The sequence below is a fragment of the Oryctolagus cuniculus genome, chromosome 7 (genome assembly GCF_964237555.1).
Source record: "Oryctolagus cuniculus chromosome 7, mOryCun1.1, whole genome shotgun sequence".
NCBI lineage: Eukaryota > Metazoa > Chordata > Mammalia > Lagomorpha > Leporidae > Oryctolagus > Oryctolagus cuniculus.
In genome coordinates, this window is record NC_091438.1 from 60,773,273 (window position 1) to 60,837,480 (window position 64,208).

The 64,208-nt window shown below is 49.1% G+C and overlaps 3 protein-coding genes and 1 non-coding gene across 10 annotated transcripts in view; 1 reads left to right on the forward strand and 3 right to left on the reverse strand.

Annotated features, from left to right (window-relative positions):
* Positions 1-10,044: 10,044 nt before the first annotated feature.
* On the reverse strand, positions 10,045-21,123 carry AMPD2 (adenosine monophosphate deaminase 2). 5 transcript variants are annotated; one of them, XM_008264730.4, is made up of 19 exons: positions 20,936-21,123; positions 20,665-20,811; positions 15,984-16,114; positions 15,691-15,821; positions 15,422-15,490; positions 15,207-15,318; positions 14,801-14,987; positions 14,400-14,541; positions 14,195-14,284; positions 13,859-13,988; positions 13,501-13,695; positions 13,258-13,389; positions 12,987-13,150; positions 12,565-12,691; positions 12,321-12,484; positions 11,961-12,081; positions 11,499-11,672; positions 11,254-11,364; positions 10,045-11,107 (listed from the first exon to the last, which is right to left on the reverse strand). In XM_008264730.4, coding segments are annotated over exons 1-19 (2,538 nt in total). In that variant the 5' UTR covers positions 20,937-21,123; the 3' UTR covers positions 10,045-10,897. The 5 variants fall into 5 exon arrangements, with proteins under 5 accessions (XP_008262952.1, XP_008262953.1, XP_051713363.1 ...); XM_008264731.4 differs by lacking the exon at positions 20,936-21,123 and having other exon boundaries at positions 20,665-20,919; XM_051857403.2 differs by lacking the exons at positions 20,665-20,811; positions 20,936-21,123 and adding an exon at positions 19,702-19,913.
* A 3,679-nt stretch (positions 21,124-24,802) lies between these two features.
* Positions 24,803-36,292, forward strand: GNAT2 (G protein subunit alpha transducin 2). Of its 2 annotated transcripts, none has more exons than XM_008264735.4 (9): positions 24,803-24,941; positions 26,600-26,761; positions 28,213-28,255; positions 28,489-28,630; positions 29,176-29,333; positions 30,725-30,853; positions 31,094-31,223; positions 33,020-33,173; positions 33,616-36,292. In XM_008264735.4, exons 2-9 carry the CDS (start codon positions 26,644-26,646, stop codon positions 33,804-33,806), a joined length of 1,065 nt encoding a protein of 354 aa, XP_008262957.1. In that variant the 5' UTR covers positions 24,803-24,941; positions 26,600-26,643; the 3' UTR covers positions 33,807-36,292. The 2 variants fall into 2 exon arrangements, with proteins under 2 accessions (XP_008262957.1, XP_069934027.1); XM_070077926.1 differs by lacking the exon at positions 24,803-24,941 and adding an exon at positions 26,409-26,493 and having other exon boundaries at positions 33,616-34,315.
* Positions 36,293-37,543: 1,251 nt separating this feature from the next.
* MIR197 (microRNA mir-197) lies at positions 37,544-37,604 on the reverse strand. The gene has a single exon (NR_162573.1). It is a non-coding gene; the product is annotated as a microRNA mir-197 (primary transcript).
* A 4,132-nt stretch (positions 37,605-41,736) lies between these two features.
* GNAI3 (G protein subunit alpha i3) overlaps positions 41,737-64,208 on the reverse strand; it is a 52,157-nt gene continuing 29,685 nt past the window's right edge. The window contains exons 2-9 of one of the 2 annotated variants that reach the window (XM_008264734.4): positions 62,460-62,502; positions 62,202-62,343; positions 56,138-56,295; positions 52,974-53,102; positions 49,375-49,504; positions 48,694-48,847; positions 42,987-43,199; positions 41,737-42,898 (exon numbers count right to left, since the gene is read on the reverse strand). In XM_008264734.4, coding sequence (XP_008262956.1) covers positions 43,009-43,199; positions 48,694-48,847; positions 49,375-49,504; positions 52,974-53,102; positions 56,138-56,295; positions 62,202-62,343; positions 62,460-62,502 — 947 coding nt within the window. In that variant the 3' untranslated portion in view covers positions 41,737-42,898; positions 42,987-43,008. The remainder of the gene's footprint in view (positions 42,899-42,986; positions 43,200-48,693; positions 48,848-49,374; positions 49,505-52,973; positions 53,103-56,137; positions 56,296-62,201; positions 62,344-62,459; positions 62,503-64,208) is intronic. The other variant, XM_002715803.5, reaches the window with a different exon arrangement.

Genomic DNA, 64,208 nt, shown 5'->3' on the forward strand with positions numbered 1-64,208 from the left:
AAGGTGTGTTTCGTCTCACCAAATCCATGGCAGGAGTCACCCCAAAAGCCAAGGCAGGCGAGCTCCCATGAGGCATTGGCCCAGGCCAGATGTGGGGCTGGTTGGGATTTAAAAGAAAGAAGCACTGGCGCCGGTGCTATGGCGTAGTGGGTAAAGCCGCTGCCTGCAGCGCCGGCATCCCATATGGGAGCCAGTTCGTGTCCTGGCTGCTCCACTACCGATCCAGCTCTCTGCTCTGGCCTGGGAAATAGTAGAAGATGGCCCAAGTCCCTGGGCCCCTGTACCCACAGGGGAGACCCGGAAGAAGCTGCTGGCTCCTGGCTTCATATCTGCTCAGCTCCTGCCAATGCAGCCATCTGGGGAGTGAACCAGTGGATGGAAGATTTCTCTCTCTGCCTCTGCCTCTGCCTCTCTGTAACTCGAACTTTCAGATAATTAAATAAATCTTTTAAATAGTCATTCAGGAATTGTCTGCATATTTTTAAAAATTTATTTATTTATTTATTTGAAAAAGTTACAGGGAGAAAGGAAGAGAAAGAGAGAGTCTTCCATTCATCTGCTGGTTCACTCCCCAAATGGCCGCAGTGGCCAGGGCTGAGCCAGGCCGAACTCAGGAGCCAAGAGCTCCACGTGGGTCTCCCACATGGGTGCAGGGGCCCAAAGACTCGGGCCATCCTCTGTTGCTTTCCCAGGTACATTAGCAAGGGGCTGGATCAGAAGTGGAGCAGCCGGGACTCGGCGCCTTTACCGGCTGTGCCACAGCAACGGCCTCGGTGCCTAAAGCTCATCACGAGGACACAGCCTGCAGCCGTGTGTGTACTTTAGCCGGCACCAGATCTAGGAGGAAAGGGGGAGAGGTTGTCAGTGCACAGCGGGGGAGGGAGCCGAGTGGTGCATGGAAGGTGGGGTTGCGCAGCTCAGACAGAGTGGCGGGCGGTGCTGGCGAACCTCTAAGTCCTCTCTGGGGTCCTGGTTCTGACTCAGAATCACTACACAGTAGCAAATAGTCCCTAGGGGAAAACAGAGCTGCCCAGGGCGCAGTAAGGGAGTAAAGGAAGGCTCCAGAAGCTTCGGAGGATAGGTCGGGGAGGCGGTCACGGGAGTCCGGGGGCTGGGGGCTGGCTTGGCAGGTGGCAGGTGGAAAAGACTTGACTCGGGCTTCACCTGGTTCACAGAGTGGGGGCAGCCGCAGGGGAGGGGCTGCCGGCCCAGGGAGGAGGCGAGTTGGCTGCAGCCATGGTCAAGGATGTCCTTCAGGCAGGAATCCACTAGGTGGCGCTGCAGAGAGCAGGCGCCGGCCAGCCTCCCGGTTCAGTCCAGGGGACCAGCTCCCACCCTGCCCAGCCATGCAGGGTCCCTTGGCCACCTCATCCACAGAACCTAAATGAAGGAGGCAGTGGGAGACAACAGGTAGGGGCACCGCCTCCAGCCAGACCTCCTGGGTTGGCATCCTGCCTCCCCCCACTGACTACTGTGTGACCTCGGGAAGGTTACTTAGCTCCCTGTGCCCTGTTCCCCTCTGGGTAAACCACAGTACGGGGGTCTTCTTCAACGGGCTCACGCATGTGAAGTCCCTGCCACAGCGCCTCACACATGAGGAACTCCCAGGGGTACCAGCCGCTCTCATCCCTCCCCTCGGGTCTAAATTCAGAGCCCCAAGCTCCTTGCCCCGTGCCATTTGCTGAGCACTCCCGAGGAGCAAAATCCTGGACTAAATGTCATGAACCAAGCCTCCGGCCCCAACACACTCAGTTCCTGTCCGGAGAGGCTCTCAGCTGAGCACCAGGGACAGGGCTGTCTCCTTCCACTGTGGCCTGCACAGAGGCCGAGAGGGAGACCCCGCCCCCAGGACCGTCCCAGAACGCCTCCCTCCTCCCCCTGTCCTGGACGGAGCAAGGCGCCATATCTCCCCGGCTGCGACCAGCACGTGGGGGTGACAGGTGGGCCTTCCTCCCAGCTCTGAGCCTTCCAGGAAAATCCTCTCAGAGATGAAATGATCATGGAACGTGCAGAGTCACTGCAGATGAAGAACAGGGTGGGAGGGGAGCGGGCTTGGAAGCCCAGGTAGGATCTGCCGATAGAGAAAACATGGCCTCACCCCATGGGGCCCACAAAGCTGGAGAATGTGGTTGTCAGATAATGGGGCAGAGCAGGGGTAGTCAAAGAGCCTTTCCAACCAGGCCAGGGCAGTGGGGCCCCACGGATGCCCAATGCGTCTAAGTTGGTGGGCGTGGGTATCTGTAGAGGGCACCCGGGCGGGGGCCCCAGGACAGGGAGTTGCAGGCAAAAGCTGCTGCTCTGACAAGAGTCTCACTACCACCACCCTGTGGACAAATTGGGAACTGCACAAAAAGCTCCCTGTCCTTGGGTGCTTGTGGCCGCTGAAGTCCAGCCTGCAGGCGGCTCACCCAGGAGCTGGCGGCAAACCCCAGACCCAAGATGCCGTCAGTTCAGGCCCTGTCGGCGCCATGTCTTCCCAGCGCACTCACCTTTTCCTAACCTGCACAGAAGTGCTCCAGCAGCCCAGCACTGGCGGGAGAAAGCCACACACCTGGATTCTTCACAGATACCTTGGCCTGAATACGCACACTCCCACAGCCCCAGGGAACTCTGTGGGCACTGAGCCTTGCTCAGCCACAGGATGGGATTGGGGGGGCAGGCAGAACTTTCGTGGATTCACAAGCTCAGGGAAGACGCTCCCTGGAACTCCCCGCCCCAGCTGGGTGACAGCAGAGCCGGTGGCATTGGTAATAGTGGAGCGGTGCCTGCACCTGTGGGCCTTGCAGATTGAGCAGGTTGTGCACTGCCCCAGGACCCCCGGGTGGCCAGGCCTGACTGCCAGCCTGCGCCCAGCATGCAGTGGGGCCCACCCAAGGAAGTGGCATCATTTCCTACATGTACAAAGACACTCAATGGACTGCCATGGCCTTGCCCATGAACTCCTGGGGACAGAGGTGAAGGAGACCCAGGCTCATCCAGGCTGTTCAAAACCGCAGTTCCTGGCCGGCGCCGCGGCTCACTAGGCTAATCCTCAGCCTAGCGGCGCCGGCACACCGGGTTCTAGTCCCGGTCGGGGCGCCGGATTCTGTCCCGGTTGCCCCTCTTCCAGGCCAGCTCTCTGCTGTGGCCAGGGAGTGCAGTGGAGGATGGCCCAGGTGCTTGGGCCCTGCACCCCATGGGAGACCAGGAAAAGCACCTGGCTCCTGGCTCCTGCCATCGGATCAGCGCGGTGCGCCGGCCGCAGCGCGCTGGCCGCGGCGGCCATTGGAGGGTGAACCAACGGCAAAGGAAGACCTTTCTCTCTGTCTCTGTCTCTCACTGTCCACTCTGCCTGTCAAAAAAAAAAAAAAAAAAAAAAACGCAGTTCCTGCTCACTACCCACCAAGCCACTTCTGGTCGACTTTTTTTTAAAAAAAAAAAAAAGATTTATTTGAAAGTCAGAGTTACAAAGAGAGAAGAGAGGCAGAGAGAGAGAGAGGTCTTCCATCTGATGGTTCACTCCCCAATTGGCTGCAACAGCCAGAGCTGCGCCGATCCAAAGCCAGGAGCCAGGAGCTTCTTCCGGGTCTCCCACGGGGGTGCAAGGGCCCAAGCACTTGGGCCATCTTCTACTGCTTTCCCAGGCCATAGCAGAGAGCTGGATCGGAAGTGGAGCAGCCAGGTCTTGAACTGGCGCCCATATGGGATGCTGGCACTTCAGGCCAGGGCATTAACCTGCTGCACCACAGTGCCGGCCCCAACTTTTTTTTTTTTTTTTTTTTTAAGATTTACTTATTTATTTAAAAGTCGGAATTACCGAGATAGAGAAACAGAGAGAGGTCTTCCATCCTCTGGTTCTCTCCCCAAATGGTGGCATCAGCTGGGGCTGGGCCAGGACAAAGCCAGGAGCTTCTTCTGAGTCTCCCACGTGGGTGCAGAGGACCAAACACTTGGGCCGTCCTCCACTGCCTTCCCAGGAGCGTTAGCAAGGAGCTGGATCGGAAGTGGAGAAGCCGGGACTCAAACCAGTGCCCACATGGGATGCCAGCATCGCAGGCAGCAACTTACCCTGCTGTGCCAGAGTGCCAGTATCTCACAAAAGAACTCACTGCCACATGCTTCTCCCCCCCCAAGCCCCTTTCCTGATGCCAGGAGCTGAGCCAAGAGCAGCGGTGGGCCAGGCATGTGCAGCAGGAGGCGGCCTCCTGGGCCGCTGGGGAGCAGGGAGGCGACAGTGCCAAGGGGGGCACTGCAGGGAAGCAAGCAGCTGGGGACGCACGGTTGGCCAGGCCAGCAGCTACAGATGTTCCCCAAAGGGACAGCCGGCGGGCCGCTGGGTCTCAGAGAGGTCAGGGACCGGCATGGTGGCGCCAGGGGCACAGCCGGTGAAGAGGAGTAGGATCTGGAGACGCAAACCGGTTTATTGAATCCCGACTCAGGTATGCACGTTAAGGGGGGGAGGGGGTAACGCGATGTGCGGGCAGAAGGAAATGCGACCTGCCAGTGGACAAGGCTGTGCAAACAAGTGCCGTGGACCTTGTCCCTGGCTTTCTGGCCACTACCTGACGAAACCCGAAGGCCCAGCAGGTGTTGTGGCTCAGCGGGTTAATCCCCCACCTGCAGCACCAGCATCCCATGTGGGCACTGGGTCCCGTCCCAGCTGCTCGGCTTCCCAACCAACTTCCTGCTGACGCGCCTGGAAAAGCAGCGGAGGATAGCCCAAGTGCTTGGGCCTCTGTTCCCACATGGGAGACCCGGATGGAGTTCCAGGCTCCTGGTTTCAGCCTGGCCCAACCCTGGTCATCTGGGGAATGAACCAGTGGAAGGAAGTTTTGATTCTCTCTCTCTCTCTCTCTCTCCATTGCTCCCTCTGTGTAACTCTGCCTTTCAAATAAATAAATAAATCCTTAAAAAACAAACCCGAAGGCCTATCGCCTCGACAGCATCTTGGCTGGCACTACCGGCATCAGATGAGGTGGGATGCAGGCGCTCTGCAGGGTGTGGCCTTGCACAAGTCTGAGCACGCCGCCTGGCTAAGCAGAGGGTGTGCTGTGCCAGTGCCGCGGGCACCTGCAGTCAGAGGACTTGGCCTGGACATGCGAGACTCGGAAGGAGCTCCTGGCTCCCGGCTTCGGATCGGCCCAGCCCCGGCTGTTGCAGCCATATGGGGAGTGAACCAGCTGATGGAAGACTTCTCTCTCTCTCTGTAACTCTGACTTTCAAATAAATAAATCTTTAAAAAGAGAGAAAGAGAGAGAGGGAGGGAGGGAGAACTCAAGCTTCAGAGCACGGATGATTTGCCCAGGAGCTCGCCATGAATGCGCGACAGCTGTACCCCGAAATGGCACTTTGAACCCAGAGGTCCCAAACCAGACATGGGCGTGGCAGGCACCCCCGGAGGGCTGCCCCCGCCCACCCCGGCACACACATGAAAACGCACCCACATCACCCGTCACACAGAACTTCTCTGCTTTCCGCACAAAAGCGGCTTTGCAAAGGTTTCCTATGAGTTACTCACTTAATTCGCCACGGCCAGGATTTCTCTTCCAGCACCCTGCGTATTCTGGAACTCTTGCCAAAAACCCAACTTGCAAAGTGTTGTCAAATATAAAGACATTTGTGTGGGCACCCCGCGTAACACACGCGAACCTGGACACGCGGCCTGCGGAGGCATTCTGTCAGCTGTTTCTCGCGTCCACTTTGGTGTTTTCCTACTTCGCTGCCCCACCCCCTTTTCCCCTCAGCTCTCCACCGTCCCCCGCCCCTCATGAGAGGACAGCAGGGCCCACAAGGCCAAGGGCCTTGGCTCCTCCCCCTCTGCAGACACCCTGAGAGTCCAGGACGCCCAGGGCTTTCTAAGTCCAGCGGAATTGCTCTCACGTTGCCTTCCATGTGATTTGTGCTTAAACCTGTTTTGGAATTTCACAGGAAGCCGTTCACAAACGAGGCAGTACTTTGAGAGAAATCAGCAAATCTGCCACTTCCTCAAGTGTCTCTCAGGACCCCCTGCACTCCTCGATTCCCCCACGAGGGGGCGCCAGAGAGGCGAGCCTGTGCAGGGCTGGGTGGGAGGTGGCCCGGCACAGGGCCCCCAACCACCACCACCGTTCTGCCCGTTCCATACGGTTTTGTAACCCAAGGGACAGTGCCCCTGCGCAGATTTCATTCAGGGTGCATCTCACTTCTGGAACAAAGCAGGTCTATTTCCTTATTTTAATGCTGAGACCTTTTACAATACTGTTGGCCCCTGTTTGAAACCTTTCAAAGGATGATCTGTCATCTATTTATCTATCTATAGAGTTACAGATAGAAATCTTCCATCTGCTGGTTCACTCCCCAAATTGGCCTCAATGGGTGGGGCTGGGCCAGGAGGAAGCCAGGAGCTTCCTCTGGGTCTCCCATGTGGGTGCAGGGGCCTTCTTCTGCTGCCTTCCCAGACCATTGAGAGGCAGCTGGATCAGAAGTGGAGCAGCCAGGACATGACTGGCGCCCACAGGGAATGCCAGTGTCGCAGGCAGCACTTAACCTGCCACACCACATCACCAACCCCCTGCTTGAGACTTTTTAATTTCCTTTGCTGTGGTCCCCTGCACTGTCCGTGTGGGAGGCAGAGGCCCTGGTTCCTGCCTGCAGAGCTGAGGGAAGATGGTGCCTGCTTCAGAGGCATCCACACCTGGGCAGGCACCAGGAGCATGATGGGATCACCAGAGACGGAGGGAGGCAGGAGGTGTGGCAAGGCAGACAGCCAGCAAAAGCACTCCGGCTCATTGCTATCAAGAGCAGAAAGGAAACTGTATCTTAGTCCCGGTGACTACACTCGTGGGCATCTAGGGACTAACCTGCAGGACCTCAATGCAAGGTGACAGCAGCAGGTGTCCGGGGCAGTGCTGAAGGCACTGCCTGGGACGGCCATGTCTGCTCTCAGGGTGCCTGCATGTGAGTCCTGGGTCTCTTTATTTATTTATTTTTTCCTGGATCCGCTTCTGATTCCAGCTTCCTGCTACTGTGCACCCTGGGAGGCAGCAGGTGACGGCTCTGATACTTGGCTCCTGCCACGCACGTGAGAGACCTGGATTGAGTTCCAGCCTCCTCAGTTCGGCCTCACCCAGCCCTGGCTGTTGTGGACATTGGGGAATGAACCAGCAGATGGAAGATATCTCTCTCTCTCTCTCAAATCAGTAAAAATTAAGATGTAAATATAGTAGCAAGTATTTATTGAGTGTCTATGTTGTGCTTTCTATCCAGGGACTCAACCCCTGAGTAGCGTGCAATTATCCTCATGAACCATGTGACATATATGGAGGCACAGAGAGGGGAAGTCACGTGCCCAGGGTCACAGGCAAGAAAGGGGCGGCCTGGCTCCAGAGGGCACACTGTTAGCCATGACATTCGGCCCCGGTTACTAAGAGGACAGCTGTGACACAGAATCAGGGTCAAGCTCACCATGGGGCATAGCAATTGAAGTTTACATGTATTGGGTATTTTAAATAAATGTAGAAACACATGCTAAAATAACCTTAAAACGAAAGAGAGAGAGAGAGAGAGGTAAAATAATTAAGGAGCCAGCACTGTGGCATAGAAGGTTAAACTGCCGCCTGCAGAGCCGGCATCCCATATGGTGTAGGTTCTAGTCCCAGCTGCTCCGCTTCTGACCCAGCTCGCTGCTGATGCACCTGGGAAAGCAGTGGAAGATGGCCCAAGTACTTGGGCCCCTGAACACACTTGGGAGACCTAGAAGAAACTCCTGGCTCCTGGCTTCAGCCTGGCCCAGCCCTGGCCATTTCGGTCATTTGGGGAATGAACCAGTGGATGGCAGATTCTCTCTTTCTCTCCCCTTCTCTGTTTCTGATGTTAAAATAAATATATAAAGTCTTTTTTAAAAGATAACCTGAAACACCAAAAGTATACCAATTAAGATTTCAACAATTGGGCCGGCACTGTGGTACAGCAGATTAAAGCCCTGGACTACGGTGCTGGCAATCCACAGGAGTGCTGGTTCGAGCCCTGGCTGCTCCACTTCCAATTCAGTTCACTGCTAACAAGCTCTGGGAAAGCAGTGGAAGATGGCCCAAGTGCTTAGGCCTCTGCACCCACTTGGGAGACTAGATACAGCTCCTGGCTCCTGGCTGAAGCCTGGCCCAGCCCCAGGTGCTGTGGCCATCTGGGGAGTGAACAAGCAGATGGAAGATCTTTCCCTCTCTGCTCTGTAACTCTGCCTTTCAAATAAATAAATAAATGTATATATATAAATCCTCACAAATATTTCAGGCATGCAGCTGAGCAAATACTGGTTCAAATCAGCAGGAGTGATTTTTCTTCTTATCATTTCTGTCTACTTTCCAAATTTTTTGAGCAAAAATGTTTTTCTTTTCAGGTAGGAAAAGGTATTACAGCCTTTCTATTTTAAGACTGTTTGTGGTAAGTGTTTCAAGAAGTTTCTGAGAAACTGAAATTGTGGAGAGGCTGCTGACACAACTTTGAGCAATGCTTGGGGCCGGGCCCCAAGACAAGCAAGTGGGACGCAGCATCTGTTAAATGACACATTCTACGAGCAAATAAAGGAACCTGAGTGCCGGCAAGCGGTCAGGCAGTTGTTGCCTTCAAGGAACCTTCTAGAAAGATCTCCTAACTCCGCCTCATTTCACAAAGCTCATGAGCATTATGAAATACCCCGGCCTCCTTGGAAAGCCGGTTCCGGGGCCAGCGCTGTGGCACAGTGGGTTAATGCCCTGGCCTGAAGCGCCGGCATCCCACATGGACACCAGTTCAAGTCCTGGCTGCTCCAGTTACAATCCAGCTCTCTGCTATGGCCTGGGAAAGCAGTAGAGGATGGCCCAAGTCCTTGGGCCCCTGCACCTGTGTGGGAGACCTGGAGGAAGCTCCTGGCTCCTGGCTTCGGACAGCACAGCTCCGGCTGTTGCGGCCAATTGGGGAGTGAACCAGCGGATGGAAGACCTCTCCCTCCCTCTCTCTCTGCCTCTCCTCTCTCTGTAACCCTTTTAAATAAAATAAACAAATATTTAAAAAGAAAAGAAAGTCGCTTCCCATCACCATGAGATCAGCGTTCCTCGGGCATACAAGGCCCAGTATTGGGGCAGCCCTGGACGCTGGGCCCCAGTTCAGGCCCTGCCTCTGGCCATTTTCACCTCCGAAGGCTATGGCCCCAACCAGCATCAGCCAGAGCTGCCCAGCCTCTCGCTCACTGTGCAGTTCCACAGTGAGCCCTGACGCATGAATGGCGAGGCAGATCCGGGGACCAAAGGGCCTGGGGCTGAAGCCAGGAGGCCTAGCTAGTGGCCCTCAGCAGGCAGGGGGCTGGGAGCTCCTCGCAGGCTCCTGAGCAGCCCCTGGGCCAGGGGCAGACGTGTCCTCCTGCCAACCCAGAGGGCTTTGCCAGGGCAGCCGACAGTCGGCAAGCCCCTCAGCCTCCGCTGCTCCCCAGCCAGTCCCTCCGTCACCGGGGCTCCGGCAGCCTCAGGCTGACTGTCCTGAAGGCAGCTGCCCCTTCCCTCAGTGGTAGCAGCCAGCCGTCAGCTCCCCTGGGGCCTGGCTCGTGACACGGGCAGCAGCCTCCAGCCTCCTCTGGGCCTTGGAGGTGCTGGGAAATCCCATGCCTACCACAAGACAGAAGCCCAGCAGGTGCAGGCTGCAATCAGCACGCACAGACTTGCTCAGGGCTCCCGCAACAAAACGTGCGCGGGAGCTGGCAGCCATCTGGCCACACTGCCCACCGCCCACGGGGGAGTGCAGGGGCAGGCCGGGAGAGGGCGTTCCTCACAAGCGCCCTGCGGGAGCCCCACACCCACACTTGCCGGGACTGCTTTTAGACCAGGCTGTCCGTTGAGGCTGGGACTGAGAGGGTAGAGGGTGGCAAGGGGACACTCGCCCCAGCCGGCGTGATAGGGATGTGCTGCTGCACACCTAGGGCCAGGTGTGCTCCCCCACAGGGCAGGCATGATAAGGGCTCAGAAGGCCTCTCCCGCAGCCCTCCCCCGTCGGGGTCCACCCGCCACACACACACATCCCCAGCCCCCCACCCCTTCCCTACAGACTTCACCTGCCCACTACCTTAAATACTCTTTATTTCTCATGCACTAGGAAAGGTGGCTCGTACGAAACACTGTGTTTCACAGAGGACCTCGGGACACAGTATGGGGGGCTGGCAGGGGTCCAGGTCCGGTGGAAGCTCTGGGGGCCACCGTGGGGAGCAGATCCAGCACCCTCCAGCTGCAGGGGCCCCTGACACAGCACAGGGCGGCTGCCCCCTCCCACAGAGGCATGAGAAGCTGACACCAGAAGAGAGCAGGCAGGCCAGGGAAGGGACGGAGAAGGCGGCTTGCTGGGCAGTGCCCGGGTAGTGACTCGGTGGAGGCGGTGGTCCTGCAGCTCCGGGCCAAATGCATCCCCTCAGACCAGGCGGCCCAGAGCTGGGACCAGGCCCTTAGCCTGACTCTACCCAGCACAGAGCACAGACCCTCGGCCGCACCGTGCCCAAGGCAGAGGTACAGCCCACCTGACTGCCCCTCTGCCACATAAACAGGACAGGGGCCAGCACTTCGGCCTGGCCGAGGCTCAGATTTGCCCAGGCTAGACCCTAAAAGCTAAAGGAACAAGCCCCACGACCACCACAAGTCTCTGAGGACACTGAGGACACCCACAGGACAGCCAGGCCTCCAAGGACCCCAGGACAGGACCACCAGCAGGGCCCGCCCTCCAGTCTCGGCCATCAGCAGCCACCTGGGCCAACACGATGGCGAAGCGCAGGTGCCCGGGCCCAGCTTTCAGTGGGGTGGCCCAGGGACAGCACGCGGTCAGAGACATGCGGGACAGAAACAAAGGACAGAGACATGCAGTGACCAGAACAGGATGGGAGGGGGCCAAGCACAAAACGCGGTGACGGTGCCGAGGCGGAGCGGGCTCACTGGGGCCCCGGGCTCGTGGCGACGCCCGCCTCCTCCGGGATGGTCTCCAGCATCTCACTCTGGACGGCCTGTGTGATAAGCGCCAGCTCCTGGCACAGGGTCTCGTGGCGGTAGCCCACACGGATGTCCGGCACGTTGGTGCGACGGATGTCATTGCCCTCAGGGCCCTCCTTGGTGTAGTTGGGTCCCAGCCAGTGGCTCTTCACCTGCCGGGGCCAGGTGGGGCAGGGTGGGCAACAGGCATGGCTGCAGCCAGCCCCGTGGGCCCATGCACCACACCAAACCACCCCAGGGCCAAGGTCAGGACCCAGTGCAGAGGAGCGGAGGGGCAGTCCAGGCGGGCAGTGCGTACCTTGTGGGAGAAGCCACTCATGAGCACGCTGTTGCGGGCCAGCTCACACATGTCGCAGGAGCTCAGCTTCCACACCTGGGTGGCGATGCTGTACTCTTCCATCAAGGGCTCCTGCACAGGCCAGGCTCCCTGAGACGGGCAGGCCCCCGCCGCGCCATCTCCCTCCCACCTCCAGCCACACCCCACCTGCAGCGGGCAGCACCAACCCAGAGCGTAGCGGGGGAGGCCTGCCTGCCGGCTCTGACCTTGGTGAAGTGGAACTGCAGGGGGTCATCAGTGGACAGCGAGACCATGAGGCCCCGAGACAGGTACTCGGGCAGCGGGTTCCGGTGGTAGCTGAGAAAGAGGCTGTTGTTGCTGAGCGGGGACATGGCGATGCCGATCTGCGCCAGGTAATACAGGTACTGCAGGACGGGGGCCTGCGTGTGCAAGATGGAGGACGGCCTGTCAGGTGGCCGCGGGGGCTGTGGGTCAGGCTGGAGGGAAGGAGGACGGGGGCCCAGGCCAGCCCTGACATGCACATGGAGAGTGACGGCCAGAATCGAAGTGGGGGCCCCCGGCCTGGAGGCCGGGGTGGGGGGGCACACTGGTGCTCCAGGGAAGGAGGAGTGCCACTTCAGGGCCGGGAGGGGAGGACCCGCTGCCGAGGGGCCCGGGTGACGCCCCGGAGGAAGGCGACCGGCCGGGAGGGCGGCGCAGAGCCTGACCTTGCGCAGGAGCAGCCCGTGGGAAATGTTCTCGGCCAGCATGAAGGCTGACACCAGGTGGTGGATGGGCCCGGCCTCCCCGCAGTGCGGCCTCAGCACAAACGTGTGGAAGCCCCTCTGCCTGGGGAGCACGAAGACAGGGTCAGCCGCGGGCTCCCCTGAGCTCCCGGGCCCCCGCCCCAGCACACGCGTGCTCTCCCACCAGTGCCTGCGGGCCTGGGGTAACCGGGGAGGAATGGAGCCCCGAGGACACAGAAGGAGCCCATGTGGTCCGGGCACAGAAGCCGTATGTGGGTCAGGAGTCCAGAGAGCCCAGAGCGAGGCCTGCTGGGTGGGAGGCCATGCGGCAAACAGAGGCACCTGCGCAGGTGGTTCAACGTGGCCATGTTGGCAAAAGTGTAGTACAGGTAGTAGGCGTACGGCGGGTTGTCCTCCTCCATCCAAGCCTCGGGCAGGGGGCTCTCTAGGTTAAAGATGTGGTTCTCGGGCTTGGACTCATCATCCACGCTGTCAAAACCATCCACCTGGCACAGGACCCCCCCGGTCAGGCCTGGCACCGAGGTGGGCGGTCGGCCCTGCACCCAGCCCTGGGCTGCCTGCTCACGTGCTCCAGGAAGAGGTGCAGCTCCGGGTGGCTGGCCGGGTGTATCGTGGCCTCGAACAGAGGCAGGAAGATGTTCTCCAGCATCTCCTGGAAACTGGCTAGCTGGCCCTTGGTCCGGTATACGTCACTGCAGCGAGACACAGCACACGGGCGTATACAGGTCAGGGCCCGCACCCCCGGCAGGCCAGTATGGGGCAGAGCCCAGCTGGAGGGCACAGCGGCACACCTGAACCACACTAGGAAGGCGAGGACACCCCGGGGGGCTGCTGGACAGACCACAGGTGGGGCCGTGAGGCCCCCTTCCTCACATTCCAGAGAGCTCGGCCGGGACAGGGAGGCTCAGCCACGCCAGGATGGCGGGAGGCAGGTCCTGGGCCTTGAATGTGGTCCCCACGATCCCTCCCACGGCCAGGGACACTCACAAGAGGCGGGGCACCTGCACGAGCCAGCGCACGTTGGGGGAGTGCACGCGGTGTGTCACGGCCCACCGCGCCAGCTTGTCCCACTCGTCCCGCGAGCGCCCGTAGATGGAGAGCCGCAGCTCCGCATTCTGGTATTTGCTCTCCTCCAGGTCCGACATCACCTCCTACAGGCGCGTGTGGAGCAGCAGTCACGCCCAGGCTTCCCGCCCAGCCCCCGTCACAGCACCCTGATACCCAGGCTCGCTGCTCAGCACCGGGGATGCCTCCTCACCTTGATGATGTGAGCAAAATACTTCCCAGACACCCTGTTGTCAGTCTTGATGAAGATCTCTCGGAGGACAGACTCCCCGATAGGGTTGTACTTGGCATTGAACTTGTCGAAGCGATGGAAGGTGTTCCTGTCCTAGGGGAGAGGGGCAGGCCGGGTCACCCTTGACCTCCGCCCCGCCCCACCCCACCCCTCCCCACCCCATGGTGCGAAGCCAGCCCCTCAGCCCCTGCCGCTGGGACAGACCGCGTGCACGTCGAGCGTATCCACGCTCAGGTCGTAGGCCGTGAGATTCATGCTCTCGAAGACCTCCCGCAGCGTCTGCTCGCGGCCCTGCTCCACGTGCACAATCTCCTCCAGGTGCCGCTTCATCGCCCGCTTGATGAAGCGCAGCAGGTGCTTCTGGTTCATGCAGGACGAGGCGTGGATGTGCGTGTCCACCTGGCGGGGCGGGGAGCCACTGGGTCCAGCAGAGACCAGGAAGGCGGGCAGCGCGGCAGGAGGAAGGAAGAGGACCGTCCCCACTGGGCACCGGGTGGGCTCCCCGGCCCTGGAGAGGGAGGTGTGCAGAGGGGCGGGGCGGGGTGGGACGCAGAGAGCCCACCTTGCGGATGTTGTAGAAGTCTCGATGCGGCACTTTCTTCTGGGCGGCCAGCTCCTTCATCTCGTTGAGCAGCACGTGCATCTGGAACTTGGAGCTCAGGTACTGCAGCCGGCGGTAGCAGAATGACTTTCTGGGCAAGAGGACAACGAGGCAAGGGCTCAGGCCCTGAAGGGAGGCCCAGGCAGCAGAGCCAAGGGAGGAGGCAGCCCAGAGGGCTGCAGACGGAGGGGGCTTGGGCTCGGGGGCTAGGGAGAGGCATGAGACTAGGTGGCAGAGGCCCGGGGCAGGGCTGCGGCTAGAGAGCAAGCCAAGTGTCTGGGAAGGGCAGGGACTCACATGGGGCCATTGATGATCAGGGCCATCAAGACGTTGACGTCAGCCACAAATTCCTGCAGGTCAGGGTAGGGCAGCTCCACCTCGGAGCAACTGGCGTGTAGGGGAACGCGGGTAAGGAGAGCGAGCCAGGTCCTGCAGCCCCTCCCTAGGCAGCACAGCCTCCCACATCTGGGTACCCCCCTTCCATACACCACACCCTTCTTACTTCTCGTCTGGATCCCTGCGGGTGTAGACGTGCACCACACCACGCACCATGCGCAGGCCCAAGCCCAGGTCACCAGGCATGGTGCTTGGCTCACAGTGCTCATACGGGTGCTGCTCCAGTGCGGGGGGGTGTACCGGGGCATCTGTGGGGGTGGGAAGGCAGCGTCAGAGCCAGGCTCTCCCAGGCCACCCTCTGCCCAGCTCAGAGGCCCTGCAGATAGCGACAGACATCAAAGGCCACACTGCGACGGTTCCCCACCACCACCACCACCTCCCCTCCAGGCTGCCAAGAAGCTGGCCTGAGCGTGGCCCGAGTGGGAGAAGTAGACAGGGCTGGGACCCACAGCTCCAGGAGCCCTGAAGAGCAGGGCACTTGGGGTGGGGCAGGGACGGGGGTCCCACCAGCAGACACGGGGGTGTCAGGGCCTTGCTCGTAGGTCCGAGTCTCCAGGGGCTTCTCGGCCAGCTGCTGCAGGTAGCGGCGGGTAGTGGGGCAGAAGCTCTGCAGGGACAGAGCCATGTACTTCTCTCGGATGAAGAGCGCCCGCACCACACTCTTGGCGGCGTCCAGCAGGTCTGTGAATGGCACCTGCAACCGAGGACATGGGCTCACTCTCAGCTCCACCTCCACCCCCCAGGCCTTTCTCTGCCTGACCCCAGGGGATACTCCCACCATTCCCAGGGGCTCCCAGTCGCTCTCTTTGTCCCCCCAACCTCCAGGGTTGTGGGAAGAAAACTACCCTCTCTAGCCTCCATCCTCCACCCCCGCCCCCCGCCCGGGCTCCCAGGGACCCCGACCCCTGCTCACTCCGCACTTCTCCTCCCCGGAGATGGTCACACGCTGAAATTCCCGCTCCAACATCACATCCCGCTCCCGCAGGCCCCGGTCGCCCTGCCCCTCGCCCTGCTCCTTGTACAGCCTAGGGCAGAAGGGAGAGGAGGCATGTGAGGGAGGGCCTGGAGCCAGCAGCTGAGGGGCGCCCGCTCAGTCCCCCACTCCCCGCGCCCTGCCGCCCTCCTCACTGTAGGTCCGAGTCACTGTCTGTCTTCAGGAAATCTTGCTTGGCCCGCAGCAGGATGTCAGGCTCCAGCCTAGAGGCACGGAGGGGAGAGTCAGAGAGAACGCCAGGGCTGGCCCCTGCTCCCGGTCCCACACACACACAGAGCAGACCTGAGCTCAAGCCGCAGGGCTCCTCAACCTCCCCTTGGGCCCCCAAGGGAGGATGGGCTCTGAGAGGGGTGGAGAGGGGCGGAGGTAGCCCGAGGGCACGGGCACTGGCACTGCGGCTCACTTGACATCCTGGCTGATCTGGCGCTCCAGCCGCTGCCGCCGCTCCTCCAGCTGCTCGATGGGGCTCTCCTCCGGGAACTCATAGGGGGCACTACGGAGCTCACTCTCAGCCAGCGAGCGGGTGAACAGCTCCTGGGGGAGTCATGCAAGTCAGCCCGGGCCTCCCCTGCAGGGTCTGGGGAAGAGGTGAGGGCAGCAGGGGCATGGGGCACTTGGGAGCGGCCAAGCACGGGGTGAGGGCCAACCGAGCATGGGGGCGCAGGGCGCAGAGGTGCAGGTGGCTCCTGGCCATACCTCGGCAATCTCCTTGCATTTGCCATCCATGGACGTGCGCAGGTCAAGCGGGAAGTGCTTGAGGCAGGGGGCAGGGCCCGGCAGGGATCGGGCGGACTGCAGCGGCGGGGCCCCCAGGCCACCCCGAGCCTCTGCAGAGACAGCGATGCCAGGGTCACCGGGTGGAGGGGCAGGGCCTGCGCACTCCTGGAAGCCCTGGACTCCTGCCCACCCCGGAGCCAGTCCCCGAGAAAGGTCAGGGCCTGGCAAGTGGGCGGTCCCTCCAGAGAGGCTCCCAAAGGACCTCTCCCTCAGTTAGCACAGGGACCCCTCACCCACTCCAGAGCCATAGGTAGAGGGCCTGCGCATGCTCCCAGAACAAGCAGATTCACTACCCAAATAAGAACCTGAATCCTGGACTAGGGTCCACTCCCTTGGGCCATGAGAACGTCCCCCACGTGACTGCCTCCCAGAAGCAGGCACATTCCTGTATGCGTGCACATACATGTGCATGAGCACACAGAGATGTGCACGGACACACACCAGGCACTAAGGGCCAGAAGAGCCAGGTGGCTGCATCAGGGTCCCCCCGCCTGTGGCTTGCGGGGCAGGCAACCCAGGATCAGCTGCCCTGGATTAGCAGCTCCTCTACCCAGAGGGCAGGGCACTGCCATTCAGACCTAGGGAGCAGCCCCCGAGGGAAGAGGGGGAGGAGAGGAGAGGACTTGCGGTGGGGGGAGTCCTGCCTCCTCCCCAGGCCCCCAGGGCTGCCAAGATGTGGCCGGCCCAGCCTGTCCCTCCCACTGCTGGCTGCCCCTCCAAAGAGAGCTGCCACAAACAAGTCTGTGGCACTCAGAGGCCCCAGGATCTGGGCCAGAGGCCCCATGGAGGTCCCTGGGGGAGGCAGCATCAGAAGCCAAGGGTCCTTCTCCATCAAGGGCAAAACTTCTCGTCTCACCACCAGGAGGCTAACACAAAAGGCCTTGAACCTGCTTGTCTTTAAGGGCTGCTCAAGCCCCCAGTTCACCCCAAAAGCCCTCCCTGGGCTCAGCAGCCCCAGCGTCCCCAGCAGGGAGCTCTCCGTACCCAGCCAGCCTGGGGGTGGGAGGGGAGAGCTCCCTCCAGCCTGGCTCAGGAGAGCACTGGAGGTAACCAGCTTTAAAGTCTGTGCCCACTGCCCGATACTCCAGGTCTGGTCCTAAGACTGGACAAAGGGAAGAGGGAGGTGCCTGTCCCAGATGCGGGAGCCAGCCCCCTGCTCACTCTGCTCCCTGCCTGGACCCTACCTGCAGAGTTCAGGCAGCTCCGGCCAGCAGCCCTGTGCCCCTGGCCTGCCTGTTTGTCGAATGAAGCTTCAGCCAGTCCCCCAGGACGGCTCAGGGGCCGGCACGGGCTGTACCAAGTGCAGCTGCAGGCAGGGGAGAGCCTGGGATGGCTGTGAGCAGAGGGCTGGGGGGACTTCAGGGAAGTCTGGAAATCAAGGGAAGCAGCCTGTGGGCTGGGAGGTAGAGGAACTGCAGAACTGAACCCGGCCTTCACCTCTGCAGGGCCAGGGAGAACCCCCCGCCAAATGCAAGGCTCCCGGGGGAGAAGCAGGGTAGGGCTGAATCAGGCAGGCTGGCAGGGAGGGGCCAAGCCTCCTTAAAATCCACTGCCCAAGGGGACAGTGAGCGGGCAGGGCCCAGCTGGCCAAAGGGCAGGAGGGGAGAACAGGAAAGGGGCACAGCCCTCCTCCGCTGCACACCAGCTTCCTCGGCCTAGTGGCCTTGTTGCTCACCACTGTCTCCATCCTGACCACAGGGCCCCTGAGACACGGCCTTTGCTGGGGAGAGGAGCTGGCTGGCAGCTGGACCTGTGGCCTGGTCTGGGCAGGGGCGAGTCACTGAGGCTTTCGCACTGCTGCACCGCTCAGGGTCTGATTCCCGCCCACCCCCCAAGCCTCCAGCTCCTGCTCCAAGCCCACAGGAAGGGACGGGTCAGGCTGTCCCGGAGAAGGGGGGACTAGAACCGGGAGCTCTCCTGCCTGCCTCTGTTCCCGCTCACTGGCAAGTTCTAGCTCTCGGAGGCTTCGAGCCGTCTCCAAGCGGGGCGGTGAGCAGTCCCTGCCCAGCCTCGCACGGCTGGCTGCTGGAGGAGGCTCGGCGAGATGAACCTCCGCAGGAGCCCCGCACAACACCAGGCTCCGTGCCAGCGCACAGCCCCCCTCACTGGGCACGGCGGGAGGTTCGCAGGGCCCAGGGGCAGCGCAGGGAAGGGTAGGAGAGGGGACGATGCTCGCTCTTACTTGCAAAAGGGCAGAGAAGGAAGAGGAAGGAAAGATGGGTATCAGCTCCACGCCCAGGGTGCGAGGTCCTTGCTCGCCTGAGGACTCTGATCCCTCACACAGGGCCCCAGCTGACTCCTAATCTCCTGCAAGAGGCTGGTCTGTGTTGGCTCCTCACCAGCTGCCGCGAAGGCCCTAACCTCAGCCTGGCCCCCAGCCGGCGGCCCGGGGCCTCCACAGCAGCGTTGGGAGTTACAAGCCAGGTTCTAGCGGCCACAGCCATCCCGCCAGTCTGCTGGTCGTTGAAGAGAGCTCTGAAGGGTTCACCGGAGATGACACCCAGGCACCCAGGCCAAGCTCCAAGGCTCAGCTGCCTACTATGGAGGAGGTCTCTGGCCGCAGCACCACAGATACACACACCCACATTCACACAGGGGAGTCAAGCAGAAGCCAGATGGGGCTGCCCCCAGCCACTCCCACCAACTCCAACATCCTGGCCACCAAGATTGCCTCAGTAGGCAGGGAGGTGCCCAAGTCTGTGACCCACAAGTATCAGACACCCACCGTCTGACCACCCACGAAAGTCTCCTGTTCAGCAACAGGGCAACCAGGACAGACCGAGCCCTAGGACACACGAAAGGCCTGGACCTCGGCAGAGACCCCCAGGGCAGTAGAGACCTCAGACCAGACAACTTCAATAGCATAAGACAACACAGCAGGAAGGGGACTGAGCTATGGGTAGGAAGCCAGGGGCTGGGAGGGTGACCTGGTCAGCCAGGCAGGGGAGGGTCCTTCCTCAGCCACGGGGGGGGGGGGGGGGGGCCTGGGGCGTCGCAGGCGGCAGGCTGACTGCTCAGCAAGCACAGACCTGGGCAGCTGAGCCCCCGGGAGGCAGGTACTGCCGCACCACACCGCCTGCCCCAATGCTGCAGAGACGCCTACAGCCTGAGAGCTCAACCAAGAGGTGCAGGGGCCATGCGGTACCCCCAAGGACAGCCCATCCCCTTCAGGGACTCACAACCCACCCCAGGAATGGGCCAGCGGCAGAGGCAGGGGAGCCCCCATTCAGACCCCCAGGAAGGGCAGCCTCCAAGTGGGGTCCTGCAAAGAGAAACTACCCTCAGGGGAAGCCTGAGCCTGCCGGTCAAGGCCCCCACGCCTCCACTCCATGCACACACACTTCCCACATGCACACACCAACACGTGTGCACACACACACCTCTCGTTGCACCCACTCCTTGTTACGGGGAGCAGCATCACTGACACAGAAACCTGGCACCCCCCCAGCTCGCCTGCCTCCCCACTGCACTTCCCAAGCCAGCCATCGCTGGGACTGAGGGCAAGGCACCAGCAGCAGCAGCAGGGTGCCAGGGAAGGCGGGTCCCCCCACCCCCGGGCGGGGTGGGGGGGTTCAGGAGCCATCCGCGGTGGAGGTGAGGCAGAGCCAGTACCTGAGGACAGGAAGCCCGCACTCACCTGGAACGGCGGCAGCCGAGGCCTGCAGACTGCCCCGCTTCTTAAAGGGGTACTTGGCCTTGGGCTTGCCGGGGCCAGATGGATAGGATGCCATGGCTGGGGCCACGGCGACAGCGGGGGAGTCTGAGCCGCACCGGCTGGGGCCTGGCTCTGCCACATCCAACCCCTTCCTCCGCCCCGCCCCCAGCGGGAGTGACTGATGCAGGAAGCAGCGCCCCGCAGGCGGAAGAGGCCCTGGCCACGATTTCTGATGTTGTCTAGGCAACGTCGGCGAGTGGGGCCTCCATCCCGGCCCCTTAGCCCTCGAGTGACGCGACTGACGGCGGCCGGATCTGGGGGGCGGGGTGGAGACTACCAGATCGGGGAGGGCCGGCCTCCAGCTCGCCACTAACCGCACCCACACCCCGCCACCCCCCACCCCCGCTCAGGAAACCTCCCCCCGCCCCGGCCAGGGCTCCAAAGTCCAGGCTGGCTGGTCCAGCCAGCCGGAGAGCAAAAGACCGCCGTAAAGAGGAATCCGGCCGAGCTCGCCTAGTTCAGAACCCACTCCTCGCAGGGCAAGGCGGGGCAGGCGCGCTCCGTCCAAAACCCGGCGCCTCGAGGCGAGGCTCTGCCCCCTCTGCTCCTCCACCTGACCCCCGGCTCCAGGGGCAGCCCAGCTCACGGAGGAGGGAGTGGAACGGAGAATCCCAGCCCAGGAGGGAGGGGCCTGCCTTGGGAAAATTCCACGGACCGGCGGAAGCTACCTCCCAGGAAGCCAGGGGCTCTTCTGGGGTCTGGGGAAGGGACGCCCCGCCACCCCACCCCCAGCCGCTTCTGACTTTCCCTTCCACACTCGCTCCGCTTCCCCAGCCTCTTCCCGAGGTCCTGCAGATTGTGCCAAGACCCCCACACTCTTGTCACCCTGGCCACAGCACCTCTGAGTCCAGAGACCCTCGCCCCAACATACGCGCACACACTTACCCGAGGCCATGCTGCCTGAATCCCGAGGGGCACTGGGGGAGCCGCCCGCGAGGGTCTGCACAGCCGGGAAGCCCGGGTCGTGAGGGAGGGGAGAGGGGCTGGGCCCCAGACCCCGGCCAAGTCGCTCCAAAGGGCCGTGACCTGGCACTGGGTTGGGGAAAGTAGGGCAGTTTTTCAAAATTTCCAGCCGGCTGCGGGCGAACCGCAGCCGACCTCGGCCGACCGAGTGGCCTCGGGCAACCCCGGCGTCCCGACCCCCCAGCCAACGCACTGGAGAAGCGGGCAGGCCACGTGCTCCCCCAGCCAGCAGGACCCGGAACTCGTCCGGGTTTCTCGCAACACGCCTTGGGTATGTGGCGCCGGACTCCCGTGGCTGGCCAGAGGGGAACCGCGCAACAGGTGCGACCCCACCCGAACCCCAGCGGCGCCGCGCCAGTCTCCGTGGCCCCAGGCCCCGCGGCCCCGCCCCCGGGCTGGCCCCGCCCCGCCCCTTTTCCCGGGCGCCACGTGGGCTGCGAACTCCGCGGTGGGCCTGGCCCGGCGCCGGGTGGGGGGCGAGCTGTGCGCGCCAGCTTCCTCCTCCGTAAGGCGGGGGACGGAGCGGTGACAGCGCCGCGCTCTGGGGGTAAGCGGCGCTGGGCCCAGCGGGGGCCTAGGAAAGGGTAGCCGTGGTTAGCGGCTCGGGAGTCACTTGAAACCGAAGTGCGGCCCCTCGGGCGACGGCGTCCTCACCTGGGCCGCCCGTTCGGCTCGGGCGAGGGTGTGTCCTCCGATTCCATCTTCCCCCTCCCACGCTAACTTCTGTATTTGCCGGTTAGGCTCCGTAGCCCGAATTCCTGGGTTGGAATTCAGGACTTCGATCTCCTCCCTGGCTACCTAACTGCTTCGGTTTCTTGTGCTTTATATGCTGGTTGTTTAAGGTGAATGAGCTAACATAAGATAAGTGTGTATAACTGTGCCGGCCTGTAGTTACCCCTCAGTGTTCCTGCATCATCACTTCATTGGTTTGGCCTTGGACTTGGTTCCCAAGTGACACGCTCACGAGTTGATTCACCTTGCAGCCCATAAATTAGTGGAGCTGAGCTGTCTTGGGCACCGCAGGCACGCTGTCCGGCCGGCATCCTCACTGGGGAGGGGCACAGGAAGTCCCTAAGCGCTCACTGAAAGTCATTGTTATCCTGCCCCTGTGGGAGCCCTTTGCCCCCCACACCCAGCTGTGCTAACGCAGTCTGTCGGGTCCCTCCCAGTTCTCACCTCCCACGCAGCCAAGTTCCTTCCCAAACTCTGCCTCCCTCTGCCCTCCCCACACTGGATTCTGGACCCTGAACCCCATCCTCTGCCTGCACCTGGTGTCGCCTCCACTGATCCCTTGTCTCTTGCCCCACGCTTGGAACAAATTTAAACTCCATGGCTTTCGTAAACGTAGGGAGGAAATGCCTTCACCTTACAAAGAAAAAGAGAACCAGGAGATACCATGTTCACCAATCAAAACGGCAAAGCCTAAGAAAAACATATCAATGCAGGCAAGGGGATAGTGAAATGGGACACAGACACACACACACAGACTACCGGAGGCTATAAACATTGCTATTTGGTAGTAGATAATCAAGAATCTCATAAAGGTTCTTAAATCTGACACAGCTCTCCACCTCCAGGAATTTAAAAAAAAAAAAAAAACATTTATTTATTTGAAAGGCAAAGTGACTGAGAGAGGGAGAGACAGAAAGGTCTCCATAGTTCACCCCTCAAATGGCAACCATGGACAGAGCTAGGCCAGGCTGAAGCTGGGAGCTAGGAACTGCATCCTGGTCTTCCACATGGGTGGCAGGGATCCAAGCAGTTGGGCCATCTTCAGCTGCCCTCCCAGGCGCATTAAGGAGCTGGATCAGATGTGGAGCAGCCAGGATATGGGATGCCAATGTTGCTGGCTGAGCTGGACCCACTGTGCCATAATGCTGGCCTGGAAATTGTTTATTTTAAAAAGAGCTGCCAGAAGAATATGTATGCGCTGCAGCACTTCTTACCTAGAAAAGCTGAAAACTTGAAGATCCAGCATAGGGAAATGTTTAAATTATATGCATACAATGAAATATAACCTTTAAAAGCTTCTTAGAGAATTTTTTTAATGAAGTGGAAATGTTTACAATATAAAATCAGGTGAAAATGGATGCAAAAAAACTATACACACAATATAGTCCTAATTATGTGACATGTGTGCCAGAAAAGCACACCAAAAAGTTTACAAATGATGATCTGTGACTGGTGGGATTACAGTTAGCTTTGCTTTGTTCTTTATGTTCATCTGCACTTAAGTACTGAATATAGAGCATACCAACTGCTTTTAAAACCAAGCGGACGGAAATCATCAAAAGCTTGTGAAACTCCAGTCGCCCACACATGGACTCCCCCACCCAGACTCCCAGGAGTCTTTGGGGTTTGTTTTGTTTTGATTTATTTAGGCAGAATGACAGAGGGAGAGATCTTCTATCCATTGGTTCACCTCCCAAATGGCCAACTGGCACTCCAACACAGGAGTGTCACAAATGGTGGCACTGCAGTGCCAGCCCACCTGGTGTCAACTCTAGATCTCAAAGCTATTCTTGATGTGGCTCTGTCTGTTGGTCTCTGGGCTAAGTTTTGAGGTTGGGCTCTCAAGAGTGAGCTTTTAAAAAAAATCTCAAAAATCAAGCACTATGTATAATTTGTATTTGAGAAGAAAAGGGTGACAGTTTTCAGAGGACAAAGCCTTGCCTTGGGCCTCTTCAGCAGGCCCCCAGGGCAGACCTACCGGCCTGGCCAGCCGATAGGCGATAGGCGGCACTGCTTGCCCTCTACCCAACCCAGGCAAACCAGTTCCTCAGTCCCTGCGTGATCCTCCCTGGTCCCACCTGCAACACACCCTTCCCTCTGTGAGCCTCCCGTTTCCAGGCCACCTGCGAAGCGTGTGTGTGTGTATGCGCGTGTGTAGGAAGTATGCCCTGGTTACAGCCGAGCAAGCGTCAACCCTCCCCTGCCCCCGCCCCCTCAACCCCAGCAAGAATCCCAGTGGGGTTTCATTCTCTAGGTGAAGCTGAGCTTGGGGAATAAAGAAGTGAGTCAGCCATGGCCTCAGCTGTATCCCCACTCCCCCCGCCCCCGGAAGGCCCTAATGTTGCTCATGAGCCTCTGGGATCTTCCCGAGCTCTGATGCCAGGCTACGCCCCCGCCGGCTCCTTGCGGCCCGCCCAGACCCCGTGACAACACACTCCTGCATCTCTGAAGAGCAGCTTCTCTTCACTCCTGGCCTTCAGCTCAGTCGTGATGTCAGCCTCGCTGGGCCACACCACTCCTCAGACTTGGGAAAGAAAACTCACAGCTCCAAACAAGATCCCAATTTTCTGAACGATACCCTTTGCCTAGACCCTTCTGGAACCAAGCTGTTTGGCTTTTGCTCCTCAGCTTCCCCCAGCAGCCAGCTCTCCCCTGTCACTCCGGTCACACAGCACTGTTTATGCAGCACCAGGCAGCTGTAACCATCTGTATTTGCAAGTCACCAGTGGATTTTGGCCAAAGCCCTTAACCTGCCATTCAAGGCTCTTTGCTGGCTGGCGCATTTCCCTTTCCTGTCCTTGTGTCACAGCCTTCCCCTCCCCATGCCCTTTCACCCCAGCCCCGGTCACATCCAACTTCCCTGTCTTCTCTGAGCACACTCATGCTGCACGCCTGCTGGCCTTCCTCTCCCCAGAGTGCTTACCCCCACTCCTGCTCTCCTGCTCCACTTACCACCACCCTTTCCTTCCACGGCACGTGCCAGTCTGCGGGGAGACCCGCTGCTGGCTGCCTCCCCTACCAGCGGTGCAGGCTCCAAGTTCCCCGCATTTCCAACCATGGTGTCCCTTTAACTAACCTCTGACTTTCCCCCACCTCTTCCTCTGGACTGGAAAGTCCTGAAGGCGGTTCCTCACCTTTAAGTACAAATCCTGAGAGCCCCTTACCCGGGAGCCAGGCTGCTCAGTTTCCTTGGGAAACCATGAGTCCTTGCTCACTCAAATGCTGTGGGCAGAAAGGGCTGTGAGCCGGGACCCCCGAGCTCTGACTCGGATTGATAGGAACTTGCTTCATTGGAAGAGCGCTTTTCTGTGCTTCTGTCCCCTTGCCTCTCAAAGGGGAATGGCACTACATGCCACACCACTTCCCCAGCACGCTGTCACTCAATGTGGTGAGGAGCGGACTGGCCACAGGAAAGTCCCAGGAGCTGGCGGCGGGCAGCAGGGATCTCCAGCGCAGGCGGGCACAAGGTGAGTGCCGTGTTGGGTCTGTGCCCTCGGATGCCGGGCAAGGGCCAGGCATTCCCTCACTCAGCTTGGAAGCAAAGCAGAAGCTGCCCAGAAGCTTGCGGCGGTAGCCTCCGAAAAGGGAACAAGTGCAAATGTGTTCCCTGCGTGTGACACATGTCAGCGGTTCCTTTAGCAACGCCAGTGCTGCTGGGTTGCAGGAGATCACGCACTTGGCTGCTTCTGTGGGGGCAGTGGGAAGAGAGATCACTGTTTACTAAGCTGTATGACCTTTAACAGGTTGCTTAACGCTCAGGTCTCAATTGTCTGTGTGTAAACTGCGGACAGTGGCACTTGCCTTGCTGTCACTGTCGGGACTGACCCGTGGGAGCCACGAAGGCTGTCTAGTCTGGTTCCCGGCAGTCCCTTGCCTTCTACAGTGCAGCCTTCTGCGCAGCTCTGGCCCACGTGTAAATGAGCAATGTCGTGGGTAGGCAAGGGCAGGGCTGGCGGTGAGGGATAATTACTGAAACCTTATAGCCAAGATTCCAAGACGGCCACGATCTCAAAGAGGCTCTCCGGTTAGCCTGTAAGTCAATAAGCACTTGCCAGTTTCTGATTGGGAAAACGTGACCGCCCCGGATGGCGCCTCCGCAGTTGCCTGCCGGTTTCTCCTTCCTCTTGAGAGTCTGGGCCCGCAGACTTTCAGCTGAAGGTGGCGGGGAGGAGGCAGAAGATCAGCGATGGCCCAGAGTCCCTGGTGGGAGACCTGGGTTCTCTTTCCATCATCTCAGTCCAGCTGGCCCCTTCTGCATAACTCCAGCTCCTCGAGGGAAGAGCAAATGAAATTCCTCTTGTTCGGCTGCATGTTAGAATCACTGGGAAAATGTTTAAACCCAGACTGCACTCCGTATCAGCTACATCAGCCTTTTTTTCTTTCTTAAAGGGGGAGGAACTTACAGTGTAAAACATGCAGAGTTCTGCAGGGAGTGTTAAGTGCCAACAACAGAAGTATGTATGAGAGATGCGCCAACACACAGACCATGCTAATAGCTTCCTGGAGCAGAGGCCACTGGGGAAGCTGAGGGAACATTCCTAATTGTTCCAATGAAGGGCACCACCCCAAACAAAAACTTCTCGCCAGAACTAGCCTGCTGTGATGAACCCGTGTGCGTTGATGCCTCCAAGGCCTAGAAACCAAGATCCTTTACCACAGAGGAAATACTCCTACATGTGTGTCCCTCATCTCTAGTTCTGTGATGCCTGGGAGTCCAAGGAAGCAAGGCACTCTAGGGGGATGAACCCCTCAAAAGGATGGAGGTGGCCATTTTATTCCAAAGAGCTCAGGCACCGGCATCCTAGCCCTCCCGCCCCCCCACCCCGCAGCCTGCAGCCCGCAGCAGAATCCAGCAGATCACCTCTCTGGCTGCAGGAACACTGGTGTCTTTGCCCTTTGTCGTATTGACAAAGCTCTTAATTGGCTTGACCCATCACACCGCCAGCTATAAAGGCTACAGTCCCTGGACTAAGAAGTAGGTCTCCAGTGGGGTAGGGAGTCCCAGCAGAAGCAGGCAAGGTACAAGCATCTGCTCTCACTCAGCCTCACATAGACCAGCTTTTCAGGGAGCTGAAGAACGATACTTGATCCCAACTTATTTCCTTTTCTTCCATTGATCGTGTAGGAATCCTTATAGGAGATTAACAGCCTGAGGAAGGGACGAGAGAGATGGGGAGTGGAATCAGCGCTGAAGACAAGGAACTGGCCAAGAGGTCCAAGGAGCTGGAAAAGAAGCTGCAGGAGGATGCTGACAAGGAAGCCAAGACCGTGAAGCTGCTGCTGCTGGGTGAGGCGGGAAGACGGGCCCAGAAAGGAGAAGGCGGTGCTCCGTCCTGCTCTCCTGGGGGTCGGTGGGTTCCAGCCAACCTGGGGGGGGGGGATGGCAGGCTGTTTTTCTTCTGTCCTGTCGAGTCTCAGGCTAAGAGAGTGGGAGCTCGAGGGCTGAGTTCACATGGAGCCTGCAAGGCACCCCAGAGAGCAGGACCTTCTCTCACCAATGATTCAGCAGTCCCATACAATCGCACTACACAGTCCCAGGGATAGGCCCACTGGTTCCTGCCAAGTGCACTGGTTCCTTCTCCCTGCCTTCAGTAAAAATAATGTGGGGTAGGGAGCCCGGAGGGAAGAGACGGGCGTTTTTATCTGCTCCGGTCCCTTCTTGGCTTTCTGTCCAGCAGCAGCTGCCTCTAAAGCCCCGGCCAGATGGGAGAGCCATCACCTTGATGAGCTCCTAAGCAGATCACAGCCTGTGCTGAGGAAATGAAAGACCTCAGTGGGCCAGTCAGGGACACTGGCCGTGGCTACAAAGAGCAGCAGTGACAAACTTTCAGACCCTTGCTTAGGGAAAAAGCAGAAAGGTACCCGAGGCTACCTGGGGTAAGTGGGGTCTCCGCAGCAGAAGAATGGTGGTCTGGGCTAGGTTCCCAAGCCTATGAGAGGCCTGGGAAATGGAGCACCAGGCTAAGGCCCCTCTGCTTCCCCCTAAGGGTACACTGAAGGCTACCCCTGGAGGCTGGACCTAGAATCCAAGGAGCCCAGAGGTTACCCAGGGGGAAACGGAGATGTCAGGGCCACTAAGAGGTCTTTTAAGCCTAATCTGATGCCTTCTAGGTTCAGGATAAGCAGCTGAGGGAGTAAGCACAGGCTGAGGGATCAGGGTAGCAGAGACTAAGAGGGGGGTGAAGGGAATGTGTATTTCTGAAGGGGGAAAGCAGAGTGTGAATGATGTTGCTGGGTCATTTTAGTCAATAGAGAGACTCAAAATAGTATTTCAGTGATGTGGCATAGCCCTCTCCGGTCCTATCCCAAGATCACTTACGTTAAGTGGAAAGCAGGCAGAGAGGGGAAATGTGTTAAAAGGAATTCCCTTGAATCTATCAGGGGTTCTCACATGGGAGACTTTTGATCCCCAGGGGCCACCTGGAACTATCTGGAGACATTTCTGGTTGTTTTAAGTAGGGGACTGGGCCTCTAGTAGAGACCAGGAATACTGCTAAACATTCTACAATGCACAGTACAGCTCCCCACAAGAAAAGAATGATCCAGCCCCAAATGTGAACAGTGCCTTCATTGAGAAACTGCTGGAAACCCAAGCCGGAAGGCCTGAGCTCAAGGCTGCCAGAAATGGAGGGCAGCAGTTATCCCTGGGTTCTCCCCTAAGCAGCTTGGGAGCTCTGCCTTCTCCTGCAGTGCGGGGAGCGCTGGTACAGATGGGAGCACAAGCATTTCTCCTTCCAGGTGCTGGTGAGTCCGGAAAGAGCACCATCGTCAAACAGATGAAGTGAGTAGGCAAAACAGGCTCGGCTCGGGAGGCTATGAGGAAGTCAGGGCAGGTACCCAAGGGGAGGGGTCTTTAGCTGCAAGGAAGCCAGGTATAAGGGACCCGATTCCCAGTGCTGCTTGCCCTTCTCCCTCCCCACTTTGGGACAGCAGCAGGAATAGAGAGATTCCCAGTCCTTTAAGCCTGGTTACTCAGGTGCAGCTGAAGGGCTGGGTGGGTGCCTGCCCCTGCAGGATCATTCACCAGGACGGCTACTCACCAGAAGAGTGCCTGGAGTTCAAGACTATCATCTACGGGAATGTGTTGCAGTCCATCCTGGCCATCATCCGGGCCATGTCCACGCTGGGCATTGACTATGCTGAACCAAGCTGTGCGGTACGTGATTCATGCTATGCAATTAAGAGTGGAAGCAGGAATGCCTAATGAGAACCAGGAAAGTGGCCAAGACACTCTGAGGAAAGATGGGTCAGAAAAAAAGTTGTGTTGTCTCAAAGTCCCATCTGCTGGGCTTCAGATCTTTTTATTCAGCCCTGGAGAAGTAAGCAACCTCAACCTTTGCTTTCGGCTTCCTCTGCGTTTTTAATTTTATCATTTAAATTGCTCCTTTGGGCTCCTTGCCCCAGCCATGGAACTTTTATAGACTAAGTCCCTAGTTCCAGTTTTGGCCTTTTCCTCTATTTGAATCATCCACAGAAGTGATAGGTTTCTGTCTTCCCAGGGTCAGCTATATTGGCCACTGTCTCCAGCTAGAGAACACACCCAGGAGTTAATCAGTGTGTTTTCTTAGCATCCTCCCTGGAGCTGGTCTCCACTCAGGCTTTGGCAGCAAGGCAAAACGTTTCACACTCAGCAGAATTCCCAGAAGACTCCTGGAAAGCCATTACGCCTGTGAAGTTCTCAGTCGAGATTCTGCATTACAGGATCACGGACGACAGCTCAACAACCTGGCCGACTCCATCGAGGAGGGGACCATGCCTCCCGAGCTGGTGGAGGTCATTAGGAAGCTGTGGAAGGATGGTGGCGTGCAAGCCTGCTTCGACCGGGCTGCGGAGTACCAGCTCAACGACTCGGCAGCTTAGTAAGGCTCCGACGGGGAGGGAGATGTGTAGGTGATCCTCTGAATCGCACATGGCCCAAGATTTCCAGCATGGAAAGCTGGAGATCCACAGGCTGAAGTCAGACTGTAGGCCTGTTTTGTTAGGTCTGGGCCACAGGGCTTCCACAGTCCCCAGCAGCCTACAAGCTAAGACATGAAATTCAAGACAGAGGCACTCTGCCCAGCAGTCCTTGACCCTCCAGGACGCAGGAGTCCTGCAGGCCCCGTCAAGGCACACTTCTCTAGCTGTAACCTCAGGCCTCACTCAGGCTACTGGGCAGAAGCGAGGTATCCTCCACCCATAGTATCTTATGGCAGGATGCCAGGGCAAACCAAAGGAAGATGGTCAAGGATCAGACAGTACTTTTATTGACCCCATTTTATGGAAGGACAATTGAGGTTCAGAGAAGTTAACTTGCCCAAGGTTGTATATGTAAATAGCAGGGGCTGGGTTCGTGTCCAGGTCTGCTTGACCACAGAGCTGGAAGTTCTTCACAATCCACCATCATGCTCTCTTCTCAGATTTTCCTCCATTGTAAAATGGGAATGTGAGGTTAAATGAGAATTTCAGAGTGAAAGTGCTGGCCTGCTTTAGGCACGCATGTTGATTTTCCTTTCCTCACCATCTCACTTCACATCTGCCTACCTTATACCCATTAAAATTCTTTTGTGGTAACTTTCAAACATCAAAAAATATACAATAATATAATGAACCACCCAGCTTCAACAGTTAACTCACAACCCCTCATTTCATTTTACCTCTACCCCCACTGGATTATTTAAAAACAAATTTCAGGTATCATTTCATCCTAAAAATTGTATATGTACCTCTAAAACAAAGACTTTTAAAAAAGAAACCACCATATCCCCATCACATCTGATTATTTAATAATGATTCCTTAATATCACCAAATATCTAATTCAGCGTTCAGATTTCCCAAATCCTCTCAAACGCTGTCCCCTAATTTGATTCAGGATATAAACAGAGTCCATGCATTGCGTCCATGTCACATGTCTCTTTCATAAAGTCTTTTTCAGTTTGCTACTGCCACCTGCTTCAAACAGTAAACTTTATTCTAGGGTCTAGAAAGTGCAGTCAAGTGGATCGCAAGAAAAAGTTATGACGTGGCTTAAATGGCAGAGAGCCCCCACCTCAAATGAGTTTGTCCCTCAGCGACACCCGCCCCCACTCCACCTTCCTTTTATAAGGACATATAAAGGTTTAAAGGAAGCAATCCTAGACTTACCCATATGGATTCCATGCCTGTTTCTATCACAAAATTAGTTGCGTGACTTTGGGTAAAAACTCTTGGTCTCTCTTGGCCTTAGCTAAAGAAAATTTAGTCTCATGAATGCCCTCTGCTTTTCTCTAGCTACCTGAACCAACTGGACCGGATTACAGATCCTGACTATCTTCCTAATGAGCAAGACGTGCTACGCTCTAGAGTCAAAACCACAGGCATCATTGAGACCAAGTTCTCTGTCAAAGACTTGAATTTCAGGTGAGTACATGGTTTCATGGAACACCTGATACAAGTGTGGGATCCCAAAACCAGCCATGGGCAACTGCTTGGCCTCTGCTGAAGCCCAGTCTGAACTGTGACCCTGCTTCTTCCCCATTTCTTCCTTACTTCCCATTTTGCTGCTAAATGACCCCCACAATGGCTGCCTGTCAGTATAAACAGCAAAGGCAAGTGGGTCCTGTGGGGCATACCTATGAGAAGAGTTGCTTCTTCCCTCAGGATGTTTGATGTGGGCGGGCAGAGATCAGAGAGAAAGAAGTGGATCCACTGCTTTGAGGGGGTCACCTGCATTATTTTCTGCGCAGCCCTCAGTGCCTACGACATGGTGCTGGTGGAAGATGACGAAGTGGTGAGTAGCCTTGGCACCAAGCAGCTTTGGTAGAACAGGTTCTCCCCATGACCCATTCTCTAAGCCTTGTGTTACTCCAGTGGCTCCAACATGGGCGATGTCAGCTCACTGACAGTTCAGCAGTCCACTGGCTGACTAACTGATGTCTCATGCAGATAATTCTAGGGAAACCTCTTCTGCTGGTTCATAGTACTTCAGAGCTCCAGACTTGATAACAGTCAGCTTGGTCTCAGATTAGTCATCCAAGTATTCCTTGGATATCACAAAACTCATAAGAGAAATAGAGTATTAAAGAGGTAAAAGATCATCAAATAGGCAAAGAATTAACCCTAGGTACTCTCTCAGGCTGCCCATGGAAGTTAAGAACAGGAGATGAGAAAGAGCAGAGAAAATATCTTTATGGGGCATAACAGAAGGGTTGAGCTACTAATGTCACTTAGAAACCTAAAAATGTATTCACTATCAACAGGAGTATGGAGAGACTGGTAGGCCGGATTTATCACATGCCAATTCAATTGGCAGCCAGAGAACTAACTTAGGGTAGCTGTCATTAGCATGAAGAGATCGACAGGACAGGAGCACTGCAAGGCAAGGGTCAGAAGTCAGCCAGTTACCTTCTCTGAGTATGAGAAAGGATGTTAAAGGCATGGAAAACATTCACTTCATATAAACATCTGCTTCACCAATGGAGGCCTACAGCTTCCTAACGGAACTTCTCTTGCTTCAGCTTCAGTTCCCTTCCCTTTCCCTTAGTTCAAGTTCACATTAGCGCACTCTAAATATCTTCTAACCAAACTGTCTTACAGCACTATGCACTTTCTAAGAGCTCTTGCCCCTTTAACACTCAAGTTTCTAAGACCTTAAAGGGTTTAGTAAGAGTTCTAACAGTAATTAAGTATAACATGTTAATTTTTTAAAAAAATTTGGCAAAGCAATGGGAAAAAGCTATGAATTAGGGGTTTCTTGCTTTATCAGAGAAGACTGAGTCCATGTCAACTGAGAGCACATGGATTTAGGACTATAAAGGCCAACATGTTCCCTAAACACAGGCTGGGCTGGGGCACCGGGTAACTGCTAGACTCTGCAATACATGAGGGGTACTCAAAAAGCTCACAGAAAATACATATGATGGAAAAGCTGTATGCACTGATTTTAAAGATGCATCTTTTAAATCTCAACTTCTCACAAAGGAGTGATCAGAGAAGAAAATAAGAGAGCTGATGTGCTTGTGCAGAGTACTAGGAAATTCTCTAGCCCTCACCACGTGGTACTAGGGTCAAAAATATTCCTGTGGTGTTCCTGCCCAAATTGAGATCGGGAACTACATGACAGAAGCCGATCAAAATCATCCTGGAGATGCAAATGGGCATAAGCTATGCTGGGCCTGGTTTCAATCCTGTATCAGTGGCAGTTATGATGTCAGGGTCTTTAGCTGTGCCCTGGCTGTCAAAGACCTGCATAGCAGGTATTGTACATCTCTACACCAGCCACTCCATGGGTACAGCACGTACATAACCTGAGTTAACTTTCATAACAGCCCTGTAAATCAGGGAAACTGAGACTCAGAAAAGCGCAACAGTTTTTCCCAAGTCACACAGCTATTAAAATGATAGAAAGGGGATTAAAAGGAAGCCAGATCTCTTTCCACATTAAAAAAACAAACAAACAAACAAAGATAAGCTGTCCCCTTTTCTTTCACATGTAGAGCACTAGTCTCTCCAAGGGGAACATGAACAGGAAGTAGACAGATGTGCCATAAATCCATTCTGATATTTTATGGTGTTTCCTCTCACTAGAATCGTATGCATGAGTCTTTGCATCTGTTCAACAGCATATGCAACCACAAGTTCTTCGCTGCTACTTCCATTGTGCTCTTTCTCAACAAAAAGGACCTCTTTGAGGAAAAAATCAAGAAAGTTCATCTCAGTATTTGTTTTCCAGAGTATGATGGTAAGTGCCAAGGGCTGCAGGTATTAATAATATCCATATTACTATAGCCTTTTAGTAGTGACTGGCGATTGCCTCATTTCCTATGCCAAGGAGACACAGAGGAACTCGTCTGAAGGGAGAAACTCAGGCACTCGGTTACAGGGCTTAAATTCAGATGTCTCTGGAATACAGCAGACATCAGATGCAGAACAGCCACTGATTATACAAAGGATACCTTTCAGAAACCAAGGCAAAGACAGACACACTTCACTCAACTTCCTTGCTGCACTCAAAGTGAAAAACACTGGAGTGCAACAGAGGAGAGAAATCTTCCCTCCAGACACAGGGCCCCAGCTGCACTTGTCTGACACAACATTTAGAGGATCAGGTCAGTTACCTAAATATGAGCAACTGAGAGGGGTTAATTTCTCCTACTTCTTCACCACTTTTTCTGGAAAACTAGGAAACAACTCCTATGAGGATGCGGGGAATTATATCAAGAGCCAGTTCCTTGACCTCAATATGAGAAAAGATGTCAAAGAAATCTACAGTCACATGACCTGCGCTACAGACACACAGAATGTCAAATTTGTGTTCGATGCAGTTACAGACATCATCATCAAAGAAAACCTCAAGGACTGTGGGCTCTTCTAACCCCGCCCCCCCAGGTATACACTCTGCAAACAGCCTTGGAATCTGGGTCACTTCAAGCTGAAAATTGTAGGTCAGTGTACCTTGACACAAAGAATGTAACCATTCTCTCTTGGACATGGAGACTGCTTGACTGCAACAGGGCCTCTGGGTCTCATAGGTTCTTTTCAACGTGGGATAGCTAGTTCAGTTTAAAGAGTACAAGGCCAGCAGCTCCTAAGACCCAGGTTTCAGTACTGGTTTTGAAACTTAATATAGGAATGTGAATCCTTTGTTTATCTGAGCTTCAAGGTACTCATTTAAAATGAAGCCCTCCCTCCTTCCCTCACAGAGTTAGGCTGAGAAACACACACATAATGCAAGAGCAGGTACATAGCGCTGTGGTTACAATCACAGAAATAAGTCCTATAAAAAAAACTGCAATTTATAAAATTCTACACCTGATTTTTAGAATAAACTATCCCAAATAAAACAGCAAAACCTTCTACAGTCTGCAAAAAATAAAAAATAAACAACTATTAAAAACAAAACCTCAATAAATCTCCCACCCCTTTAACAGGCCTCTATGTGCCTTGGCTCAGAGATCTGGATCACTAAACAGGAACTGAATTTGTTAGTTTCTAAGGCACCCATCCAACAGTGATCATTTTATTAAGCACAAATTATCTCTGCCCCTCAGGCGTCAAACAGACTGAGCTTCCTTTATCTCTAAAAATAACTGCTCAGCAATACAAGATAATTCTTGACTAAACTTGGAGGACAGCAACATACTCCCCTGTAAGACACTGATGGTTTCACTGCTGCCACTTCTCTTGTCATAGAATTGAAATTAAGTGGGCAATTCTATAATTCTCATTTCAGCTACTGCATGTTCAGGAGAACAAAAGAGACAGCTGAGCTTACTTTAGGCACTGAGAATCTTTGCAGTTGGATCCACGTGATGTGGGCGGAAAACACTATCTCCCCAAACAGACCAGCAAATAAATTATTCCTCTGAACTCTTCTGAGGGGAAATGAAGCTTGCATTTATCATGACAGGAGGTGGTGAAGTCAAGTATAGATTTAGCATTTTACAACCACAAGCGAGGAAAGCTCTTGGCATCCAAGATTTATACATAATACAAAATGTCAGTTAAAACAAAAATCTGCTCCTTGCCAGAAACACCCATTCACACTTAGGCTGCAACTAGCAGTATTAATACTGGAGAGCCATTTGAGTATGGAATTCAATGAAGAATTTGCAGCTGTTAAAACTGGAGTCATTTAGTAGCGTTTCTGATTCCCTAAAAAGAAACCAGCTGAGGAAGAGAATTACCAGAGAAGCTACTCTGGCTATTACAAATTTTGCAACTTAAGCCCCCCCAAAAATACAAAGCACCAAAAACACAAACCCTGGGCATCCAAGAGTTCCCTGGGGACTACTCTGGCATATTCCAAATAGCACTAGTCATTTTACCTACACACATACACACACACACACACAGAGTTCTGATTCGGCTTTGCATTACATGAATCTTTCTGGCAATACGATGAAACCTATGGGCCCTCGTTTCAGAATATTGTTTAAGCATTTATTTACTTTAATCTGCCCGAAAGGCAGAACAACATACAGCACGAAAGAGAGAAAATATATTCCATACATGGGTTCAGTCCACAAATACTGGCAAAAGATTTCCTTACCACCATAATCTTGCCCATTCAGGCCCCACACATAATTTATCACATTTATTCCAACTCCATACAGGATAGCCTCACCTCCCCTCAAATTGTACCACACAGTTTGCTTCTCTGAATCTAGGTAGAAACTGGTATTGGGCCAAACTATAAATTGTAGCACCGGCTCCTTGGTTAGGAATATACACATACAACCTGCCCTCTAGTACAGGAAAGAAGGCAGAGACTGTGGGACAGGCCTTGTGGCAGAACTGAAGTCTCCAGCAGAATAAACAGGACTGCATTTTAGTTGTCTTCTTGTCTGATAGAAATCCCAATTTTTAACTGATTTATAAGCAAACCTAAACAAGTCACCTTGCATGAACACTTGGCAAAAATTAATCTTGTAGAATAGGAGGGGAAATAGTGCTTAAAGCAACATACCTGTTATACAACTGCTGTTTACTGAGCTCAAATCTAGTTATATTCAGAATGGCTTCGAGCTAAACTTTTCTGGCAATAAACCTTTTGGGCTCTAATCATCCATTCTCCTGTGTCTGAGAACAAAGGCGAAATAATTTTCTGACACCTCTACCCTAAACTGGGCTCTCTTCTGGGTAGAGGAAGAGTACCTTGCCTCCGTGCTCTTGATTGGTTCCCCAAAGGCAGAAACCCTTACCGAGTTTAACTGCTTGTCAGGCTCTCAGAGTTCCCAACCATTACAGCTAACGTGCACTTGTAGGACTGACTGGTTTTTATCTCCTAGATATTTTGATTATATACGTGAAAATTTCTCATTGTATGAAATGACTATAAAAATGCTTAAATTTACATCATATACTCTATTGTCTTTGTCTCCTTTTAATTGCACACTGTAAAGTACTGCTGAGTTTCATGTACCTTCTTCATACCCTTATAAACCATCAGAAATTCTCTTTTGTTAGCAAGGTCAGAAACAAATATTCTACCCTATTTTCTGGCACTGCAACCATAATTTTTGGAATACTAGTGTCAGAAGGAATCTAAAATTATTTCAGGCCATCACTAGCAATTTATACATTGGAAACAGAGGTGGAGGGAGGTAGAGCATCTTCATCAAAATCACACTGCTAGAAGGCAGAACTAGATCTTCAAAACAGACCTTCCATGTCCAAAGCAGCGGTCTTTCTACCAACAGCCCACATATGATAAAGTCAAAGGCATTTTCCCTAGCTTTTAAGCTCCTCCCATTCCCAGCCAAATTCTTGGTAATTTTTTAGTTATGCCACCTCCAAATCACAACTATTTAATAATATCATCTCCAAACTAAAATAAATAGCTTTCAAAGCAGAATGTGAAAAAATTATAGAAATCCCAATAATATAAATAGCTGTTAAGTTTGCTTGTTTGTTGAAGGTGTAATTTCTTACCCACACCCTTAGTGAGCAGAATCCATAATGTACTTCCCTAACAGCATGACTAAAGAGACACTGATGACAATAAACCAAGTGTAAACCAAGTTCCAATTCACATAAATCTGTGAAAAAAATTTTTTTTTACAAAATACAACCTGATTGACACAGAAAGACAGATACTGTATGAATCCATTTATATGAGGTCCCTAAAACAGTGAAACTCCTCAAGTTACGGAGTAGAGTGATGGTTACTGGGATCCGGGGGTAGAATGGGGATGGACAATTAATGTTGAAGAGGTACAGAGTTGCAGTTCAGAAAGAGAAGCATTCTGAAGATGAATGGTACTGATGTTGTGCAACAGCGTGAATGCACTCAGTGCCAGTGAACCCTCAGGAATGATTAAAGTGGCAAATCTCATGTTATGCATACAATAAAAAAAATGGGAAAAAAACATTAAAATTGAAATGTGCTTTGTTTTCTGTGGATGAGGATAACAGCTGCACAATAATTCAGTCTTAAGAGCAATCTAAAAGACACATTTGCTTATAACAGGTCCTACTCTATTAAGTCACGTACATGTCCCCCAAAGAGTCCAAATCAGAGTTCTTTCTCCCATCACCAAGATGAGGCATAGCAGCACGCAAAGCCCATGCTATAGCTAGAGATGCCGTAGACCAAAGTGTGCTGGCCACGCTGGGTGGAGAAGGTGGTGAAGGGTGAAGAGCTCTTACCTCCCACTACCCTCTCTACCCAGCACAGCCCCTGGAGCACAGATTCTCGCAGGACCTTGGTGTTGGGCCATGGACTGTGAGGGTGCCAGACCTCTAATGGTCCTGCTTGGTAAACACGTGAAGATGTTTCTGTGAGGGCAGACTCAAGATTGCAGAAGGGAACTTATTCTACATTTTGGCAAACTCTAGTCTGAATAGAAAATAAAGAACAGAACTGAAATGTAAAACAGAAATCCTTTTTACATTGCTTCACAAATTTTAGAACAATTTATAGTTCTATACTTAATTTTAGGTCTTCAAAATGAATATGGAGAACGTGAAGATGGAAAGATCACCAGCTAAAATGAATACATTTGTTGGTACTGTGTTAGGGTACTTCATTTTTGTAGTGTAGCATAATCCTCAGTATCACAAAGAATATTTACAAAGCACCTTCAAATACGTTCCTTCTGTCTGATCAGAACCACAGGGCATCATAGCTGGAAGGAATAACTAAGTCCATGTTTGACTAACAGATGAGGGATGTAAGACTGAGTGACCTACACAAGATTTGGTAGCCAATCAGAAGCAGAGAAGACCAGAGCTCAGCATTTCAAACAACTTTCCAGTCTCCTAAGATTTTGAGAAGTGTCAGGAACTTTATCCTACAAGAGCATGGATAAACACAAAGAACAGGTGATTTCTTGTAGTTTGTTACACTAAGAAACTCTTACATACATAAGCCTCTTAGTCTGGATAACCTGAAGAGTATGTGGGAAGGGACAGGGATAGATAAGATAAGGCAAGCTGTACAGAATTTAATATTCCAGCTATCAGATCTTGCTGCTGAATGAATATTAACACTCTGATGGAGTATCCCCCACAGTGTATTAGTATGTAATTATTCCCGCTACTTTGTGATTCCCACTAGATTTCAGGAAGAGAAAAAATTAGCACTGGGCATACAAAGACTTTTACATTTGACTCCTCAATCATTCCCCCTACCAAGGTATTTGAAAAGATTTTCATTCTATAGTTTAGAGCCAGCTACTTTGTTTTACCCACCAACTCTAAATGAATTCTCATGTTATTGCATACACAGTCACCTCTGTCACATAATTTTCTTTTTTCAATTTTTGGTATGTGCTACCTTTCAATATTCAATGCATAAATAAATGTGCTGAAACCGATGAAATAAATGTTTGGCTATCCCAAGTTTCTGGTCTTAAATTTATATAAAAACTAAATGCTTTGTATATAAGATGTAGAAATGCCTTTGACCAAAGAGTCCTCATACTTATTTTAGTGGAAGGTACTCACAAAAGGTTACATCTTGCATACTGGCAAATAAAAAAAAACTCATTCACTGGTGATTCTAAGGTCTTGTGTGTTCTGAGGTCATTTTAATATTTGTGTTGATCTTTAATATCAGGTCCTGTTTACTTGTTCCCAAATGTTGGCTGCATCAAAATCACCTGAGCGATTTATTAAGTATATTTTCTCCGTACGTGGCTTAGAAATATTTACTAGAGTTTAGTCAGGGCATTTGTATAGATTGATCAAGTATCCCAAGTTGTGTCCTGCTGTATAACATTCCTTTTTACTTCTTACTCCCAAGAAGACTAGAATCAGGTCAGCCCTAGGCCTGACATTGTCCTCAGCAGAAGTAACTCACAAGAGATAATGAGAAAATTAGGGGGAGAAGGGGAATTTTAAAAGCTACAGAAGGTAAAGGAATAAAGGTCTTAACTAATCAGGGAAGGTAGTTAATTCCCTAGTATCTCACAAAACCTTTGACTCCCTAAATAGCTGACACCAAAACTAACTTAATTTCAGGCCTCTGGGCAGCTTGCTCTTTCCTCTGCGTTTGTTGCGAACAGTAACCAAATAACGGTCACAAAGCTACCTGGAGAACTGTGGCTATCCATGTCGGACCTCAACAAAGCCTGAAGTAGAACACAATCATTACCCGGCAGTCCTGGCAAACCAAGACAACACTGTTCTGAAAGTCAGTATTACATATGGAAAGGAAAGACTCCATTAAGTAGTAAGACTAAAGGAGCTTAAGGCTGCTTAAGGCGATTGATTTTTTTTTAAACATCTGGGAGGGTGACTTTTTAACTGAAATAAGAGACTAACTTTACCCCTATAATAACTGCAGTACAGCAATGAGTTCTGCAACAGGAAATGCCAGAAATACATCCCACATGATTAGCAAATGGATAAATATATGAAGTAACTAGGTAGGCAAAATAAGCCATGTCCAAAAAAGTCACATCTACAAATCAGAATGGTGGTGGTTAATGAATGAATTAGAAAAACCAGCCCTTATTTTTAAATAGTCTAAAATGCATACATAACACAAACAGAAAACATGAGAATAAAAAATAAGGCAAGAAAAAAATTTTTTAAAAATTTGGTTCATCTATTCTTAGCAGCACCTTGTGAAAAATAACCAGTAAAAATACTAAAATGATGAGCTGAACTAGAGATTTAGAATTCAAATTCTCCAAGGTGAAAATACATCACACTGAGATGACTTGTGAATGATCGTAGACGACGATTTCCCTGCAAGGAGCTGGAAGCTGCTGTGAGGCTGAGGCTTAGTGAAGCCTGCCCATTAGGGAGGACACTGCCTCTTTACACAGACTAATGGATGGTAGTGCCCAAGGTCTCAAAAAGAAGATGTGGCTGTCAACAAAATAATGCTATTGTTGCAACCCTTTCTGCTAAGAGCTATTCATTAAACTTTAACTTTCTTAGATACGCTGCCTTCTTAGAGGTGATCCCAAGTTCTGGCCACCTGAATTCTGAAACATCAGCCACCACAAATCTCCTGCATCCTCCAGAGAAAACACACAGGAAACTTTTAGCTTCTTTGATTACAAATAGCAACCCTTTATTCTCCAGGCTGGTAGACTGATGTTTCACCCCCACCTTCTGGCTCTGCCAGATCTTTTAATTCAAAACACAAATTAGTTGCTTGTCAAGGCTGATGATCAGTCACCTTTTAAAAATCATGAACTGCCAGCCAAGAATCAAGCTCTGAGATGGGTCCACATGATTTTGATTTAAATCATATTTGAAAATCACTGACTTAAACTGCCTTCCTTCATCCTCAAGAATGTGCTGTTATTTTGTATGGTGAGGTAAGGGTGATCTTTGAGTCAACAGAGAACAAATGAAAATGGTGTAAAGGCAGAAAGGTGGGGGCTACTATTTTTGATTAGCAGAAGGACTGAAAAAGAACACATCAGACAGACATATTCAAATGAAAAGTACAAAATGCATTTCCAAGTAAACTAAGCTTTTTCGGATTATCTGTTATTTTAGATTACCAACAACACCATTCCACTAGCCCAGAGTATAGGAAGACTACAACTGAAAATGGTATTTTACCAGAACTCATTTCCAGATGACTCTATATTACAGAATACAATACAGAAAACATATATTCAAAATGAGTAAGATCTACCCTATTTACATTATGGCCATTCACGTCAATCCCGAACTGAAGGTAATCATTTTCTTTCTTTCATATCATTTCCCCACTCCTAACAAAAGTTCTGCTAGATATACAATTATATCATCTGCAAAACTGTAACTCCCCTCACCCCACCCTCAAAAAAAGAAAGAAAGAAAAATAAACTACCAATAAAGGCATTGAACTTCTGGGACTTGCTTTCTGAAGCAGTTCTAAGGATCACCAAAGTTTTTTGTTTGCTTGTTTGTTAGTGAAAGGTTACATCAAAATGTGAAATAGAATCCAATCCAAAAAGACTGGAGCCCAAAAGGCACTGTTCAAACTACTGATCTGTAATACTAAAAATTCATTTTCTTCTTACATCTTTTCCCAATGGTCCATTCAATATTTACTGATGTTTGCTGTACACTGTACAAGAGGACCTACAGGCTGAAAGGAATACAGCTTTCCACATAACCAAATGGACATCTGGAAGATGGGTTAGACTGCAAGTCATCAGTACACAGATATGACATAAAACCCTTAGCCAAAGGACAGGATCCAACAACCCTATTACATCAAAGGACTAGACCTTCAGGGAATCCTTTAACATGAACCCATTCTCTTGAGGCCAAGCCACATTCAACAAGGGCAAAAAGAAACAGAAGACAGTATTTCCAGAATGGATTAGTTACAAACAGGAGCAAACCTGGACTCTTTACTCACCATTTTAATACTGCTGCCAACTATAACAAATTGAAATCTGTACACATGACAAAGTGGAAAAAAGTCCAAAAAGCAATAGTTTCAGCAAAAGAACGCACTGGGTAAAGATTACTACAGTTAACATTGCTACAGTAAAAACAATGGCAAACAGGGATTTGGCACCACATTTACAAAGTAAAAGCATGCATTCTTAATATTTAGATGTCTACAAATAGAAAAGACCATGAAGATGGAAAATGAAGGGTACCTTGTACAAAACTCCCTATGACTGAGACAACGAGCAAGAATCCGAGTGGTCAATTAAGTAGATATGTAGCAGCAAAGTCACTGGTTTTGTTTGGAACTTAACAATTTCCATTTCTAATTGGCAGCTAGCTGGGTGTGTCTGTATCCAAGAAGCTGACTTTATCATACTACATGAGCATTTATCTAGTAATTTGGTAATCAGCATAAACAAAGTTAACCTTCACCATAAGCTTAAAAAAAAAAAAAAAAAGAGCTACAATCTTGCTGTACAGCTCTTCAATGTAAATACCATTTAGAAATGTTAATGGTATTCTGAGCAGGATAGTAACAAAAATTTCATCCAAAAACACTGTATTTATAGCCCCAATAACTGGAAAGAATTTTAAGTAATTACAGAAATATTATAAGCCGACCATACCAAGAGTTAAAAACAAAGAATTCCTACTAAGAGGAATATTTTCAAGATGATCTCGTCACATCATGTGCATAGTTTGTGTTTTAATAAAGATTCTTTTGCAAACAAAGAAATAAAATTTAGTAAAGTTATTTTTCTCTTGTTGAAAAAAACTTTAAAAATTAACTACTGGTGGTTGGTTAAGAAGGAAAAACAAATAAGCTACATACTGAAGTTCTGGAATGCAGCACCTCAAACTCCACATCTGCCCTAAACATTTGAGGTTATAAAAATCCAAGCGATGACTTGATCAAATTATACTTTACAGTTGTTCCAATTCCAATGTCTGACTTGAGCATGTCAGGCCAATTATAAGTTCCCTAATACAGAAGATTGTGCTAAAGAGTGCTAAGATTCTGCATGCTGCTGCCATCTCTGGTCCCTTCATGCTTGCACTGCCTGTGAGACAGCCAAACACATCTGGTCTCAAGACTCCACACCACAGTAACTAGAAAAGAAGAACATTCTTAATTAGAAAAAGTTCACAAAGCCAAGAGCACACTACAGCAAAATAACTAAATTGTTCAAAGTTTTACCTTTTACTAACACTCACTCTCTTCAGTAAAGCCCACATTCCTTCAAGTTGTTTTTAATGATGACATCTGTGACAGCATCAAAAACAAACTGCACATTTTTGGTGTCTGTGGCACAGGTGAAGTGAGTGTAGATCTCCTTGGTATCTTTTCTTCTGTTCAGATCTTCAAACTGGCACTGAATGTAAGCAGCTGCTTCTTCATATGTATTGGAACCTAAAACAGACATCCAATAAGCTCAGTTCAGATTATAAGAGATGTGCAAGGAACTGGGGTTGTGGTGCAGCAGGTTAACCTACCGCCTGTACACCAGAATCCTATATGAGCAACAGTTCAAGTCCTAGCTGCTCCACTTCTAATCTACCTGCCTGGTAATGTGCATGAGAAAGCAGCAACAAGATGGTCCCAAGTACCTATGCAACAGTCACCCAAGTGGGAGAACAGGATGGTGTCAGGTTCCTGGTTTAAGCCTGGCTCAGCCCGTCATACCTTCTCTGTAACTGCCTTTCAAATAAATTTTTTTTTTTTAAAGAACTGCCTGAACTCAACTAAGTCAAGCCATTACCATTTACGTCTAAAGCGAACCCAATTGTATATAGAAAGAATTGTGTATTTGTTTTGTAATGCTCACCTATTTACTTTATTCTTTTTTTGAAAACTTTTATTTAATAAATATAAATTTCATAAGTATAACTTTTGAATTATAGCAGTTCTTCCCCCAATACCCAACCTCCCACCCCCAAACCATCCCACCTGCTACTCCCTCTCCCATCCCATTCTTCATTAAGATTCATTTTAATTATCTTTAAGAATTGTGTACTTTTATAATCATTAGGTTTTCCTATAACCGTAAGATTCTTCATGAGAACAGAAAGTCATCACATATGGAGACTGAGGAAAACAAAGCTAACTTTCTCTCTCTCCTTTCATTGAAAATCTTCAGCTGAAAAAAATCTAGAATGTACACAAGGAAACTTGGAGAAGTAGAAAAGTGTATTTCTAGAGAACATATTGTTTAAAACATCAAAGAAAGCTTGTGCTCTGGGGAGTGATCTTAAAATAATTCAAAAGGTTAAGTTTTCCTTTGAAAACCATTCCACAGTTTCAGGGTGCTTAGCCTCAAGAGCTGACTAATGAAGGCTTTAGCTAGAGTCCTAGAACCTGCCTGCAAAGCCAAGGAAACTCAAAGACGACACACACAGTTACTACAGTAAAGTAGAAGCCATTTTCAGAGACAGTCAGCAAGACTAAAAATATCCACATCAAACTATGTAAAGGATTCTAGATAACAACAAGTATAAGAAAGGAAGAAATATTACAATAGTTTAAAGATATGAAGGCAGCTTTGCAGGTGTTTGAAAAGGTTTCTTGAAGTCTGTGGAGCAACCTCTGCAAATGAGTGAGAAGTTAATCCTGTCCATTAGGAACAATGATACCCTGGTAAAGCAGGTCAATGAGAATCCTTAAGTAGAATTAAGTCAATGAAAAATGGTGTGGAAGCTCACAAACTTAAAATCTATTTATTTTTATTTATTCCAAAGGGAGAGAGAGAGAGCTTCAATTGATTCACTTTCCAAATGCCTATAACATCTGTGACTGGGCTAGGCCAAATCCAAGATCCTGGAACTTAATCTAGGTCTCCCATGCAGATTGCTAAAATTTATTCTTCCACATGGGTTGCTAAAATTCATTCATTTTCATTTATTCTAAGGGAGAGAGAGAGAGAAATCTTCAATTGGCTGGTTTATTTCCCAAATGCCTACAACATCTGGGACTGGGCTAGGCCAAACCCAACTTCCTGGAACTTAATCTAGGTTTAAAAATTATTTATTTACTTAAAAGGTAGAGAGAAAAGAGGACACAGAGGTCTTACACCTGCACTTCACCCCCCAAATGACCATGATGAACAGGCGGAAGCCAGGAGCCAGGAACTCCATCTTGGTACCCCACATGCATAGCAGAGGCCCAAGCACATAGGCCATGATCTGTTTCCTAGGAGCATTAGCAGAGAACTGGATAGGAAGTGCACTAGCTGGTAATCAAACCGGCACTCTGACTGTTGGTGCCACAGGCAGCAGCTTAACCCACTGCTCTATAATGCTTGTCTCCCTTTAATTTCTCAACTAAGATTTCTCTCCCTATCCTAAAACTTGGCTACTTTCAAGAAAGCCACCCAATTCTTGCTTTGGTTCCTCACTTTTAACAGATGATGACATTTCCAACTACCCTGAGGAATCAGAGGCTATAGAGGCTTGAATTACATCTTAACTTTACAGCCTACTGCCTCACTTAAAAAGTTCCTTTATCTACACAGAGGTGTCTTCTCCCCGCTCAAAATTTAATTGCTTGGGGCTGGCGCTGTGGTGTAGTAGGTAAAGCCACCGCCTACAGTGCCGGCATCCCATATGGGTACCAGTTTGAGTTCCAGCTGCTCCACTTCTGATCCAGCTCCCTGCTACGGCCTGGGAAAGCAATAGAAGATGACTCAAGTCCCTGTGCCCCTGCAACTGCATGGGAGACCCCAAAGAAGCTCCTGGCTCCTGGCTTTGGATCGGCACAGCTCTGGCTACTGTAGTCAATTGGGGAGTGAACCAGCAGATGGAAGACTTCTCTCTCTGTCTCTCCTCTCTCTCTGTAACTCTGACTTTCAAATATATCAATAAATCTTTAAAAAATAATAAACCTCCTAACTGCTAATACCAAAGGCCATTTTTCAGTGTGTATCTTACTTTGTTTATCCATGACTATTTTAGAATTCTCTTCTTAGTATTTATGACACACTGCCATTCCTGATTCTTCTCTCTGTATCATTTCTTTCTCTCCCGCCAATAAAGGCTAGTATTCCCTCACTCCATCTGTGGTACTTTTCTCTCCTCATTCTATACTGTTATCTCCCTATAAATCATCACCCATAGCCATGTTTTAATTTCTGAGGATCTCAATTCAATAGATCTAACTCCAAGCTCTCCCCAGGGGCAAGGCCATATATCTAACTGCCCATTAGACGTCTCCCTCTGGATGTTCCATAAATGCTTCCAAATCAACAGATCACAGCACCAGTATCCAATCAAGACAGAAAACTGAGTATCTCTGACTCTTCTAACTTCCTTATCCTCGTTTTACCCTCTCACTTCATTGCAGAAAGCATTTACAGTATTTCAGCTAACAAAAATTCCTTCCCCTTCCCTGAAAATTACCAACTATGACCTATAAGCTTCACAGGGAGCAGTCCTGGCAGTCAGATTTGTGCCCTAACCTCAGCTACCTGGCCTGTGAATTTTTACCTGACTTCATTCACGAGCCAGGCTCTTCTAGGAATTTGAACCTGGAGCCAAGCAATCTGAGTCTAGGCTGGTCTTTTTAACAAAGGAGACACAGAAAGTGTGGCAAGGCCATCTTCTTCATGAACTGATTAAGTAGGCAAGGAGGGAGAACAAAGAAGATATTGGGAAAAGGGAGAGAAAAGAGATGGAGAGAGAGAACGCTTCTGGTTCCTGACAGCTTTCTATTTCTCACATCTAATTCCATTCTAAGACCTATCTGCATTCTTGCCCTTGATTTCAATGAAATATCCCTTGACCTTCACCAGAAGTTTGTACTTGCAATCTAATTCCTTACTAACTCAACTCCCCTACTATCTATCTTTATTACCATTCACTACATAATCTTTCTAAAGCACAACTTGTGCTATACTATGGACCCTAATTAAAATCCTTCAATAGTTCCTCAATATAAGCTATAAGAACCTACAGGGGCCCACGTCATGGCACAAGTTTAGCTATTATCTCCAACTCTAGCGTCTGATATTGGAGCGCTCAACGACTCAACGCTCTGCTTCTGATCCAGTTCCCTCCTAATACACAGGGGAAAGCAGCATGACCCAAAGACTTGGACCCCTTCCACCCACATGGGAGATCAGGATGGAATTAAGATGGAGCTCTTGGCTCCTGGCTTCATCTTGGCCCAGTCCCAGCTGTTGTGGCCATTTGAGAAGTGAACCAGTGGATGGAAACTCACTCATTCTCTGCCTTTTAAATAAATAAAGCATTAAAGAAATATTTAACAAAAGAGAACCTATGAGTTTCTCTCTCCATGTCTCCAAGCAATATTTTTTTTAAAGATTTTATTTATTTATTTGAGAGGCAGAGTTACAGACAGTGAGAGGGAGAGAAGAGAGCAAGGTCTTCATCTGCTGGTTCACTCCCCAAATGGCGGCAATGGCCACAGCTGGGCTGATCCAAAACCAGGACCCAGGAGCTTCCTTCGGGTCTCCCATGAGGGTACAGGAGCCCAAGGACTTGGGCCATTCTGCTGCTTTCCCAGGCGTATTAACTGGGAGTTGGATCGGAAGTGGAGCAGCTGAAGACTCAACTGGTGCCCATATGGGATGCCAACGCCACAAGCAGACGCTTAACCTCCTATGCCACAGCGCTGGCCCATCAAGTAATAATTTCTTACTATATTTTCATATATACAATTACCTTTCTCTCAAATACATTTACTCCTATGTGCCTGATGCTTTCTAATTCATCCTCTTAAGAGCTCACTCAAGGGCCCAGCATGTGGCACAACTACCGCTTGCAGTGCCATCATCCCACACAGCCACTGGTTCAAGTACTGGCTGTTCTACTTCTGATCTGGTTCTCTGCTAATGCACCTGGGAAAGAGGCAGAAGATGGCTCAAAGGCTCGGGCCCCAGCTACCCACATGGGAGACCCGGATGAAATTCCAGGGTTCTGTCTTTGGTGTGGCCCAGCCCTGGCTGGTGCTGCCATTTGGGGAATGACCCAACAGATGGAAGACCTCTCTCTCACTGTCTCTCCTGACATTCTGCCTTTTAAGTAAATAAGTGAATCTTAAATAATAAACAGCTCATTCAAGTGTCAATTCCTCTAGTAAAGAATATGCTGATCCCATCTCAGGTACCTACTTCTGTTCTACATCCATAAATACAGATTTTATACTACTACAATAAAATTATTTATGTGTGATGGAACAAAGACATAAGCCTCAGCCATATCTTGCTCATGGCCCAAAAGATAAGATAAACACTGGAACTTATTCCTTGCCTTTGAATCTCAGTTGGCTCTCACACCCTTCTGCCTTCATACCCCACCTACCACAGCCACCTGAAAGACCAGTTCTAGGAATTCCCCTCTCCCTGCTACCCTTACCTCACCCCCATCCCTAGCCTTCCTAAAATATGAAAAGGCCCGGCCCCTGCAGGTCAGAGCCTTCTGCCCCGTGTTCCATCATGTGCATGCTGACAGCTGGTCACCCACCTCTGCGAATTTATTTTCTCTGAATAAACTTGGTCTGGCTATAAATTCGTACACTGCCTCCTCTCTATCCTGCGCTCCTTCGCCTAACAATGTGTGTGTTTCTCTGCAACCAGATGTTACTTTCTTGGGTACAATGACTGCATCTTACCCTTGTCTGTTCTTGAAGAATTCTTATACTGAATTTTAATTTTTATTCTTCATTTTTCCCAAAAAGTGAGGATTGAAATTAAAAACACAGAAAACTTGATTATGTCTGAAACAGCATTTAAAACTAGAAGAATCTTAATCATATGGTTAATACTGATATTATATCAGTGAATATGCTCCATAAAGATGTGCATTACACGAATCATTCAAAACAAAAGGCAACTGTCTGATCAACCAAAGTGTTGATGTGAACCTCCGGGACAATCTTCTATGACCCTTACCTGTGTATTCTGGGTAACAGATAGTTAAAGGACTCCTCTTTATTTTTTCCTCAAAAAGATCTTTCTTGTTAAGGAAGAGAATGATTGAAGTGTCTGTAAACCATTTGTTGTTACAAATGCTGTCAAACAGTTTCATGCTTTCATGCATTCGGTTCTGAAAAAGAGTCAAAGGATTACAGATTAGTAGTGAAAGTAAAAGTGGAGTAACTTGCATCCATCCACAGGTTCATTCCCCAAATTGCCCAACAGCTGGTCCCGGGCCTGGTGAAAGCCAGGAGATTCATCTGGGTCTCCCACGTGAGTAACAGGGGCCCAAGAAATTGGGTCATCTTCTGCTGCTTTCCCAGCTGCATTAGCATGGAGCTGGATCAGAAGTGGAGCAGACTGGACTCAAACCAGCACTCGCAAGGGATTTCTGTGGCAGGGCTTAACCTAGTGCACCACAAAATTGCCCCCCAAAAAGGATTTAATATTCCCATAAACTCATCATAGCCATGAATGTCTCTTCAAGAGTAACAAGGTATGGATCAATTAATTTTGAAAATCTAATCTCCCTGATAAGCAGAAATATTAAGTATGTATTAATCTTTGTTTCAACAAGCAAATGAATGTACCTAGTCTTCCTAAGTTACTTCCCATTTCCTGGCTTCATTAGGCTTTTCACCATAAGCCCCAACATACCATCTCTTCATCCTCAGCCAGAACAAGGTCATAATCACTGAGGGCCACACAGAAGATAATTGCGGTCACTCCCTCAAAACAGTGAATCCACTTTTTTCGTTCTGATCTTTGGCCACCTACATCAAACATTCTGAGTGAAGGGAAAGAAAGCACAAATTAAGCAAGGTCACATGTAAGTTGACATGATTAGGAAAATTCACATTCTTACAGATTCAAAACCTCATTTATAATAGAAAAAACAAACAAGGAGCAAATAAAATGTAGTCAAAATAATTATCTGTGTCTAAAGTAAAAGAACTTGAGAAAATAAAATTTAGGAATAATCTAAATTCTCATTTTAAACAGTTGAGCCTCCTCTCAAAGCTTGTATCGTATGTGCCAAAAGTCAGCAGAATAAAGCACTAAAATGATTTAAAGGAAAATGAAGAAAAAAAGACATGAAAAATGAAGAGTTGAATAACAGCATAAGATAGCAATAATAGTAACTAATATTTATTGAGTGTTTACCATGGTGCCAGACACTACCCTAAACACCTTAAGAACATCATTTTACCCTTGTAGCATTTTATCTTACAGATGAAGAAGCAGAGGCACAGAGAATGTCAAATAATCTGCCCAAGGGCATGCAGTGTACTAACAAATGGGGACTGAAGATCTGAACCTAGGCACTCCAACTCTTGCCTCTGCTTTTATCTACAACACTGCCTCTAAGAGCAGTTTCCTTCTAATTTCCTAATTTGCATTCTTTTTCCATTACTTTTCCATATGTTTTCAAGTTTTCCTTACTTAAAGAAAAACATTTTAGAGATCACTAGTGAAAAAAAAATTTACAGCTGGAATCCAATAAATCAATATCTAAAATAAACTTAGTTATTATTCCCCAACTCCAAGTCTTACCTGAACCTAATTAATAATAATAAAGCCTCAATTATTCACACACTTTATGTTCCACTCTACATTAGTCTTAGTCCACTCCTCTTTTCTGGGAGGTTTACTGATACAGTGAGTCAACAGTGTTCTCATCTACTTCCCACAGTAAGGGAACAACTGCCTCACTTTGTCATTTAGCTGATACTTGGGTCTGATGAGGTCTGCATGCAGATGATTAGTTATTCTTCACATCTATGTTTGATGACAACCTTAAAACTTCTAAAGACTAAATCTGCCAAATTAGTTTCATATATCAGATCTATCGCTTCTCAGCCTTTGGCTAAGATCAAGTTTTCAGAGATTTTCTTTCCCCCACAGACACTGAAAGAAATAAGACATAGTTGGTGATTTCCCAACGTATGTTGGAAAGGGAACGTTCATCTTATCTCTTTCATGACCCAACCCTCCCTTTGACCAACCCTGCACAGCTCTTTTCAACCATTAGTCATGACTCAGGGAACGATACAATTACAACGGGCTTTAATGCAGGGTCACGTATACTTTAGAAAGGCTAAAAGCCAAATATTTCACCATGTCAGGCTTTCAAAAGGGAATATACCACTACACCATTAATTTCAATCTACTTCCCCATTTTCTTCTATGAAGTCCATAAACCTGGTAAGAATACTGTGAAGTTCCCAAATGGGCTTTTAGCACATATTAACATTTTACAGTATCATTCACTAATAGATCAACATTTTATAAACATTACCTCATAATTGAGAGGCAAGTAAGCAATTAGACAATGCCTTGCATATGGTAGATGCTCAATAAATGTTTGAATAAATGGATAGTGGTTTTGCCTAGAGAGAAGAGGAAAAGGAAGAAGTGATAGTACCTCATAACAAGATATCTACATGCCAACAATAAAGTGGGTGTGGCACTTTATTTAGATCTGGCTACTGGTCCTGATATCAAAAGATAGGATTACCTAAAGATCAGTCTTTGACAACATGAACAAGAACCTTTCTCAGACTAAATAAATACTAGTTATAACATTTAATTATAAATGAATTACTACATTATATTACACAAAGAGATAGTACATTCTTACAGTTTTACAGACAACAATCCACATGATTTTGCTGTTCTTATTAAGTAAATTCATCAGGACTAAAGATAAGCAGCTATTCGATTCTAAAAACATTCAGCTGAAATGCTATTTTCTATACAATTTTTCAAATCTGATTTGGTGTATTAAGATTTCAACTGTTGTCTAGTAATACATATGCTGTGTGGACTTGACAAATCCTGTGGAACAACTGCTTTCAGAGAAAAGAAAACTGAAAATCTAAGGTAGCAGTGACATTTGCAAGCAATAATGCTGATTATCACATTCTACATATAAACATAAGGCAATTAAAATCATATCAGATAGGCCGGCGCCACGGCTCACTAGGCTAATCCTTTGCGTGCGGCGCTGGCACCCAGCATTCTAGTCCTGGTCGGGGCACTGGTTCTGTCCCGGTTGCTCCTCTTCCAGTCCAGTTCTCTGCTGTGGCCCGGGAAGGCAGTGGAGGATGGCCCAAGTGCTTGGGCCCTGCACCCTCATGGGAGACCAGGAAGAAGCACCTGGCTCCTGGCTTCGGATCGGCGCAGTGCGCCGGCCATAGCAACCATTTGGGGGTGAACCAACGGAAGGAAGACCTTTCTCTCTGTCTCTTTCTCTCTCTCTCTCACTAACTCTGCCTGTCCAAAAAAAAAAAAAAAAAATACATCAGATAATGAATGAAGGGGGAAAAAAAATCACTCAATCTCAAAGGTCACAAAAGCAGAAAACAGGAACCAAAAAGACAGCTCTAATATTTATAAAAGAGCATTAACAGAGAGAAACAGAGCTGTATAAGAGACACTAATGAGATAATTCTTTGTAACAGAGTACTAGACTCTAAAACAATGTTTATCTGCCATCCCATTACCACAAAAAACATCTACCCTCAAGTCAGTTTTCAATTGTGTCCTGTATTCAGAACTTAGTTGTACACAACTTTATGCATAAATCAGTTCAACAGCCCTGACAATACTAATGCCATTCTATTAAACTTAAGAGATGAAAACCAGGGGCTGGCGCTGTGGCACAGTGAGTTAAGCCACTTCCTACGACACTGGCATTCCATATGGTCACTGGTTCGAGTCCTGAATGCTCTACTTTCCATCCAGCTCCTTGCTAATGAGCCTAGGAAATGAGCCTAGCCAGTGGAACATGGACCAAGTCCTTGGGCCTCTGCCACCCACATGGGAGACCAGGAGGAAGCGTCTAGCTCCTGGCATTGGCCTGGCCCAGCCCTGGCTGTTGCAGCCATTCTGGGAGTCAATCAGCAGACAGAAAATCTTTCTGTCTCTCCTCTCTCTCTCTCTAACTCTGCCTTTCAAATAAATTAACTAATCTTCAAAAAAAAAAAAAAAAAAAAAAAAAAAAGGATGAAAGCCAGTAAGAAAGAAGCGCTACTGGTAAAAAAAGCATTTCTATTTTAACATCAAAATGGTAGAACAAAGACACATAACTACTTCAAAACTGGTTTTCTATATGTTTTAATATTGTTATCTTCCTAAACAAACATTATCTGTTTTGGTTATTCGAACAAAAACAGCTAAAAAGAATAAAATTAAAAATGAAAAAATTGGTAATCATGATTAATTCTGCTTGGTAGGTAAGTTAAAATACGTACTTGAAATATAGATCTTTGAAGGTGAAATGCGTTTCCACAATGCCTGTGGTCTTCACTCTTGTCCGGAGAACATCTTGCTGAGTTGGAATGTAGTTGGTTTGGGATATTCTATCCAAATCATTTAGGTAACTAAATAAAATACATACTTATTTTTACCTGGTAAAGCCAACTGTGTTCACAGCAAGTCAACAGACTTAAACTAGCTCCTTGATAAAACAAGACTCTGAACCTGTCACTGAAGTGGCAGAAGAAAATCAGACTTTTGGTGTCACAGAAATGATAATGAGAAAAAAATGTGAATCTAGCATGGGACAATTAGAGTATGTTCTAGATACACTAACAAAAGTGGTTTTAATTCTACAGACGTAAACTGTCAAAGTCAATTTTTTTAAAAAGACATGGTAATTTTATTCTTATTAAAGAAAAATTCCTGGGGCAGGCAGTATAGCATAGCCAGTTAAGCCATTGCTTGTGATGAACACAATCAATAACACAACCCAAGTTCAAGTCCTGCTACTCCTCTTCTGATCCAGCTCCCTGCTAATATATCTGGCAAGCAATGGATAACAGCTCAAGTACTCTGTTCCTGTCACACATGTGGGAGACCTGAGTGAAGCTGTTGACTCCTGGCTTTAGCCTGGTCCAGCCTTAGCTATTGCAGCCATTTGAGAAGTGAATCGGTGGATGGAAGATATCACTCTATCTCACTCAATCATTCTGCCTTTCAAATAAATCTTTAAAAAAAATAATTCTGAAATTTATTACTAAATCACCTGTACTCTCTGCAGTACAAATCAAAACCAAAACAAAAATCCACATTTACATTTAATAGGTCATTTACAGGTTTAACCATTTGACAGGACAGTAAAGAACAGTTTTTGAATAAAATCAAGATAAGAACTATCCTTAATAGGAATTCCTATTTATTGTTTTTTTTTTTTTTTTTATAAAGAGTTGGGGTGATTTTGGGTTTCTTTTTAAATCTAATCCAAATTAGAGTACCTTTAATTTCTTTTTTTTTTTACTTTGTTCACTGAAATAATTAAAAGACTGCTTCAAAGCTAAATTCTTCATTGATTGCTGGGTAGAAAACTAAAGAGCAAGTGATACCAAGTGAATCATTAATGAATCTTCCAAAAACAATAGTATCATTAATGTTAACAAGTCACATTTAGATATAAATTATGAAAACAAAAAACTATAAATCACATGTAATTAGAATATTCAAAGTTTACTGAATGTATAACTATAAAAGCAATTACAGTCTACATTTGATGATCACTCAGAGAAGTATTTAAACTATCAACCTCTGCAACTAAAAATGTCATTAAAAGGTGGTCAAGGGGGTGGTACAGTGGTGCAGCAAGTAAAGCTGTCACCTGCAGTTACAGCATCCAATATGGGCACCAGTTCAAGTCTCAGCTGTTCCACTTCCAACCCAGCTCTCTGCTATAGCCTGGGAAAGCAGTGGAAGATAGTGGAAGATGGCCCAATTCCTTGGGCCCCTGCACACATGTGAGACTCCTGGCTCCTGATTTCAGATCAGCTCAGTTCCAGCCGTTGTAGCCATTTGGGGAGTGAACCAGTGGATGGAAGACTTCTCTCTTTCTCTTTCTCTCTCTTTGCCTCTGCCTCTCTGTAGTTCTGCCTTTTGAATAAATAATTTTTTTTTTTTTTTAAAAAAGGTGGTCAAAGGGCTGGCACTGTTGCACAGTGGGTTGAGCTGCCTACTACAATACCAACATCCCATATGGCTGCTAGTTCAAGTCCTTGCAGCTTCACTTCTGATCCAGCTCCCTGCTAATGTGCCTTGTAAAGCAGAGAAGATGGCACAAGTCCTTGGGCCCCTGCACTGGGAGATGCAGATGAAGCTCCTGGCTCTGGCCTGGCTCAGCCCGGACCATTGCAGCCATTTAGGGAGTGAACCAGCAGATAGAAGATTAATTCCCCTCACTTCCCCGCAATTTTGCTTTTAAAAAAAAAAAAAAAAAAAAAAAAGTGGTCAAGTGGCAGGACTAGCAGTTAGAACACCGCTCAGGATGCCGGCATCCCATGTCAGACTGCTTAGGTTTGAGTGCCAGCTCTACTCCTGAAGTCAGCTTGCTGCTACTGTGTACTCAGGGAAGCAGTAGCTGATGCCTCAAGTATTTGGGTACTTGTAACCCACGTGGAAGACCTGGACTGAGTTTCCCGTCACCTGGATTCTGCCTGGCCCAACCCTAGCCATTGAGGGTATTTGGGGAGTGAAACAGGATGAGAGCTCTTTGCCTCTCTGCCTCTCAGATAAATTAAAAAAAAAAAAAAAAAAAAAAAAATTAAAAAGGGCAACAATCCTGAAATGTCGCTAAAATCAAGTTTTCATTAAAAGAGTAATTTTTTCAAATATCAATTTCTTCTAATAACAATTTAAGCTAGCATGAGAATCAAAAAGCAGGACAAAATAAAACTGAAAATATCTTAATGCTTAAAAGTGCCTTCATCCCACAAAGATGAAGGGACACAGGTAACAAGTGCTCGCCATGCCCCCAAAATGCACATGGGCGAAAAACTACATTCTGAATAAAGGTCTTATAAATATGTATAAAAGAGGTAAAACATTAATGCATGTAAAAACTATAATGAAAGTATTAATTACAAAATTCTTAAAATTATAACACCCAAGAGAATTTCTTTGACAAAATAGATGCTTAAGCTTCATTCCAAGTCTCATCTTTCTGTATTGTCATCTGGCAAAAAGTTTGTAGTGACTGGTACCACAGAAATCCATACTATAGCCCACCACAGAGCTGGCTGCATAAAGAGCAGAATCACAATTTTGATTTTCCTCACTAGCTGACTCTCAGTGCCACACCCTCAGGCAGAGGGAATTTACAGAGCTGGAAAAAATCCAGACCTGGCTTCTACAGATGTCTCTCTTCCTTCACCTGCTTATTATGCACATACCATGGAGCTACTTTTGTAGTGCCAAGTCCCCTGCGTACTTTCCCAGAGGGGACTTTTTCTTTCTGCAGTCCTAAAGACAATCCTGAGACAATCTTATAGATCTCAGGGGCTTCTAAGAATCTATGTAATAACTTGAACATTTCCTTAAGAATGCATACTGAATTTTCTCTAGGGTCATCAAGTTCTTTTCTGTTAGAGTTTCACAGAGAAAAATGACTTACTATGAAGCAGAATCATTGAGCTGATATTCCCTGGATCTGCTGAAGCAAGCTTGTACCCCACCATCTCGCCATAACCGTTTAATCACTCCTGCTAATTCTGGAGTCATCACTCCTTCTTCAGCACTGCCAGCTAAAACAAATAATTGCCGGGCATCATCCTGGAGGAAGCAGTTAAGAAAGACAGATGAGTCTCCATGTCTTCAAGAGTTGAAGACAACGTCTTTCAACATACAGACACACACACACACACACACACACACACACACACACACACAGTGTTATATTATTTTTAAAGTGGCCTTACAGAGGCCTTTTCTAGCAGGGCAGTATGAGAGAAGTTACTACAATTAACTTTTCCATGCTTCTCGTTCCACCCTAGTTCAGGTGCTGAACTAATGGAAGAAACGATTTTACTTCTTCTTTGCCCTGCCACACCACAGCACCATGGTGCTTTTCTGTGACCAGAAAAGCTCTTGTCTGGTCCATAAATCTCTATCCTGATTACACATGATTTTTGGTCTGTGACACAGGTACTTATAATCAACACTCCAAATTCTATTAAAGGAAGCCTTCAATAAAAATAGAAGTGAAAGACCGGAACATAAGAGGTAAATTCTCAATACATCAAAGGGAGTAAAGCATTAATCAAGTTTAAGGAAATACATTCTCTTCTTTCCTTTCAGCCCAGACAGACCTGGAAGAGGAAGAGATTGAGGCATTTAAGAAATCTGGAAGTCTCGTAGGGGAATAAATCCCTCAGAGACAAATTCAAATGGTGTCTAAATTTCCCCAAAGGAATAATAATAATGCTCTAAGAGAGGGGAAGGAAGGCAGCAGGAGGAAAAGAAAATAACAAGAAAGGGTGTGATCAAGACCTCATGAGTCATAACACAGTTGTGTAAGTGGTTATAGTTTTTCAACCCAAAATACATGAGAAGTAAAAAAGACAGAAAAGGGCTATAAGAGACTTCGGACTACTTTATTTTATTCTATCCAGTCCTACTTGTCAGTTTAAAAATAATCACCAGGGGCCGGTGCTGTGGCATAGTGGGTAAAGCCTCCGCCTGCAGTGCCAGCATCCTATATGGGTGCCAGTTCGAGTCCTGGCTGACCCACTTTTCTGATCCAGCTCTCTGCTATGGCCCGGGAAAGCAGCAGAAGATGGCCCAACTCCTTGGGCCCCTGCACCCTTGTGGAAAAAAGCTCCTGGCTCCTGGCTTTGGATCAGCACAGCTCCAGCTGTTGTGGCCATCTGGGGAGTGAACCAGCAGATGGAAGACCCCTTTCCCTCTAAGCCTCTGTGTAACCCTGCCTTTCAAATAAATAAATAAATCTTAAAAAAAAAAAAATTAGTCTCATGGGATAACTTGCCCACTCAAATCTAGTATTTATCTGCCTTGAAAGATTCCAAATAATTATAAAAATGCAGATACTAAAAAAAGCACATACTGCGTAAAGGAAAAATAAAGTAAAGGAGCAATCATTTGCATCTTAAGCAGTTATTGGGACAAAATAAACAAATGGCATTTCAGACTACAACCAACACTCCTAAGACTTGTGTATTACAAGAACCCGTACATTCACCTAAGCCAAACAGAACTACCCATAGTGTACTCAAAATAATTTTGCCAGGGGTAGCACTGTGGCATGGCAGGATAAACCTCCGCCTTTGAAGCCAGCATCCCATATGGTACTGGTTTGAGTCCTGGCTGCCCTGCTTCCAATCTAACTCCCTGTTAAAGTCCTGGGAAAACAGCAGAAGATCGTTCAAGTTCTTGGGCCCTGCACCCATGTGGGAGATCCAGAAGAAGTTCCAGGGACCTGGTTTGGGTTTGGTCCAGCCCCAGCCATTGTGGTCACTTGAGAAATGACCCATGGAATGCAATATCTGTCTCTCCCTCTCTCTCTAACTCTGCCTTTCAAATAAAAATAAAATAAAATAAATCTTAAAAAAATTTTTTTTTCCAAACCCTGGGTCTTTAGCCTTACTGGTTTTTTGCCTAGCAATATTTTTCTCTCAGATACTATCCTGTGCTCTTTCTAGTAGTATTTTCCGCTCAGCTCTAAAAACATACTTAGGATCTACATTCCCTCCCTTACTCTCTTTACAAAGATAAAAATTTTATATAGAGGAATAAATGATTCAGCAAAGTTGAAATATACAATTTGGCTAGCAAACTCAACAGTGAACACATCATTCTACATGTATCTAACATGTGAAGACTTGGTAATTTTTTGGTTGTGGAATCTGACCTATACTCAAAAGGCACTCAAATAATAAATATTAAACATTATTTTTTTTAATACCTGGATTCTAATTTTAGAAACCTCAAAACAAAGGGTGCTATCACTTCATGTTTTTGTTTTGCTGACTCTGTAAATGTTTTTTGGAAGGAGACATGCCCCTACCACATCTCTTCTACTTGTTTCCCACTATAAGTTCTCCATAGAGGCCCCTCTCTATACAATCAGCTCCATACTTCCACCCTTAAATGTGGAAAAGGATCTATACCATACACTATTCTTTTCTATTCACTCTCTAACCAACCATAAAAAAACTACAGCAAAAAAAAAAAAAAAAAAAAAAGAGAGAGGAGTGAATTTAAACATAAATCCTTACATATGAAAGAAAACAAAGACAGAAACTTTAAGAAACTATTCAAGACTGTATATTAGGATGGGTAGATGTTCGAAAGCTAGACAATTCAGGAGGCCTGAGAGGGATTAATGATGTCAAGTGTAGGCCGGCGCCGCGGCTCACTAGGCTAATCCTCCGCCTAGCGGCGCCGGCACACCGGGTTCTAGTCCCGGTCGGGGCGCCAGATTCTGTCCCGGTTGCCCCTCTTCCAGGCCAGCCCTCTGCTGAGGCCAGGGAGTGCAGTGGAGGATGGCCCAGGTGCTTGGGCCCTGCACCCCATGGGAGACCAGGAAAAGCACCTGGCTCCTGGCTCCTGCCATCGGATCAGCGCGGTGCGCCGGCCGCAGCGCGCCGGCCGCGGCGGTCATTGGAGGGTGAACCAACGGCAAAAGGAAGACCTTTCTCTCTGTCTCTCTCTCTCACTGTCCACTCTGCCTGTCAAAAAAAAAAAAAAAAAAAAAAAAAAAAAAAAAAAAAAATGATGTCAAGTGTATTTGCAAGAGTGTGGAGCATTGAGGCTGAGATGAGAAAGAGCAGACAGAGGAAAGAGGGTAAACACTGGATTACTATATACAACACAGAGGGGGCCAGCACTATGGAGCAGCAAGTTAAAGCCCCAGCATGCAGCACCAGCATCGCATAGGGGAGCTGGTTAGAGTCCTGGCTGCTCTACTTCCAATCCAGCTCCCTGCTAATGCATCTGGGAAAGCAACAGAGGATGGCCCAAGTGCTTGGGCTCCTGCACCCACATGGGAGACTCAGAAGCTCCTGGCTCCTGGCTTCAGATCCACTCAGCTCCAGCCATTTGCAACCATTTGGGGAGTGAAACAGTGGATGGAAAACTTCTCTCTCTTTCTATCTTTACCTCTCTCTGTAACTCTTTCAAATAAATAAAATAAGTCTTAAAAAAAAAAAAAAGATACAACAGAGAAGTAGAGTTAGGGGACTAGAAGGAATGAAAAAGGAGAGGGAGAAAATAAGCCCAGAGGATCAGCTGGTACAAAGAAAAGAATGAAAAGGGAAGGGAGAGAAAGGGGTAAGACAAGAACAAAAGACTATTGTTCGAACTATCAACTTTCTCTGCTAGGAGTTAAATCTCTAATGATGTGGCACCTTTTTACACAAATATAAAAATCACACTCATGCATTTTCTCTTGCCTTCTTTTTTGCTACTCTTCTCTCCCATCATTTTACAAACTCTAATCTTGCTCCTCCTTCTCTTAAGCTACTTTTCAGATACTTTCTACCCTAATCCTATTTGGTATTATAGGATATATCACCCTGTCAATACTTTCACCTTCAACAGTTTCCTACTTATTTTTTTTTAAGATTTATTTATTTATTCAAAAGTCAGAGTTACACAGAGAGAGGAGAGGCAGAGAGAGAGAGAGAGAGAGAGAGAGAGAGAGAGAAGTCTTCCATCCGGTAGTTCATTCCCCAGATGGCCAAAACGGCCGGAGCTACGCCAATCTGGAGCCAGGAGCCAGGAGCTTCTTCTGGGTCTCCCATGCGGGTGCAGGGGCCCAAGGAATGCTATCCCTGGCCACAGCAGTGAGCTAGATCGGAAGAGGAGCAGCCGGGACTAGAACCTGCGCCCATATGGGATGCTGGCACTTCAGGCCAAGGCATTAACCCATTGCACCACAGCTCCAGCCCTAGTTTCCTGCTTATTAAATGTAAATTTGCATTTGATAAGTTGAAAGTTATTTGCAAGAGCTCCTAAACCACAGACAAGGAGGCTTTGCCTTTTGCCTTTTCAGGAAGACTCTCAATTCACTGACTTTATCTGATACGGACAAGGCATTAAAGATTTAAAATAGGATATGGTATAATTCAATTTAATAGTCTATGGTTCAATGTAGTTTAGGGTATAGTTTTTTTTTTTTTTTTTTTTTTTTTTACAGGCAGAGTGGACAGTGAGAGAGAGAGAGAGAGAGAAAGGTCTTCCTTTGCTGTTGGTTCACCCTCCAATGGCCACCGCGGCCAGCGCACTGCGCTGATCCAAAGGCATGAGCCAGGTGCTTCTCCTGGTCTCCCATGGGGTGCAGGGCCCAAGCACTTGGGCCATCCTCCACTGCACTCCTGGGCCACAGCAGAGAGCTGGCCTGGAAGAGGGGCAACCAGGACAGAATCCGGCGCCCCTACCGGGACTAGAACCCGGTGTGCCGGCACCGCTAGGCGGAGGATTAGCCTGTTGAGCCGCGGTGCCGGCCGGGTATAGTATTCTTGAATACTTGAAAATCATCTCTAAAGTTGTACTTAATGCTCACAGTTTTTTGTTGTTGTTTGTTTTTTCCCTATTTGAGAGGTAGAGTTACAGAGAAGAGAGAGAGAGAGAGAGAGAGAAAGGAATGCTCACATTCTTACAGAGTTTATTTTAGGAGACAGATTTTTGCCTTTAATATCTATACCTCAGAGAGAACTATGAAGCATGATAAACTTTACTTTTTATTATTTTAATTACCTCTTATTTATTTATTTATATTATTTGACAGGTAGAGCTATAGACAGTGAGAGAGACAGAGACAGAGAGAAAGGTCTTCCTTCTGTTGGTTCACCCCCCAAATGGCCGCTATGGCCGGAGCTATGCCGATCAGAAGCCAGGAGCCAGGTGCCCCCTCCTGGTCTCCCACGGGGGTGCAGGCACCCAAGAACTTGGGCAATCCTCCACTGCCCTCCCGGGCCACAGCAGAGAGCTGGGCTAGAAGAGGAGCAGCCGGGACTAGAACCCGGCGCCCATATGGGATGCTGGTGCCACAGGCGGAGTAGCCAAGTAAGCCACGGCACCGGCCCCTACCTCTTATTATTAACTACTGTAAAAGTCAACAGTTCTGTAAAAGAGGCAGTTGAAGTTACCAAAGAAACCTACAATATATGCACTGAATCCCATTTACTAATTTTTTCTTATGATGATACCTAATATTTTCTATAGCAGATCGATAACACTTCTCAAATGAACATAAACTACTTTCCTAGGGGCCGGTGTTGTGGCGTAGCAGGTAAAGCCACTGCCTGTGATGACAGCATCCCTTATGGGAGCTGGTTCTAGTCCCAGCTGCTCCACTTCTGACCCAGCTCCCTGCTAATGCGCCTGGGAAAGCAATGGGGGATTGCCCAAGTGCTTGGGTCCCTGCACCCATGTATGAGATCTAGAAGGAGCTCCTGGCTCCTGACTTCAGCCTGGTCCAGCCCCAGGCTCTGTGGCCATTTGGGAGTGAACCAGTAGATGGAAGATATTTCTCTCTCTCTCTAGTCCTTTCTCTGTGTAAATCTGACTTTCAAATAAATAAATTTTTTAAAAAGAATACTTTTCTACATCTTATATTGTTGTTTAACTTCATTTCCCTAAAACATGAAGTAAATTTTGCTTAACTTAACTGCATCTATTGAATAAGAGCAAGCAAAAAGGAAATGAGAAATACTCACTGCTCTGGCTGCTTCCCCAAAGTCAATCTTAAGCCGTCCCATGGCTCTTATGATTGCAATGATGGACTGTATAGTATTGCTGTAGACAACTACTTTATATTGTTTACATTCTTCCTCTGAATAGCCATCCTCATGAATGATTCTTTGAAAGGAAGAAAACTACAAGTCAATACCACGAATCTAAAATAAAAAGATACTATGGACTTTTTATTCACTGGGAGGAAATCTACTCTTAAAAAAGCTCATGTTCCAACTTACTTCATCTGTTTCACGATAGTGCTTTTACCAGATTCCCCAGCACCTGAAAGAAAAGAATAACAAACCTTAAACCAAGAACAAATATATGAAGCCAACACAAATGATAGCTCTAGCTTAATGGAAACCACAAGCCCTCATAAGGAAACTGTTGGTAAGGATTTTATGTCTATCAGGGAAACCACCATGGCACTTCTCAGAGAATTTTACTTTCTTTATATAACTGAGCAACCAAGTATACTTTATTGAAAGGGTCCCAGGGTCTGCTTGATACCATTTATGTAAAACAGATGCACCAAGGATCGACAGCAACATAAGCGTAAAATCTCCAGGAAGTCTGTAACTGTGGAACTGAGAAATGTTCCAAGAGCAATCTTCCTGGTCTTGGGAGTGAAAAGGTTGAACACCAAAGCAAGGAGGGCACTGTCCCCACCACTTTCCAGTTGAGGGTATACACCTTCAACACTGCACTCTGCACTGCCCTTCTTATCCAGCTGAAATCACTTCAATGACCACAAATGTCAAACAGGTCTTCTGAACTTGCTGACAATTCACCTGCTAGATCTTCCCTCGCCAGTTCATTCTCCCACTTTCCAAGACACCTATTCCACAACACCTCCTTTCTCTTAAACATTATAAACTTCTCCCTACTTCTGACTCAGCTGATGATTGTTCCCCTCTTTTTAGAAGAATCAAAGCAATCAGGGAAAAATTCTTGTTTTCTCAAAACCCAATCTACCAATCTATCTTCCCCTCCATTAGCATTCTCTATCATCATGTCTCTGCCAATGTCTTACTACTAACTCTCCCCTTATACATTTACCCACCTAGTATCATTTACTCAAGTTCATGGCTGCTGCCAACTTCCCACATCACACAAATACCATCAACTTTTCTGTTCCCAATGGGTCACTCTCATCAGCAAACACACTTGCTATACTATCTCCCTTTAAAACTAACACTACCTTTTGTTGTCCCCCAAAATTTCCTCTTGCTACAACTCCATTTTCTCTGTCCCACTCTTTAGAAAAATCCCCTAATGTGCTGTCTATACCTCTAATTAGCTCCCAAAACTCATTCCAACCAGGCTTTGATCCCCACCATTCTACTGAACCCACTTCTCAAGATCTCCAACAATTTCCATTTTGACAAACTCCATGGTCAATTCTTGGTCCTCATCTCAGGTGAAATTTGTCCAAGTTGACAACTTCTCTCCCTGGAAATACTTCCATCACTGAGCAGGCTTCCAGCATACCCTGAGCCTGACTCCTATTCTACCTCTTCCCTGTCTCTGCCCTCCAGCTGCTGAATTCTTCAAGGCTCCTCCTTGTCCTACCTATGCTCACTCCCTAAGTTATTTGTGCTAGCTTAAAATATCATTGATAAGTAGATAATAATATTTTCTGAGTATCAAGTCCAGGCTGTTTTAAGCACTTTACTTATATTAACTCATTTAAATAACAAAATAATCCTGTGAGGTAAGTATTATTATTCCCATTTTACAGATAGGTAAATGAAACACCGAGAAATCAAGTAACTGGCCTACAATTACAAAGTCAGTAAACAGTAGGGTTGAAATTTGCATTCACAGGGAGAGTGAATGTGGATTAAGTCACCTGTGACTCCAGCATCCCATCTAAGTCCTAGCTGCCCCACATCAAAACCAACTCCCTGATAATGTGCCTGGGAGAGCAGCAAAAAACGGCCCAAGTCCTTGGGCACCTGTCACTCATGCAGGAAATCCAGATGAAA

What these genes read in the sequence shown, in the direction of transcription:
- AMPD2 (XM_008264730.4), bottom strand. An exon ending in GACAGTGACTCGGACCTACA is followed by an intron (nt 15,319 to 15,421) that starts GTGAGGAGGGCG and finishes CTTCTGCCCTAG; the next exon opens with GCTGTACAAGGAGCAGGGCG. An exon ending in GTGCAGGTGCCCCGCCTCTT is followed by an intron (nt 12,692 to 12,986) that starts GTGAGTGTCCCT and finishes GTCTCGCTGCAG; the next exon opens with TGACGTATACCGGACCAAGG.
- GNAT2 (XM_008264735.4), top strand. Translation starts at nt 26,644, where the DNA reads ATGGGGAGTGGAATCAGCGCTGAAGACAAGGAACTGGCCAAGAGGTCC. An exon ending in CTCAACGACTCGGCAGCTTA is followed by an intron (nt 29,334 to 30,724) that starts GTAAGGCTCCGA and finishes GCTTTTCTCTAG; the next exon opens with CTACCTGAACCAACTGGACC. An exon ending in GTCAAAGACTTGAATTTCAG is followed by an intron (nt 30,854 to 31,093) that starts GTGAGTACATGG and finishes TTCTTCCCTCAG; the next exon opens with GATGTTTGATGTGGGCGGGC.